The sequence below is a fragment of the Corvus cornix genome, chromosome 2 (genome assembly GCF_000738735.6).
Source record: "Corvus cornix cornix isolate S_Up_H32 chromosome 2, ASM73873v5, whole genome shotgun sequence".
Classification (NCBI taxonomy): Eukaryota; Metazoa; Chordata; class Aves; order Passeriformes; family Corvidae; genus Corvus; species Corvus cornix.
This window is the reverse complement of record NC_046333.1, coordinates 114,081,255-114,140,668: the sequence shown is the minus strand read 5'-3', so window position 1 is coordinate 114,140,668 and position 59,414 is coordinate 114,081,255. Positions and strand designations below refer to the sequence as shown.

General features: G+C 39.6%; 1 protein-coding gene across 1 annotated transcript; it reads left to right on the top strand.

Annotated features, from left to right (window-relative positions):
- The first annotated feature begins 364 nt into the window (after positions 1 to 364).
- On the top strand, positions 365 to 52,750 carry ATP6V1H (ATPase H+ transporting V1 subunit H). The gene is made up of 14 exons (XM_039549012.1): positions 365 to 503; positions 1,865 to 1,991; positions 10,374 to 10,476; positions 11,888 to 11,977; positions 17,083 to 17,196; positions 19,943 to 20,047; positions 21,105 to 21,158; positions 23,301 to 23,398; positions 24,833 to 25,025; positions 28,068 to 28,246; positions 29,024 to 29,149; positions 31,303 to 31,404; positions 37,443 to 37,556; positions 50,527 to 52,750. The coding sequence occupies exons 2-14, from the start codon at positions 1,888 to 1,890 to the stop codon at positions 50,585 to 50,587; spliced, it is 1,443 nt and encodes a 480-aa protein (XP_039404946.1). The 5' UTR covers positions 365 to 503; positions 1,865 to 1,887; the 3' UTR covers positions 50,588 to 52,750.
- The last annotated feature ends 6,664 nt before the right edge of the window (positions 52,751 to 59,414 follow it).

Sequence of the window (59,414 nt, the reverse complement as noted above, 5' to 3'; positions counted from 1 at the left end):
CAACCCCAAGAACAAATATAGGCTGGGCAGAGAATGGGTTGAGGGCAGCTCTGAGGCGAAGGACTTGGGGGTGTTGGTTGACAAGAAGATCAACATGACCCAGCAGTGTGCACTCACAGCCCAGAAAGCCAACCCTGTCCTGGGCTGCACCTACGGGGGGTTGGAATCAAACGATCTTAAAGGTCCCTTCCAACCCAACCTATCCTACAGCTCTATGATATGTATAGGTATATAAACCTGTATATTTATGCGCTCTAAATACGCGTATACGGCTACGCCGGCACAGCCCCGCAGTCCCACGGCGGGAGGCGGGCAGGCGCGGGCGGGGCGGGCTGTCCCGCGCAGGCCGCCGTCGCGCTCACGTGAACGGCGTCACATGACAGCGGCAGCGCCGGGGCCGTCGGGTGCGCGGTGCTGTCCGAGGGTGCCCGCGGCCTCCTCTCGCTCTTTTTCCTCCTCTCACTCCCTCTCTGCGCGGCCCCCACCGCCTGCGCGCCCCTGCGGTGAGTGGGAGCTGCCCCGGGCCCTGGCGGGGTGGGTCCTGGGGTCGGATGTGCTGCCGCACGGGGTCTCACGGGGGCTTTGGCGGGCCCGGGGGGTGCAGACGGCTCCGCTGCTTCCCCGAGGGTCTGGGCTCTGCCGGGCCCCTCGGGAGGCGGCCGTGCCGGTGAGCCTGTGCAGGGAGCGGCAGGACCGTGCCTGGTCTACCCCTGTCCCAGGCGCCTGTCGCCTTCGGCGTAACTGCAGCTCCTGAAACCGCTGTTACCTACTCTGCCCTCGGGCAGTGTTTAAAGGGCTCTGGGTGGGTCAGTAAGAGCCTGGAAACCTTCAGTGGTCATTGAAGGACATAGTAATGCCGTCTGTGTGCGTGTCTGCTCATAGAAGTGGTTTCAAAGTGAGGACATTTTTCCTGCTCTGTTTGCCCAGGATAGTTCCTCATTTTTTTTCTTCCTTTTGTTAGAGCTGTGTTTTCCTTTAGTCATACAAGCGAGGTGTGCTTGCCAGGCATGGGCCTGAATGTGCCAGTTTGCTCTTGCTTTCTCTGTAAGGAGGGCCAGAACAGTCCAGAAATAGGCTGCATGGAGAGGCTGGGTGCAGTTTAGGTTGTAAGGAACTCCAGCTCTAGCTGGGTCTGAAGTCTCTGCAAACACACTTCTTGTTTTGGCATCAAAGTCGGGTGGAGATTAAAACCATAAAGGAAGGGGAAAGAAGTGGTGAAGGTCACTGACTGGTTATGTGATATATCCTGATGAAGAGCAGCTATTCATATTTATTTTTCAGTTTGCTTTCTGTACACTAATGATCTTGGTTTTCTTGTTAGTCTGTGTAGCACGGTTTTAATTTATATACATATGGGTTTTTCTCCTGAAGTTGTAGTTCGCATGTTTCTAATACTCTTAGACAAATTCCTGAAGTAAATCAGTCCTAATGGGGGGGGGGGGGGGGGGGGGATAGGGAGGATATGCCCTGAATTTTAACCCTGGAAACATGATTTGGAAAGAAGACATGTTCTCTTATCTGTACGGCTACTTGGATGTTGCAGAAGAGCCACTTGAATTCAAATAACTTAATTTCATTGTTTAAGGATTCACAAGACTGGGAATTATTTAGTAACGGTTTATGTCTTTTATTTTAGCGAACTTGTGATTGGTTACAGTTGAGTGTGTAGGTATGGCTTATTTTTGTTTGTTTCCAATAAGCCACATTTTAAATGCTTTATAAAACTTTGATTATTCAGAAACTGCCTAGTACAGTGTTAATAAATGGGACACCTGGAAACAGATTTTTCTTTTTATTTCTTTAAACTGTTGAACAAATACTCTGCTGTTTAATAAGAGGTCTCAAGTCTGACTTGCATTTCTAGGTACATTTTAATTATCAGTCAAGATGGATATCCGAGGTGCTGTAGATGCTGCTGTCCCAACAAACATCATTGCTGCCAAAGCTGCTGAAGTTCGGGCAAACAAAGTAAACTGGCAGTCGTATCTCCAGTAAGTAAAACCTTTCCACATTCTTTTCCCCTCTTAAGTGTTAGACAGAGTGGAGCATTACGTTGCAGTGGAGGATGTTCTGTCTGTGTGGAAGTAGTTGGGAAATGTCTATGTTAAATGTGGAAAATTTTCTGCAGTCTTTTTACCAGAAGGGGAACTCTACTTTTGTCAACTGAATGCTGTAATAGCAAATAGTATAGGTTTGCACAAATGTGTGGTAAAACTGTCTGGGTTTTTTCCTCATAATTCAAACACCAGTCTCAGTTTTAGCCTTATTAGAGGACTGCTGAATTAAGAAGAGTTTACAGTAATCGTTGTCTTAAGTGTAGGTATGATATGTCTATTGCTGAAGTGCTTTTTGTGGGAATACAGATTGTGCTAGCAAAACTGGAGTAGTAGTCCAGGAAAATAAGCTGTATGTTAAGTAAAGGAAGAATAATTCTGGAGGACAGCTGAAACAAGTAAATTGGGGAGCAGGCTGAAACAAATACTTCAGTCTGGGGAAAGCTGTGCTGCTGTTCCAGGCAAGTTTAGAGTTTCCTTTGGCATGGATATGATGGCACTAGGAGAAGCAAGAGAAATATTGTCCTAAGAGGACATAGGGACAAGCTAAGGAAAAGGTTTATGGGCGAGGTAGGTAAAGGGAACAAGAAGCAGACTTTCACTAGTCAGTGTATAGTGTGGTTCTCAGTGGCTTTGCAAGCAAAAGAGAAAGGCTGGGGTGGTAACCTGACAGTGGCAGCTCCCAAGCACTTTTCAAACAATATAAGGGGCTTTTGCTGTTACTTTGTGCCCTCTTATCTGATAGGAAGTGTGTCCCAAGGGTACCTGAACAGCTGTTCCTGTGCTGTCCTAGTGACAGTGAACAGCTTGTTTGCACTTACTCAGGATGAAAGTGGGAGTACAGTTGTTCACTGTTCATGGAAGCGAATATGAGAGTCTTTCACTGCTTCTCTAGTGGTTCTGTAGGGCTGGTGAGAAAAATCTGTTGCTTTTGTTAATATAGGGGATGGTTCTATTTGAAAAGGAGTTGCATTTATGTAGTATTATTTGTTTGACTATGTGGTCTGCTGTTAAAAAATGTCATTCATTCTTGGGATTATCTTTCTCTGGTGGAATATAAGAAACAGGGAGTTTTGTTTGTAAATCTGGCAGCAAATTTTTTATATAACTTCTTTTGACCAGAAGGCAGGGTTCTTTTTCAGATTTTACTGTAGAATTTGACTTTGTTTTGTTCTGGAATCTATGAAAGCGGAATATTTCCTCTCTTTGAATTAGCTAGGATTTGGAGGCTACTGTAGTGCACCTGGCTTGTTGCTTGTGATCCTGTGAGAGGAGGAGTGAGACTTTTTGATGCTTGGTGCCCTTTGTATGTCAATAACAGTGTGCTCTCTTTACTGCTCTGAAATAAATGTCATCTTTTTGTCTTGTATTTACTGGTAACAGCCTGGCTGTCTGGCTAAGTTGGTTTCAAGGATTGACTTAAATGGTTCCAGAGGGATTGTGGAACATCTTGAAGATAACTAGTTCTTTGGCTGATGAGGTTCCTTATAATTAATGATTGGAAAACATCAACAGAACTTTTGGTGCTTCCAAAGGAAGTAAACTCATACCTTGTTTAGGACATGTCCTTTTTACAATGGACAGGTTTGGATGTGATGGTGTCTTTGACCTGCCTCTAACAGGTGCATCAAAGAAAGTAGTTTCCACTCATTTAATAATGTGTTTCATTCCAGAAATGAATCAATATAGCTGCACTGACCGACTTTCCAAGAAATCCCTTAAAGCTCAGCCTCAGAGTGGTTTGGTTTGGTCTGGTTTGTAGAGCAGAAAGAAAATCAAGTGCTTGGAAGGACAGTTCTCTTTTGAGCTCCTTATTCTGGCAGTCTGTGCACTTATTGTGGTAAATTTGCATATAAATATATGAAGGCATTACTTCAAGTCATCAGATGTTTTTAAATTAGAGGAAATATTTTTGTTTTCCCTAAGTTAACACAGCAACTCAGGTGTGACATAATTTATGCTCCTTCAACTAGAGATAGTATTTATATAGTTGAAGAAACTATAGATAGTACCTATGTAGTTGAAGTTAAAGAACTTCACAAGAAATTCTGATGAAATTTCTTTCCCCTCTGGCTGTGGCAGTTGCATGTGTATAATGGTGCTTTAAAGATTGCATCACTTGCTATGGCATTGGAGTTCGGGTCACACAGAAGGGCATTCTGAAGTTTTTTCCTGCTTTCTCTGTCCTTCAGTGAAAAAGCAAAATGGCTTACTAGTAGTTGGTCAGACTTCACTAGCCTGACTTTTCTTGTAGAGGCAATTCAAGCTGAAGATTACCTGACATAGTGTTTATTCCACCTCTGAAGGTTGTCACTGTAAACTAAATATCAAACTACACTAACACACAACTGCTGACTTCTGATGTTTTTTCTGTATACTGTTGGTGTAAAAGGGAAATACTTAGATATGACAATTGTATATATTATCAGCTTGCCAGTGTGTTCACTGCTCCTTACAAAACTCGGCTGTAGAAAAAGATAATTTGTTTTCTGGTGCTAAAATTTATCCTTTCTTTGTATTGGATTCCAGCTAGGGTCTGTGTCTGAGGGAGAAGAAAGTAACAAAGCTTGCAACAGTGGAAGGTGACGTGTAGGTCTGCCTGTGTTCTGGAAACTAAATGTAGTTGAGGTCATTAGTTCTGTATGGACTTCGCTGCCTTTGGATCTTGAGACTTGCAGCAGTTTAGAGGTGCTGATGCCCTCTGTGAGTTGAAAATGCAGTTGCTGTTGTACACTGTGTGATTGCTTTCAGCATTTGCCTCAGGGTGTTGGAATGCCAGGTGTGTTGGCTTGCTTGAAGCAGATTTTGTTTGGGTTGGCTTTCTTAGGGTAATAAATGAGTTCTATGAAAAAATGAACTAGTTTCAGAGTTTAACTTGCATCTTACTGCACTGTAGGTTTTCTAGATACACAGCATTTGATAATACTTTTTATTTAATCAGGTGAGATATCTGGTGGATGATTTGTACACAGTTTCCTGTGTGTTTTCAAATACTTCACATGCATGTTTGTGAATTCTGATGCTAAAATTTATATTCTATTTTCCTGGGGTGGAAAAACCTTCTAAAGCAGGTTAAATATCTCAGACTTTAAAAGTCAGTCTTGTCTTAGAGGAAATATAGAAGTTTCTTAATTTGTAGCATGTGGGGGGGTGGTTTTCTGGGTTTTTTGTTGTTTGTTTGGTTTTTTTTTTAATCTGGTTGAGTTTTGTAGAGTACGTTCAGTCCGTTTTACTGTTTTAATTTTGTAGTGCTAAAACTGTTGAGCAGTTAGATAAATTTAGTGTCTCTAGGTACATGCAAAGTACCGTAGATATCTGGATAAAAGAAATTATGCCTCGACATGATGGCTTCATATGAGCTTCGTATTTGCTGCAGATGTAGTCATTTTTTTATATTAAAAACCCAAAACAAGGTAAAAACCAAACAAAAATACCCTAACCTCCAGAGTGTCTTTTGTTAAATCATTCAAAAAAACAAACAAAAAAGGAACAGGAGTTGCTGGAGGAAATGCATAATTAAAGAAGGAATCACAAGCTTCTGAATCATATTGAGAGGTCAGGAGGATTTAAAAATTGTGGTCTTGCAAATTCATGCTTTCTAAATCTTAGAGTTTCAGTTTTGTCTCCTCTAGCGAGTGCTCTCAAAGGCAGGTCCTGGTATCTCAGGCATAGAGCTTTGAAAGGCACTTACAGGGTTCTTGGCCTAAACCTGATATGCTCAGACAGGACAAAAAAAAAAGGGGAAATTCATATGTTGAGATAAAGATACTTTAATAGGACAGAAAAGGAAGGGGAAAAAAAGAATAAAGAATTCATACTAGATCTAGAACACAGAATTGTACCAGCTATTGGGAAGAATATTAACCATCCCAGCTGAAACCAAGACACAGCTGAAGCTCAAAGTGACTTCTGTCTTGGCAAAAGACTGTAGACACATCCTGGAAAATAACAAATTAAATGGCTGCTAGGAAGAGGGATGGAGGGAGGCTTTGGTTACTTGTTTGCTAGAGGGTGCAGGGAAATTTCTGTTGCTTTCAACAGGGGATGAGGAAAATGTGTAATAGCATCATGGGACACAGTATCAACTGTCTGAGGCTGCTCTGCACTTTCTCATGTTTTTTGGTTGGTTTTTCTTCTCTCTGTGCCACTGGTTAAGGTTTACTGTATAATCAGTTATTTCAATTTTAAAATGAGGTGAATGGAAATAGATGCATTTGAAATTACTAAAAACTATTAATCAGATGTATGAGTTCCTTCATAAAATATTAAAAGCTTGTTGAAAAAGCTGTCAGATCCCTTGTAATGTTTTGTATGGGTTGGAAGATGTCTTTTTGAATGGTGATAACAAAGCAATAAAGAGTAAATCTTAATGTCTTTTTTTTCTCATAGCAATATCAATCCCCACATCTTTTTTTCTTTTTTTCCTGTGGCCTAATGTAGGATGAAAGTGAAAGCTTGAAAGCTTTTTTCCTTTTCAGTTGGCAGACCTCTTCTAATAGCTTGACTGTAAAGAAGCATCTGTCTTCATGGGCTGAGGCTTTCTCCAACATTAAAGCTGAAAATTAAGGGTTCATCTTATGTCATCTTTGAAGTGTTTCATAAATGGCAATATTCTTATAAACAAGCAGCTTATCTGGTTACTTTTGTATCAGTATTGATGCCTTTTCCTGGTCTTAAAATCAAGAGGCATACACGGTTAGAAGGGGAAAAGGGATTTTACCTTGGTATTTATTTTTAAGGATCCTTAGGTGTACGCGTCCAGGTCATATGCATCGAGATGCACTCCGCCGAGTCTTTCCCTGTGTCTCTGTGTCTCTCCTCCTCTCCTTGTCCTCCCAACATTGGGTATAACATTATAGGCTTTGCTAATTAGCATATCTATCAAAGATTCCCCAATGAGAGGCTCAAGTGAGCCCCCCTCCCCAAGGAACCTTCTCCTGGATGGTTCTATCTTGGTTTACAGAATGTGTTCTGGAGAGGACCTTGGGGTCTGGGGCACACTGATCCCCAGCTACGAAGCTTCTAAAATGTTTAGTCTCTTAGCTTAACAAACAAGTCCAAGAATGTAGGCAAAAAGCACTAGGAATACAGAAGCTGTAAAAAGGTATAACAGGGGTAAAAAAAGAAAAGGCAAAAATCTTCATGGCATCAGTATGACCCATTAGTCCCTGGCTTGGTCAGCATTATTTGAAACAAAAGAGACCTCCCGTTATGAGTCTTTAAGTGTGGTATTTGTGGCAGATGAATTGTCCACATCTTTCTATAACTATTCAAATTCATCCTTAATAGGCAAGAAAGAACCTAGGTCAGTCTAAAAGGCATGGTAGCAGCATGGTCATCATTGGCTAATCACATATCATTCATTTATAATTAGTTAAGTTTTAGCAGAAGTTGGGCAAGGACTACCCTACCACTGGCTTTATGAATCTTGAATCTAATAAATCTTGATTGCCTTTCCTCAGTGCATATGAAGATATCTCTAACTAAGCAGTGGGAATACTGGAGTAGCACACATGGCACTGGACTACTTCTGTTCTTTGCTTGCATAGTAAATAGGTAAAAGATGGCTCTGTGATGAGGCCAAACTCAAGACATAATCATTTAAATAAGAGGAAAGAAAAGAGCACACTGTAGGTCTTATTTCTCTATTTCAAGAATCCAGGTGATCCAGTTAAAAAAATAAGTGAACACTTCCTGTAAAATTTACAATGATTTTAATGTAATCTCTAGTCATGGAACATCTGAAAACTGACCTTGAATGTGGAAGAGGTGGGTGAAGAGTCCATGCTACATAGCTTTGCAAAGTGGAAGAGGCATTTCATTCAGTGGAAATGTTAAGAGGAGATTAATCTTGGAAGTAACTGAAGCAGGAATATCTAGTGCTTTCATCCCCTGTGACTTTTGTATAGATGAAGCCCTCCTGGTATTACCTAGTAAAGCTAGTCACCTATTAAAATCTTGGATATGTTTAGGACTACTTGATTTAAAATTACTTTTCTTACCTGAAGAGTACCTGACTATACTATTTGGACAAGTTTTTTATTTCTTGTGATGTGAAGTTTTGTATTATAAAAAAACCCCAGTAGTTTTCTGCAAGTTTTCTGCAAGTCTGACTCTTCAGCTGCATCAACAGCTTTCTGAAATAGCACTGATGATGGCAGTAACTACTTGAATATTAAGTTGAAGAGAACATTGAGTAGACATATGGTGGCTTATAGATGTCCACAGCAGTTCACTATATCAAGCCCCCTTGCTATGTGTTTGGATGAACTTGCATGCATATCAGTTTTTAAACTGCCAGGAAAAACTCAAAATGTAATTAGTGAAAGCTAAAAATTAATTAGAAACCATGATCTCTGTTCTCCCTACAATTTTCTTCAGTGCTTATGGCAAACTTAAAGTAACAATTAATTTTGGTTTTCAGCACTTATTTCTTGGTTGGATTAGACTGTTATTCATGTTATGTATTACAATTTTGGCATAACATGATAGCTGTACGTATTTCAGTTCTTACCATTGACATTGCATTCAGCCCCTGGAAGTTTAAAAACTGTTTAGAGAATGTTGTTCAGAGGCGATGCATAGGGAAGACTTTTGAGAGATTATTCCACCATTAGTTTTAAATTCTTTTACATGAGACCCTTTGTGGAAAGGAGCCCTTTACATTTGTTGTGGGATACAGCATTGGTAAAGTGATATGGTTGATACTGTATCCCCTCTACTCTGCCCTTGCAAGACCCCACCTGAAATGTTGCATTCAGCTCTGGGGTCCTCAGCACAAGAAAGACATGAAACTGTTGGAGCAGGTCCAGAGGAGGGCCACAAACATGGTCAGAGGACTGGAGCACCTCTCTTGCAAAAACAGGCTGAGAGAGCTGGGGCTGTTCAGCCTGGAGAAGAGAAGGCTTTGGGGAGACCTTCCAGCACTTTAACAGCACTTACGAAAAGGAGGGAGAGAGACTTTTTGTACGAGCATATAGTGACAGAACGAAGGGCAGTGGTTTTAAACTGAAACAACAGGTTTAGATTAGATGTTAAGAAGAAATCCTGCATTGTAAGGTTGGTGACGCAGTGGAACAGGTTGCCCAGAGAGTTGTGGCTGCTTTATCCTTTGAGGTGTTCAAGGCCACGTTGGATTGGGCCCTGAGCAATCTGATCTTGTAAGTGACATCCCTGCCCATGGCTGAGGGGTTGGAGTCAGATGACCTTCAAGGTTGCTTCCAAACCAAGCCATTTTATGATTCTATGATAGCTCAAGATGAAGAAAACAAGGTTTGTATGGTGGGTTGACATTCACTGGTCACCAGGTGCCCATCAGGACAGGACACACTTGTTCCATCAAAAGAACAGGGGAAAATACATGAGAAGAAGCTCTGGGGCTGAGGTGTAAGGATAGGGAGATCACTGACCGCTTACCATCATGGGCAAAACAGGCTCGCTCTACTTGGTGAAATGAAATTAATTTATTGCTGATAAATTGAGTAGGTTAATGAAAAATAGGAAAAAATCTAAAAACCACCCCTCACCCTCTCCCTTCTTCCCAGGCTCAACTTCATTCCAACTTCTCTGCCTCCTTGTTTTGAGTTGGTGTAGGGGAATGAGGTGTGGAGGCTGTGGTCAGTTCATAACAGTCTCTGCTGTTCCTCTCTTCCCCTGCTTCATCCTGAGGTGTCTAATCCATGAGTTATGCTCATTCACAAACTCATGCAGCATGGATCCTTTCTGCAGATTCCAGTCTTTCAGGGATGGCCTGCTCCAGCATACATCACCCTTGAGGTCACAGGTCCTGCAAGAAAACTGCAGTCCATGCAGGTTTCCTGTAAGGCACATCTTCCTGCTCTGGCATGGGGGTCTTCTGTGTACTGTGGGTGGATCTCTGCTCCGCCTAGGACCTCCATGCTGCAGGGGGACAGCTGCCTCACCGTGGTCTTCACCACAGGCTGCAGGGGAATCTTTGCTCTAGCACGTGAATAACCTCATCTCCCTCCTTGTGCGCTGGTCTGGCAGTCTGCAGAATTGTTTCTTCCACATATTCTCAGTCCTCTCTCATGGCTGCTGTTGCACGGCAGTTCTTATTCCTTAAATATGTTATCACAGAGGTGCTGCTGTCATTACTGAGTGGCTCAGGTTTGGCCAGCAGTGGGTCTGTCCTGGAGCTGGCTGGAACTGGCTCTGTCTGACATGGGCGCCACTTCTGGGGTCTTCTCATAGGAGCCACCCAAGCAGTCCCCTTCTAACAAAGCCTTGCCATGTGAACTCAGTACAGTTATTTCCAATTTACTGTTCAAGTTACTTACGGTTTCATGTTTTGTTTTTCAGAGGTCAGATGATTTCAGGTGAAGACTGTGAATTTATTCAAAGATTTGAACAGAAAAGAAATCCAGAAGAAAAACAGGAGTTGTTGCAAACAGAAGGCAACCAAGTAACTTTCTTTTAATGAAGTTTCTTTTGGGGAGGATGGAAATTTTCGTACCAACTCTTTATTGTTGGCTGTATACAGTTAAGGTGTTGTGAAATAAGTATAAAGCTTTCTATTGTGATTCTTTTATTTTTCCTTAGATATAGGTTGGAAGTTATTTTGTTATTTTTAAAACCTACTAAATAATTGTTAAATGTCATCTGACTTCGACTCTGTTGTGAGACAAGCTAGCTCAAGTCTTTCCTCATCCCAGTTTGCTTAATCATGCACACTTGTACTTGAGTCACTTTTTTTTTTGAGCTTTTTTCTTTATAGTTTATTGATGACAGCTGCTACCAGTAGGATTGGTGCTTATTAGCTAAGCAATTCTAATTTAGTTACAGCATTGAATCCACTGTCTGCTAAGGTGGATTCAGTTAGACATGGGTGTCTTGTGTCATTTTAGGCATGGTAAGATATGAGACCTCTGCATTGGACAGAGCTGATTCAGGACTGAATCAGGCTTTTGCCCTTAAAGGAGTACAGGCAGGATGCCCAAAGACACTTTAATGATATTTGAATCAGTAGAATCTCACCCTGAGGTTCTAGCACAGAGTATCAGACATCCAGAGGATTGGGGGGAGGCAGGGAGGAAGGGGACGAGTAGATGCATTCAACACACAAAAATTTCTATCAGTTTTTTCTACTTCAATTTTAGGCTGTTCTCTGTTTTGGTTTTGTATTTCTTTTCTCTCCAAATTGTACTGTGTTACTGTTATGTACTGGTTCAGAGTTTCCATAGTAACAGAAACATATGTGGTATGCTTTACATGTCACTATATAATTACGATGTAGCAGTTCAGAGTTCCATTTTCTCTCAGTTTTAGTTGAATGTGGTGAAGGAGAAGGAGGAAGTGTAAAAAGTAATGTAACTATTTCAGCCTGTTGCTGAAATGGTGATATTCTTCAAAGATGAACAAAGATTTCTCTATAAGGTATATAGTAAGTGAACAGAGGAGTAACCTGTCTTCCTCCCTCCCATTCAAGTTGCTGAAACTTTTTTTGTACTATGTCTGACTTAGTTGCTGTTCTGTCAATTTACTTGATCTTCTCACTACCATAAAAAAAAAATGATGCTGAGGGAGACTTTTCTAATCTGACTTTCAACAAAGCAGGTTGGTGGCTTTCCCTAGCAAGTACGTATTTAATTTGAAAGCCATAAAAGAATTTGTAAAGGGTAACAACCAATGTGACAGAAAATTATCTTTGTAAGATAATGTCAAATTTATTCATCTCTTACTGTAAATGAATAAGATGTTGGGATGCTCAATGCTTGTGTAAGACAACTGTGAATTAATAAGGTCCTGTTTTATATTATCAAAAGGAATGAAGACAATTGCTAATATTCATTTTAATGTCTGTCTTATTTTTCTAGTGTGCTAAAACATTTATAAACTTGATGACTCACATCTCCAAGGAACAGACTGTTCAGTACATTCTGACTATGGTTGATGATATGCTGCAAGTAGGTCAATAATCTGTATTATTTTTAAGTCTTTAAATGCATGCTTGAATGTTTCCTTAGTGTAATTCACGTATCTTCAGGTGTTTGTCATACTGTGTTAAAAATATTCTATTAAATTTTCAGATCTTGTCTTCAGAGATTAAATGTTAGACCTAAAGTTGTAAGGGTAACTTCGTCTTGTAGTATGTTTGAATTCTGGTAATAAAACGAAATTGTATGCTTGTCTGTTGGTTCTCAACCATGTTTAATGCAAAACTTGGATGTTAAGGCTAGTGTTGCATAGTGGTTTCATTTTATGTGATCTTAATTTGCAGAATTTTTTTCTAAATACTTTTTATATTTGATATATTGGCTTATGTTGTGGTAGACTTGTCAGTGCTAGATTAATGGTTGGGTTTGGTGATCTTAAAGGTCTTTCCCAATCTAAATGATTCTAAGATTCTGTGACTTGTGACCTCAGCCTTTTCCTGTGGTGTAGGGAGGATATGACTTCACACTTGAGGTTGTTGAAGCTTTTCTTATGAAGGTGTTAATTTGGCCACCCTCAGCAAGAAGGTGTCGTTTCTGCAGCTTTAGGTTTCCATCATAGGTTAGGTTGTTTAGGACAACATGTTCTGAAATTCTGCATGGTTTAATTATAAACCAGGAACTTCTTATTCAATGTAACATAGAGCTCTTTGTAGCTGTGGACAACAGTGGCTTATAAGAGTAGGCTATTAAACTTGGTCTCAGGACTGCTGAGCTGACTGGGACAATTCAAGAGGAGGCTTTACTGAATCAGATAATCCCACTTTTATGTTTCCTTGCTCTGAAGGAGGCTGAGAGAAGGCATTTGGAGTGATGTAACAAGATGGGTTGAGTTGTGTGAGGCTTTTTCTTAGTGTTCACATAAACTATCTGTGTTTGATAGTTTCTCTTCTCCTATTTTATGTTATATTGGTGCAAGGTTGCACTGAAATGTGTCTAGTGCTATTGGTTTAGGATATTGCCATAGGAGGTGAACAATGTGAGTTCTAATTCCAGCTCTGACTATTCAGTATTTCAACAGGCAAGTTGAAAACTGTGAACCTCTCCATGCAAACATATATATATGTTTGTATAACATGGGGACCATGGTGTTCTTTAAGGTGCCTGTCTGCGCATTAGGAGCCTTAAGTGAGTGCCCTGACATGTAGGATAACAGGATAATAGCTAGTGGTGGCGGCACCAATTCATTCATCTGTAGCTTGGTCACTTTTTCTCTTCTAGTTTTACTTTTTTTCAAGTGTGACACAAACATCAAGAAGCAGAGAAGATGAAAATGAGCCTCAGAGTCATTCCTTGATTAGGACACTCAGTTGGGAATACCTTGTATTGGTTGACACATTGGATGACAAACTTTGGCTCAGTGTGTGAGAACTCTGTTTATTACAGCTACTTTTGTGAGGAATGGGTCTTGCTTTCTGTGCATCAGCGGCCAGCAAAGTAATCATTTCACTTCCCCTTTTTCAGGACTTCTTGTGAATGTTCATAGGTCTTGTTTTGCTAATGTGCTTTGGGATTAGCACATAGTCTGCAGTTACAGTATGACAGCTGATATAATCTCCTGTGCTGTGGAATTAGTACCCCACAGGTAATGCTTTCACTGGCCCACTCTTGAACAGATGGAATAGTTCTTGGTAGTCACAGAAACCTCTCTTTTGCTGTGTTGTTTCTGTCATAAGTGGTTAGATGTATGTGTTTTCTTGACTTTATGACATGGCTGTATTTTGGGCCTTACCCTGCCCCAGAAGTGGCAGGTATGGAATTCTTAATGTTAAACATAATGGCTTTAAATTATTCAGGCTTTATAGTGACATAGGAGAATAGAGATGTTGGTGGACACTATATATTTGCTTTTGTTTGAAGTTGAATGCATGTTTCACTTTAGAAATTCTGCTTCAGTATCCAAAAGGCTGCACTGACTTTTGCAATGCTCTGTGTGTGTGCATGATTCAGGGATGTCTTGCTGCTGGCATAGAGGGCTTGTGTGCAGGCATCCACATGGCATTATCTCAGTTTCCTAACCTGTGACATCTCTACTCAACAAGGCTGAAACGGGACTTCTGTTTTGTTTTGGTCATGATCTGGGCATGGAACATACTGCCAGTGGTACCTTATGAACCCCGGCTGCACGTTTTTAAGGTGTAAGATTTTTGTCAGAGAGCAGCACAGTGGCCAATAAAGGTGAGACTGTGAGTTTAGGGCAGGGTCTCTGCAGACTGCCTGGGCACAAGAACAGTATCATAGAATTGTAGAATGGTTTGAGTTGGAAGGGGACCTTGAAGGTCATCTGGTTCCAGCCCCCCTGCTGTGGGCAGGGACACCTTCAGCTAGATCAGGTTGCTCAAAGCCCCATCCAACCTCTTCTTGAAGAGCTCCAGGGATGGGGCATCCCCAACTTCCCTGTGCAACCTGTTCCAGTGCCTCACAATCTTTTCCTAATATCCAAACCTATTCCCAGTTTGAAGCCATTCCCCCTTGTCCTGTCAATACATGCTCATGTAAATAGTCTTGCCCCATTTTTCCTGTAGTGAATATGAAGTCTCCAGTCTTTGACTCATCTTAATTCAGTACATTCAAAGATTTTAAGCGAGAAATTATTCAAGGACATGGCCTGTCATAGTGCCATTGACTCTGTGTAAAATTTGCCTTGAGAAAGTATGTTTGCTGCAGTTTCATGAGAGAAATAATAGCTGAGTTTGATAGCTGAAACTTCGAGAAACTATCACAGGTAGGAGTATCCAGCTTTTGTCTGATTATGACTGACTGTGGTTATTCTATCATCTTTCTGTGCTTCTCTTGTGAGGTGGTAAAAATTATGTCAACTGTGTTTTGAGCTCACCAAAAGCCCACTTGGGTGTGTAGGATTGTTCCAGCAGTTGTACTTACTGGTTTTATGACCTTTCTAAGAGATTTCTTTTGAATGCTGGCAAATGTGAAATTAGCGTGGTGTTTACTGTCTAAGATTATTGCCATTCTGCTTACTTCTGAAGGTGGAGAGTGTTAGCATCCTTGAGGAAACATTTCTTATTCTCTTCATCTGATAAATTCTTGGAACAATTTCTTGGGATTAGTGACCTTGTCACACTGCACAGTCTGTTACTTATGAAATCTTTAAGAATCTACCCTGTAGCTGGTGCAGGTAGCAGTACCACCCGAGTGACCTTCATTATGCTTCTTCAGAAATGACAGCTGCTAAATTATTCAACTGTTGATGTGAGAGAGCTTCAGAATTTTCTTTTTGTCAGTGTAGTCAGTAGCTTCCTAGGAAGGTGCAACACTACATATTCCAGGGCCGTGGGGAGTTTTCCACTCCTTCCCTTCTGTCTTGATCCTGTACCTTAACAGCAAACCAGATGAGTCTTCTGACTGACAGCATGCTAAAGTTATTTCAGCATTTCTGCTTCCAGACTTGTCTGTCTCCTTAGTTATGTTGTAAATTGAACTCATAGATCTGCTAAGTTTTGATCTATTTTAGCGAGACTGTTTAGCACAAGCAGATGCTAACTGATTTATTTGATCGAACTGCCGTTTCTCATCAAACAGGCCCTCACAGAGTAAAAGCTTTCCACCAAAGGCTATGTGTTCCTGAGATCTTACTTTTTTATTTATTTCATAGTTTGAACAACAAACTTTGAAAACATTTCTGGGTGCTTTTTTACACATGCCTTGTAGAGAATGGGTCACTGTAAGGGTTATAACTGGCAGATTACTGGTGACATCTGAGCTTCCCCAGTCAGTGATCAGGGCAGCAGTTTGCATCCCATGTGGTACAGTACTGTTGTGGTTTAACCCCAGCTGGCGGCTAAGCACCGCGCAGCCACTCACTCACTCATCCAGCAGTGGGATGGGGAAGAGAATTGGAAGAGTAAAAGTGAGAAAACTTGTGTTTTGAGGTAAAGACCGTTACTTTCAAGGAAGGGTTGGTTGAAGTTCTAAGGTTTAGTAAGATGCCACTGTTTGGATCATGGATGCATTCAGGTCATCTTGTGCTTAATGGATCATATTCCAACAAGGAGGCTTGCCTAGCTGGTTCTTGGTCCCTAGAGATAATAATAGGGTGCAGAACTGATGGAGAAAAGCCTTTCTGTCTAGGGGAGTTTGAAAATTAAAATGTCTGGATAGTGGAGACTGAGATACTACCCTTTTGTTTCTCATTTGCCTTCCTTGAAACAAGTTGTGTACTTGGTTGCAGTAGTTTAACCTCAATGGGGAGATCTCTTCAGAAGGAAAGCTTCCAATCCACCAGATTGGAAAGCATATGGAAATCCTTGAGGAAAAGCAAGAATTCAAATGCTAGATTTTTCTGGGAGACTGTCCGTCTATATTCTAGCCTATTAGGAAACAGCAGAGCTTTTCTTTTGCCTTTATGATTGTATGGCCTATTCTCTGGCCTGCTATAAGGAGAACTGTAATAGCTGCTTTATATAGTGATTATTAGGGGAAATACTTAAAAAGGCTCAGGTAGTTGTGGTCTCTTGTGGCTCAGGGTAGGAGCCCTGGAGAACAGACCTCTGGTGAGTGTGTGCTCTTTTAGATATGCAGGTTGCCTGAGATAACTGCTGAATCAGTTGCAGCCTCATCTGGGAGAGAAGATGAGAGGAATGGAAAGGCTAATTTACACCCCCAAGGTTTCACTTGTAGCAGAAGTTGAACAACAGGCTCTTGCATGGAAGTAGAAATATGTTGAAAACTTTGTATGGACTTCAATCAAGCATAATTGATTGGATGAAAAGTAGTGTTCCTCTTAAAAAATGACAGTATTTAGCTTGTTTCTCATTTGCCTTACTCCACTTGCATGTTCAAAAGAATATATTTCTTTTTGCTCAAGCAGGTATTGGAGTACTGAGATACAACTGAGGATTCAAGGTTTGTTTCCTCCGCCCCAAATCTCCAACCTTAATATTGGAGTGCTGAAATGAACTGTATCCACAAGTAATTGTCTAACTGAAAAATTTCCATGGGCTCTCACAAGCTAGGATACACTCTGATAATTTATGCCAACATAACAAGGAGCAAATAACTGCTCTATGTTGAATGCTTTTAGAAGTCTGTCATCTCTTCCTCTCTCTCAATTTTTACAGGAAAATCATCAGCGTGTTTGCATCTTCTTTGATTATGCAAAACGTGGTAAAAACACTGCATGGTCCTATTTTCTGCCGATGTTGAATCGACAAGATCTCTTCACTGTGCATATGGTAAGTTCTGAATGAACCTGTCCCTGAAGATGGTAGAGAAAAATGCTAGTTCTATTTTTCTTCAGGAGATTTTGGAATTTGAAGCTAAACTTCTGCCTGGACTGGAAAGTTTTCCTCTTATAGGTTAGACGGGTCATTCTTAATACAAGCTTTGCCTAACCACATTTTAAAAAGCAAAGTTACATTGTTTATTGACATTGGTTTATTTCTGGGAGATTAGGGCAGATTTAAAAAATTCAGAAAAGCAGGGATTTTAGAATTAATAAGTACAGTAAAACATACTGGAAAAACGTTTATCACAGCTGCCAGTCAATGCTGTACAAATACTAGAATTTAAGTTCTCATCTTGTGCAATGGAAATGTCTGCCTCGGTGAACCTTATTTTCTCATGTGCTCAGATTACCAGCTGACTCACTGAAAGTGTAGAGTGAGAAACAGAGAAGCGCTTGATGTTGTGCAGGTGCTGCTCAGCAGCAGCTAGAACACTGGTATGTTACTAGCACTGTTTTGGACACCAGTCTAAACCACAGCATCATATGGAATGCTCTGAAGAAAACTTAAGTCCATCCCAGCCAAACCCAATACACCCATGTGCAGTTTGCGGTTTCTGCTATGCTTTACTAGTGTTTGCTGCTCCTGTATATGGAGTAACTTTTCTGGAATCCTAATATTCTTCTGTCATCAGTGGTGAGAACTGGCCATTTCATCTCAGCAGGTTTTTTTTCTTGTGGGGCAAAAATGTGATTTTATTACTGTAAATTCCTAGTGGAGACCACAGTTTCCAACAATGAAAGTTACATTATGGCTTGAGGAAGAGAAAACCACGCCGCTATGGATTATTCTTCACTGTATATGTTTGTGCTGGCATGATACGGTAGAGCCAAATCAGAGGCTCAAACTACAAACCCACACACCTGGCCTGCATTAGGCTGCAGTGGCAGAAGGGGTGCAAGGATTCCAGGACACTGAGCAAGCCATGCTGTTTGCCCTGGGATGTGGCCAGTGCAACTGTGTTTGGGGCTGTACTGCAATTTGAACAGTGTGCTGACATGTTCTCAAGAAAAATGTCAGGCTTGATTTATTTATTTATTTAATTAATTAATTTTTTAATCTAATTGGTTGACTGCATGGATGTGAATCCTGTTTCTTGGTGTAGCTGAGGGAGGAGGTGGCTAGGGGTTTTTTTTGGTCAGTGTGGTTTATTTTGTGGTTTTTTTGGTGGTAATACTACTGAAGACCCATCCTGCAAAACTGCAGTTTGAGCAGTCAGATATTGTGACTGCCCAAATATGCAGGTAAAGCATAACTTTTAGACCCTTGCAGTACAAACTATTTAATCTCCGTGGAATGGTGGCTTTTAAATGTATGGTATAGAAATTTTGATGGTCAGCATTTCTCTACTCAGATTTGTGTTATTCAGATATTGTTTTATTTACGTACTGCAGAAATATACAAATAATTTAACAAGTCACGAAGAATCTCATGTGACGTGAATCCACCTTGAGTGGATCCACTAGGTTTGCTGCCTTATTACACCTTTTAGTACTGTGCATGTTTTTTAAAAGCACTTGAATGTTTTCAAAACCAAGTTTTAGGATTGTCTTATTTTTGTTGGGTTTATTTTATTTTCCTCTTTACTATGCACACTGGAAGGCTTTTGATACCCCATCATTACATCTGCTTAAGCAGATACAAGTACTCATCCTCTGTGTAGGCTCAAATTCTGCTGAGCATAAATGGTCTCTCATTCAGGGGCCAGGTAGCAGTTTTAACTCAGAAGCACGGTTGACTAGAGAGCTAGTATCTCGTGTTTTAAAGCTTGAGGGATTTTATGGGCTTGTTTAATTCAGAAGGGGATTGGACACATTTTGGTGTAGAGATTGTTGTTCCAGGCTCACACTAGTAATCCCTCAAGAAATCAGTGGTGGTGGTGCTGCACATGTGAATGCAGTAAGGTGGAAGGGTGGCTGGAATAGTGTCCTCACTGCATCATGGAACTGTGTGCACGCAAGTGAATCCCTGCGTCAGTAAAATCTTGGTTACACTGCCTGTTTGTATATAAGCTGACTCAAATGCTTTTGGATATAAGCTTCAGGCTGCAACATAAATTTACGTCAATTATAATTTGGAAAGACTGATGTAGAAATAAACTTGTTTTAAGTATTCTTGGGTCATAGGCATCATGAAAATTCTTAACCTGACCACGTTTTTATTCCCCAACTTCATTCTTAAATTCTACCTTCCATTTTGTTTTCCTGCTCTTCTTTTTCTGGGCTTGAAGCTTCTCCCTTCTTGTAGATGACTTCCTTCAGTTTAAGTACAAAAAACCTTCAATACTCTGTTATCATTTGTATTGGCACAATTGCTTAAATCAAGCCTGCATGTGTTAGGCCATCAAGTGTCTTGCTTTTGATTGATTTCTGACTGTAGCGGTGTCATACAGCAGTAGCCCATCGACGGCTTCCCTCCAACTCCTTCTGAGTTCTTTACTGGTGCCTTGTGAGCTTCAACAGCTACAGGTAACTGATAACATCATGAAAATAAATGAGTTACTGGAAGTAGAAGCAGCAGAAAGCTGAACAGAAAAAACATTACTGGGCATGAAGAGTCCCCTACATAGAAAACAGGTAGATTTCTGCAAGGGACTGTCTTTCATCTAAACTTGGTTTCCAAAGTTTACAGGACTTCTCACTGAGTTCTGAAATTGCTGTGTTTAAAAACATCTGTTTATTGTATTCTCTTTCAGGCAGCAAGAATTATTGCCAAACTGGCTGCTTGGGGGAGGGAGCTTATGGAAGGCAGTGACTTGAATTACTATTTCAACTGGATTAAAACTCAGCTTAGTTCACAGGTAAAAAGCTGCTTTTGTTTAAACTTTACAGTAACTTTGGAAACTTTTTTCAAGAATATGAATGTATAAATGTGCAAACAAGAGGTATATTTTTGGGTTTGTTTTTTTAAAAGGAAATTTTATTTTGTCATTTTTAAAGCTAAGTGTTCTTTATTCAAACACTTAGTTTTTAACTTGGTAGTTTAATGTTTTACTCTAGTCCTTGAAATGTAAATTAATGATAAAGCTTTTTGCTTTTTCTGTTAGTTAACAGTTTTTTTTCTTTTGGACACTGAGAAAATACGAGATAAGGTTTTTCTTGTCTTGCTTCTATTGTTTTGGTTATCAGAGCTTTTTGCTGCAAGAAAAATCACATGGCAGCAGAAATTGAATTTCAAAACCTTTTCCCAGTTTACTGTAGTACAAAGCTTTTGCTTTTAGTCCTGTCTCTTGAAACTGAATAAATTCTGACTTATTTGGACAATGTTTTTATGGCATTAGCTCAGTATGAACCACTTCTGGCTTGTCCTTCGAAGATGAATCATTCTCCCTTGTATTCATTTTTGGACATTTTTCCTTCAAAACACAGTGATTTGTCACTCATTCTCTTAGTGTTGTAGTAGAAGTGGATTCTGGAGAGCCGAGAAACATTCAGTACGTTTAGTAATGGTATATTTTTCATAGTTTTCTAAACTGGGCTTATTAAAAAGGAGTTTTATTTTTTCCCTTTGGAAGGAGAATCTTAAAGTTGGAATTTCCTTCAGAAAGATGCAAGAGTACAGGTTGCAGATGCTAAGATAAATAAATACCTTGAGTTAATCCACACTTAAATAATTAAAAATTAAGTGTTGATATACCAGAATCAGCTCCAAGCATCTTGTTCTAGACAAGAAGTGTGTGTGTGAAATAAATACAATATATTGCAATAATATATTAAGCAGGAAAAATATCTAATGGATTCTAAATTTTTTTTTCTTATGATTAGAAGGGTTGGAGAACTGAAAGAAACTTGGTAACAACTGTTGCTTAAGGGTGAAAAGCAACTCTGATTTTAAACTTTTATTTTATCTTTTCCTAGAAACTACGTGGTACAGGAGGTTCTGTGGATACAGGAGCAGTCTCCACAAGTGATGTGAGTTTATCTTTGAAATCTGTCAATCTGCTATTTTTGGGCAGGTGATATCCACTCCTCGGATTAAGGTGCAGATCTCTTCTGGTGCCGGTGATAAGAAGTACTTGGAATCAGAACTGTACAACAGAGTGCCAGGTGATGGCGCCAAGAAACAAAAGTATTTTTAAACACTGATTTCACATAGAACGTTGGCAGTGGAAGTGTATGTTTTACAAGGTAGTTTGTCTTGTTGAAGCTGTAGATATCAACTAAGATTCTCTTTGTTGACACTTGAACAAATCATACAAAATTAATTTAATATTCAACAGTTCTGAGCCCCTGACTTGGTGATCTTAGAAGTCTTTTCCAGCCCAAATGATTTTATGATTCAGTACTGTCTGTTTACCACTGAGGTGTTGGACTTGTAGAAGAAACCTGAAACTGAGAAGCTTTTGGCTGTTGTGCTGTGCAGGACTTAGAAAAGGGCACATCAGATACTAAAGCTGATGTTGCCCCTAAACCACTGTAGCATGAAATCGCAAGAGTGCTTTCAAAGCTGTAAGCTTTTCATATTTGAATAGCTTGAATTCACAGGAAAATAGTGTCCTTTTTGCATCAATATTTTTTTTTAGTATTGAATTTCATGTAGCTATAATAGCTGCCGAGCTTCGAGATGAACTGTGGCAGTATAAGAAATGCAAATGATCATCCTAACTGGATTTTCTGTGGTGGTGTGGCATGATGAGGAAGTTTATCATAGTTCTTGAATCTGGAGTGGAATTCAGTTTGGTGTTTTGTTCCTTTTGCAGCCTGAAAGTGGTCACAGTTTCTCAGAAGACTTAACTTGGGATTTGTTGTTCTTGTAAATGTAGTCGTGGCTTCAAAGTGTTAGCTTCCTTTAGAGGAGAGCCTCTTAAATTACCCTGTCTGGGGATTAAAGTAGAAAAGAGGCAAGACTCTTGTGCACAACTGTGGGTGTAAAACAATGGGCTGAGCATGGAAGTTGAAGTATTTCAGTATTTCATGTGCAGATCTGTGTGCCACTGTGTTAGGTTTTGTTAGACTGGCAGCCCTCTTACAGCCATAAAAGAGTAAATAGTTGCACAGTACACACCACCACTTACTGTGGAGCTGTGAGCTCCTCTGGCTTGCTCAGAAATCTGTATTCATTGCACTGTGGCATTGCACAAATGTGCTGTGCCACGGCAGGGTCCCAGAGCAGCAGAACTGAGAGTGCGGATATGTTCTAGGATAATTAAACTGGGTAAGTATTGTCTTAACTTCATTAGTGTTCAGATTTCAGATCTAGCTTATGCAGGATTTTCAAGCAGGCCCTGGCTAATTTCAGAATAAATTAGAGATGCAGTTGTAGCATTTTATACAGGAAATGAGAGCTGGAATCTATTACGAAATTTCAATTATAATAGTGTTGGAAGACAATGCTTTTATGACAGACTCTTTAAAAAGAAAACTCCAAGTTCAATAGTACATGGGTTGCTGATGCAGATAAATGAATGCATTATTTGGGGTGGGAGAGCTGTCTGTGTGTTTATAGCTGTTTTATTTGCACGGGGTGTGCAAATGAATACTTTCTCAGGGAAATTGATGTTCTAGATGATTTGAGCCCAGATGCACAGACTTAGTTTTTACATAAAGGACTTAAATCTCTCATGAGAGACAAAGAATGAGTTACTCTTTATTTTCAGTTCTGTTTATTGCCTCCTCTCTTTTCATATGGGATTGCCTAACTTCTTTACTTCATTAAATGTTTGAAAGGTTGATCTTGTATTATGTGAGAGAGCTACCATGAGACTTTCAAGGAAAAGGCTTATAGGGAGGAAGAAAGCAAACAGCATTTTATCAGCAGCACATCTGATTAATGTATGATTAGTATTAGTGAAGGTAATGCTGACAATTGACTAAGAAGAGAGAAAAACAGGTTCTGGCAAATATATTCAAACAGAAGACAGCTTTCATTCATAGATACTGAAGGAAGGCATGTTCAAATGTTCTGATGTAAAGTGGTATCACTTGCATAACACTTCTTTAATATTCAGAACTCTTCTCCTTTTATGCCATTAAAGCCTAATTTGGAAAACTGTACTTCAGCACTTACTACCTGACTCTTCTTGCAAGAAGTGATGTGTTGTTCTTTTCACCCAGAGTTCCCAGTATGTGCAGTGTGTTGCTGGATGTCTGCAGCTGATGCTCAGGGTCAATGAATACCGCTTTGCATGGGTAGAAGCAGATGGAGTCAATTGGTGAGCATCTATTTCCATTTATATGGATATACTTGCACTTACAGTAGTGCATACCCCAGTGACCATTTTTTTGAATGGAACTCTCTTGTGGTAGGGAGGTGTTCTGTGAGTACAAAAGAGATTTGTTTTCAAACATTAACACAGTCAAATAGACAAATGAAACTTGCACTGTTGAGGCTTTAATTCCTGTTCAAGAAGAACTGTTTAAGTATGTATCTGAACAGTTATATAACAATTTGTGTTCAGCTGAAGATGTTCTGTTTATTATTTAATAGAAAAAGACTAATGAAATGAGTTTCTGCTAATCATCCTAGTCTTTTGAGTTTGGAATTTCTCTGTCTGAAAACATTAGTGAAAGGAGAAACATTTTCTAGAGCTAAGACCAATTTTTTTCCACATCTGGCTTCAAGTAGGTCATTCTTTTATCCAATTCTCCTAATAAATACATTTGCGTTAGGCTAAGATCTTGGCACTAATCTTATTTAAAAAATGCTTGCCTATAAATAATACTTCTGCCATCCATGCCTCTATTGGGGATGGTTGGTACATGATTTGCACTTTAATGGCAGATACCCCTTTACACTGAAATGGAGAAAAGTCAGAATTACTAGTGAAGTAAAATTTCAAGTGATGTTCATATGTGTCAAGATGATACTACTGAAACCAAGGAAGCTTTTAAATCAAGTATTAAAGCATTACAATAAGCCTGTGTTTCACCATGTTTGAACTGGTCTTAAACTTGGTAAGAATGATTTTTGAATGTAGATTCTGTTTAAAATTTTAAATTGAGCTAGCTATTTCAGAATGGACCTGTAAATTGCTTACTAAATTTTCAAAACTTCAGCTTAACAAACCTTCTGCATGATGTCTTCTTGGAGATCTTGTGATACTATTTTTTTTCTACAGTACTTTGTATATTCGTATCTGTGATGATTTTCTGAGTACTCACTGTTAAATAATGAATACTTCAGCTCATTTCAGACACTCCTTGGACAAGTACAATTAAGGAAAGAAGTTCAATTTGTGTAGATTTGTTCTGTTTATTCCTTCTTAACTCTGAAGGAGCAGCTGTGTGTTTCTCTGTTTCTTCTAGAAGGACAAATAATGCTTTAAACATGCCAGTAGAAAAACCGTCTTGGTGCACCAGAAGATGGATACTGTACCACATCAGTTCACATGGGAAAAGCTGCTTTATGGCTCTAAGGCTAAGGAGAAAAAAACCATATCTTTAAAAGATGGCTTTCTGAACAAGCTGCTTGTACAGTGATAAATAGTCATGCAGATTACTGTGAAGTGTGTGTTGTGTATGCTCATCCTCAGCAGCTCTTTCCAATGAGTTCCTGTTACCATTTCTTTTAGTGTTTCAGATTGGAGCAATGCAACCAGTGTAATCATTATTTAAAAATTAAATGTGCGCTATGTCAATTTTCTTAGCATCATGGGCGTCTTGAGCAACAAATGCGGTTTTCAGCTCCAGTATCAGATGATTTTCTCTGTGTGGCTGCTGGCATTTAGCCCTCAAATGTGTGAATATCTTCGTCGGTACAATATTGTTCCCGTGCTGTCCGATATTCTTCAGGAATCTGTCAAAGAGAAAGTAACCAGAATCATCCTTGCAGCATTTCGGGTATGTATCTGTTGACTGCAGTCATGCTGTGCTTCTCTCACATATTCCTAGGTCTCAAAATGTTGCTGATGCACAGCTGTTTCTGGTGGACCATATCAATAAGCTGATTGGAAGCTTAATTCTCTGGGGTTTTTTTGGTTTTTCTTTTTGTAAACTTGAGTTTTGCTACAGGTAATAGACGTGCTATTACTAGTAATAGATATCTGTTACTCAATGCCTTCTTAAAATAAGGTTGCCTAAAAAAAACAATGTTAACACAGGCACTAATGGTTTCTCTTTCTTAATTCAAGGTTCTTTTTCCTACTGGTACTACTGTAAAACCCTGGAGCTACTAATAGCTGATAAATCTTACCTTATGAAGCTTTAATTAACAAAATATTATTTTGAATACATATGTTTGTCCCACTGAGAAATTATTTTTATCTACAAGTCCAAAAATCTTTTCTTGGTGGATCTGTAAACACAGATGAGAATACCCATATAGGAGTGATTAACTGACTTACTGTGTCTGCATTACCTGCAAATCACTGGTCCTATTTAAGATAATTAGGAATAACGGAGTACCTAGGCTTGATGTTTTCACTGTGACAGTACCATTTTGTGTTCATGGATGCTCCTAGTTTTATGTGCTTGCTTGTCAAGTCTTGTGAATAATACAGCATGCTATAACGACTTGTAGTCCTGTTTTAAAGCAACACTTGGTACCCTGAGAAGGAAATGTAGGTCTTGGAAGCTGTTGGTTTTCCTGGATGTGGACTGTGCTCCAATAGTAAATGTTTCAAGCAAGTCAGAATGGGGAGAGGGAAATTGTTGCTTACTGACTTACTGATTAGCAATGATAAGCTGTGTGAAGGTGCTTACTCTGTGTCTCTATCTGAAAACATCTGCCACTGAAAGATTTCTGGATAAGGCAGATCATAAGAATCTGCTGTTTGTCTTGTTGAAGGAGTACAGTGGTATGAGATGCTCAGTAGGAGCTATTCTTACAATATATTCTTACTACTCTTACTCTGTAGATGTTGTGTTCTTAAAGATCTTAATGTTAGGATTAAGCAGGGACATACAGCAAGACAGACTGGAAAAAAAAATTAAAAAGAGAAAAAGCTGAGAAGCTCAGCAGTCTATATCCAATTTCTTCCTATTCTGAGGTCATAAAAAGTAGGAGAAATAATTGCTAGTTCTTAGATTTACTGTGTTTTGCAGTAGGCAAAAGAGGAAGCAAAAATGAAGCTAAGATTTTTAAATAAAGGCTAAGAAAGAATAAGGTGTTTCTGTTACAGGCTATGGGGAGTGTAACTTAGCTGTTGCCTTTCTCCAACATTAAGGACTTATGTTGGCATGAAGATGAGTTGTTAACTGGCAGCCAGGAACATAACAGATTAGAAATTAGACATCAGAGTTGTGAGTTCTGAAGCAAAATTAAAATAGGTAGCAGAGGCAAAATAGTCCTTTTCTTGTGTGTGATGCCACAGTGTCAGTTTATGGGGGGGGCGGGGAGGGAATTGCATGAAAGACTAGGCTTGATGATTCCCCGAATCTGTCTGTGCATTACTGAAGGTGCTCCGTGAGTCTTGGCAACTTGGATGTCTTCTCTACTACTTGATCTCTCCTAATTTTACCTATTTCACCTTTTTGTCAATTTAATTGCCTGAGGTATATAACTGCAAAATAATTTTTTCTATCAAGCAACAAGTATTGGGCACTCCTGTCTCTTTGAATCTACTACTTTCTCTACCTAATATTTTATCCCCTCATTTTCACGCTTTTATTGCCTTCTACGTCTGTTTCCTACCTAGAACTAGTTTTACACCTTAAGACTTCAGTTTTTATTACTGAACAGTTTACTGATCCATTCTGTATAGTCATGTGTTTGTGTTTTTACTTTGTTAACATATCCTTTCAAATTTACTATGAAAAGCTTGAGTATCTCACTGCTGTATGAGATAGATAATAATATTTGGAGTAACTTCCACATCTGCTTGCAATGATCTTAACTAGGAGTTCTTCGGAAGCTTTATCTACCTGCTCCTTGAACCTGTTGAATTTTCTTATTTAAGATTCATTATTTGTTCATTTACTGTCATTAGCTGTTTTAACTCTAAGTAAATTAGCATTACTTTCTGTGAATTACCTTTTAGTTCTCTTACTGAAATAGGAACTGGGGGTGGCTTTTTTTTGCATGTTAAAGCTAATTGTATATGGGCATTAAAACCAGTAATATGACTTTTTTTTAGTTTGCAAGTTTTAAAATTGATTTGCAGTGTTCTGCCTCAGTAACTAATAGGATGTCTGATATCTAAGAAACCTTAAGTGTAATAGCTGTGTGACAAGAGTGATGCAGTCAAATTCCTTCTGTATAGTTTCACTGCTTATTTCTGGTAGATGTTAAGTCTTATTTACATGAACACATGTTCTGTTTGTTAAGGACTTTGTTTTTTATATGAGATTCGTGTTTCCAGCTTTATCAAAAAGTGCAGGCGGCCAGCTCTGATTGAAAAACATAATTGAAAGCTGATTAAATTGGGTAGAAATGTAATGAATAAATGACATTGGAACTTGACTATTGCATTCTGTGCTTGTAATTCCAATCTTACCAACAAGCTTCTGTTTGAATAAAAATGTTTAGTTGGAATATTCCCAAACTTGAAAAGAGCTGATCTAATCCAGATGGTAACTTTGAATTGGAAATAAGATTTCAGGTTATTTTTTGTTAAGGCTCTTTGCTTTGTGCTATTGCTGCACAGAAAGCTAACATGATAATCCAAGATAAAAGTAGTTGTTTATGGTGGAGATTCTGGTATTTGGGATATAAACCTGCCCTTTTTCTTTGAATAGTCTTTGTAGTCACCTCAATTTCATGTGGAAAATATTCTAAACAGGTGGATTAGTACTTTGTAGTATTGAAGAGAGAGATTATTTCAGGAAGTGGTCAATTTTGTCATGTACTAAATTTAAAAGTTCCAGTAAGAATTTCTTAAAAATACTGCTTTGTTTCTAAGTAGTCTGTTCTTAAACAAAATACATACATCTTTACTTCCCTAGAATTTGTTAGAGAAGTCTACTGAGAGAGAAACTCGCCAAGAATATGCTCTTGCCATGATTCAGTGTAAAGTTTTAAAGCAGCTAGAGAATTTGGATCAGCAGAAATATGATGATGAAGACATCAGTGAAGATATCAAATTTCTACTGGACAAGCTTGGTGAGAGTGTGCAGGACCTTAGGTATGCTTTGCAGTCTGCACTTAAAAATGCAGTTATATGAATGTTGGTAGAACTTTTTTATTTTTTAAGGCTAAAATACTTACAGAATTGTGATATGTAAATGCTATTTAGTAAGATAAAGCATACCGAGATGTCCTGGTTGTTAGTTTCCTATTGTCTGTCAGTATTTAGAGGCTAAATAGAAAATAAATCTTCACTTATGTATGTGATCTTTGTAACTGATAATTTGTTAAAGGACTTGTAAAGGCTTTGACTTAAAGGATTTCCAGTCAAAACTGAAGACTACCTGATCAGAATAAGTTCTACTGTCCAGATTAACTCAAGTTTTTGCTAGTGTTTACCTAGTTCTTGCTCTTGTGCCTAAATTAAAGTGCATATTGTAGGTAGTGTCAAAGGTTTAAGTGGATGGAAGGTAAAGACTGGAATTCTTGGTTGAGGAAGGCAAAACATAAAAACCCAGCAAAAAAGCAAATTAAATTCCAAAATGTTGCATTTGTGTGGCTTAGGTTTTTCCTTTTTTTTTTTTTTTTTCTGGGAATAGTGTTTTGGGCTGGATAGAGGGGTATGGCTGGAAACAATTTTTTCTTCTTCCCTCGCATGCATTTTCTTACTTATAAAATGTTGAGACAGGAAACAATTCTCATACTCTGCAGAGCACTGACTTCCAAATACATCATAGCAATTTGAGCTCCATCTTTATTAGGGACAGGCTTGGGCATATGGTTCAATGTGTTCATAGAAGCTTGGCCAATATCTCATTTAGGTCTTATGTTGCAGCTCCTTTGATGAATACAGTTCTGAGCTCAAGTCAGGAAGACTGGAGTGGAGTCCTGTGCACAAGTCTGAGAAGTTTTGGCGGGAGAATGCTGTAAGACTAAATGAGAAGAATTATGAACTACTGAAGTGAGTCTTCAAGTCTTGAATCACATGATTTTTTAATACTTTCTGTGTTTACATGAAGCTGAATCTATCGTAGGTTTTACATTTTAACACAATGTAGTGTCAAGAATGAAAGCAAGTCAAAACATCCTGCTTATTTTAGAATGCCTAGTTTTTTCTGTTCAAAAGCAGAATTGTTTATTTGCTGGTCCGAATGTATTGATGATAGAGGGAATATCTCCAGCTTAACTTGCATGCAGGTTTGATTTGATTAGAAGTGTTTTTACTATATCTTAATCTTAGTTTGGTATTGTGTGGTGGTGTTGATTTGAGTAATGAACTCCTGTCTTGGATATTTGGGAGTTGAAAGTTGTGGTACTATTCCATTGAAAATTTGACTCAGTGCATTATGTTGCAATCTGTCTCTTTTGTGTTGGGACTAGGTTTGGAGTACATAGATTGTTAGATGAAGTGAATCTGAAGCTCATATTTTCTTTTGCAGTCAAGGAGTGGCGTATGAAACTGTTCTGAAATGATGCCTGGCTCTTAGTAGTCTCATGTTCATTGTCATTAACTGATAATAAATACATGGTGTTCTTTCAGTTCAGTGCTTGCTTCTAAGTGCCAGATCTAACAGAAATCAGGAGGTTGAGTGGAGCATGTGAGATGTTAGAAGGAATGGCAAGAGCAAGGTGATCCTGAGCTTTATGTGCATGTCGACTGCCATGACACCTCACCAAAAGTCTGATAAATTCTTCCCTGAGGGCATATTGCTGAATATGTAGGATTATACTTAACTATTTTAGATGCTGAAACTGCAGCATGAAGTTCATGTTGAAGCTTAGTATTTCCTGTAGGGATTACAATGTTTTGCTGTATTTATTTCTTCTTGTTCTGGGACTTAATTTATTGTGCTTGTGCTGCTACAGAGACAGTGATCTTCAATAGTTCTTTTAACACACCCCGAACTCTCAAAAAAAACCCCCAAAAACTCAACACCACAACACCAAACCAAACAAACCAACCTACAAAAAAACCACCCACCCTCTGCCACAACATGATGTGGAGATTCTTGCATCTCAGAACTTCGTTTTTTGCATTGTAAGGCATTTGACAGACAACACTTGCTTTAAGCCATATAAATTTATTTTCCTTATCTGCCTGTTTATTAGTTTTCTAAATCTAATACTCTTACACTGCTGTTAAACAGAATTGTTTTTGTGCCTTCTGCTACTATTGCCTACTTTGATGGCGGACTTGTATTTTGTTTAACAATATTGTATAGATCTTTGGTGTCATCTGATTAGTGTTATGGTTCAAGTTCCTGCTTCCTCTTTGTGTTGAAAGGTTCTTTTCATTTGAGAAGTGCTTTTTCTGTCACTTTCTGGCTTCTAGGGAGGCAGTGGCTGTGGTAATTTAATTTTACCAGGATGTCCTTTTTTTAATTCCAGTTGAATTTTTCAGCTTGTTTCTGACTTTCTCTGATTAGAACACATTTTTCATCTCACTAGGTATAGAATAATCTAATTTTCCAGTGATCTGTATGTTTAACCTTTTCAACTGTGCCTAACCTTCATAATCTGTGTCATTTCCCCCCCTTCTCACTACTGGCTAGAGAACAGTGTTACTTGCAGCTGTTTTCCACTAAAGGTGGTTTAACTACTTAATTAAAATGCAGACAGTTGAGAAGCGGTTTTCTACTTCTTACAGGTCTGTGTTTCTGTGCATGCTAAGAAAATAACATGTGGCACTGAGGTAATTTACAATCAGTATAGTTTTCATCTTCTTTGTCTTTGAGTTCAGACAGAGCTGCTTTTTAATGCAGCTTATCTAGAACTCAGAACTGTTGGTCTTGAAGCCAAAGTATAAAAAAAGGAGAGATTTTGTAATCCTTGGTTATAGGTATTTGTGCATGTACCTTGCTAAACTGACTCTAGTGAATACTTTAAATAATTCTGTTAATTAGGGCAGGTTGTTGGTTTCATTAAGTACAACTGCATGTTTGGAAAAAGTTCTAGCTTTACTTTTTGGGTGACTTGTAAAGCATTTTTATGCTTATGGGCTTTGTTATTTTAAGTTATTACTGATTAAAACCCCCTCACAGATAAGAAAACAAAAACAAAAAAATAAAAACCAACCCAAAACCTGGGACTTGATTGTTTCAAATTCTTTCCTAGAATCCTGACAAAACTTCTGGAGGTTTCTGATGATCCACAGGTGCTGGCTGTAGCTGCTCATGACGTGGGAGAATATGTACGGCACTATCCCCGTGGGAAACGGTAGGAAAATGCCAGTATGTTGTTATTCTAGAGAGTACCTGGAGTATGTACTATGCCTGTGGCTTTTTTTGCTTATTTATATTAAAATATGCTACAAAGGGACTTCAGGTTATGCTTAAGTTTTATTCACTGGGAAGGTGAGAAAGCACAAACTAGATCAGATGAGAAAATGCAAACTGGATCTTTGACTTAATGTATTTCAGTGTCTCTTAACTTTGAAGGGAACCAGTGTTTAGAGCAAGTATTGAATACAATGTTTAGACTAAAGCAGAAGCCAGGCACCAGAAGAAATTGAAAGAACTACCAAGAGTTTATCAACATACAATTTTGCCTCTCTGTTGTGACTAACTGGACTGTAATTATTGGACTTAGGGTAGACATGGACTATTCCAACGATGATAAAGACTCTTTCGTGACTTAAGACTACAGAGAAGTTTTTTCCACAAACAGTTGCTATTGTCATTTCAGTGATGCACAGATTCGGTTGTCACTCTGCCATTTAAGCATGTTTTAGCTACACAGATACACATTTTGGTGAAAGTGTTCATGTTCATTATAAACCCAAATCCTGTTGAAATCCACACAGACATTGCTATATTTTCCTGCTTTTAAAACCTGCTAGCAAAGATGTTTACTGAATAATTGCACCTCTGAGGCAGAGACCACTGAAGCAGAAAGAAGCCTTTGGTTTTTGCAGGAATCTGGCTCATCACTCACACTGGGGGACATGTGACTTAATTTTTGTAGCAAGGAAGAGGTCTGTTCCTGGTTTCTGGTCAGGGTTTAATGGATGTCATGGTTTAACCCCAGCTGGCAATTCAGGTCCATACAGCCACTTGCTCTCTCCCCACAGCAGAATGGGGGAGAAATAGAAGAAAAGTGAGAAAATTTGTGGTTTGAGATAAAGACAATTTAATAGGTAAAGCAAAACAGGGAATTAATTCACTGCTTCCCACGAGCAGGCAGGTGTTCAGCCATCCCAGGGAAAGCAGGGCTCCATCATGCATAATGGGTACTTGGAAAGATAAACACCATGGCTTTCAATGATCCCCCCTTCCTTCTTCTTCTTCCAGTTTTATATGCTGAGCATGATGCCATATGGTATAGAATATCCCTTTGGTCAACTGGGGTGAGCTGCAATGGCTGTGTCCTGTCCCAAGTCTTCGTGCAGCCCCAGCCCCCTTGCTGGTGGGGTGAGGAGCAGAAAAGGCCATGATGCAGTGCAAATGCTGCTCAGCAATGATGAAATCAACAGTGGTTTTAGTACAAAGAGGAAAATTAACTACCTCAGCTAAAACCAGCTCAATAGATGAGAATGGCCTTCTAGCCTTGCTGGGAATTTCATGAACACTTCTTGTGTAGACTGCTGTCTTGACAGCAGTAGAATCATGGACAACACACTGAAACTTCAGGCTGTACATATGCTAGGAAGACTTGTTGATTCCAGAAATACTCACAGCCCTTATAGTCTTGTCAGCTGCTTGAACTGAAATGGTATTTGGAAGAGAGGCAAGATATCCTTCAGTAAGGTGGAAACTAATAGTGCTGCCTGCAAATGGCAAAGCTGGAGGACTGACTAATACTGGTTGTTCTTGCTTTAAGCTGCTCTTTGTATGGAATCATTTTATTATGTGTTTGCTTTAATCTTTAAACAGCTTGCATGCATTTACCTGAATGTTTAGGCTAGTATGGCCATGCAGTTGCTGGACCAAAGCTATTGGTGGAAAACAGGACCTGTAGCTGGAAAATGTATAGCTCTTAGGACCACAGCTCCACTCAGCTCCCAGGCTGTTAAGCCCATTCAGCAATGTGCCAGACTTCAAAAGGAGTGGTCATCAGCAAATAAGAAGTGTCCTCGATACTGTTCTAACCCATGTTCTTACCTCAAATTCTTACCTCAAATTCTTACACTTTAGCTGCTGCTTGCAGACTTGGCTTATTTAGCTTTCTGTTCCAATGAACAAACTGAAATGCCTCAATCTCTTTCTTCTAAAGAATTTCTTTTGTAATCCAGTGTATTCTTACCAAATATGACTTCAGCAATTTTGGAACTAACTAAAACCTTAAAATACCTATGGATTATGTGGCAGTTCCAGCATAATAGTCAATTTCTTATGTTTTTTGATACAGAGTCGTGTACTTCTCCCATGCGTGGTCGGTATTTCACACTCTCATTGTATGACTCACTTTAAGAATGGATACTGTTTCTTGGTTTAGAAGAGTAGAAGAATTCAGGTGTCAAAAGAATACTTTTGTTTCCATTAAGCGTTTATTGTCAACTCTTAACTGGATCATCGTTTAGCCTTTGAAGGTTGCGGAGATGAAGTGGAACCTAAAACTACTTGACTTTACTTGCTGCACACAGCAGAGACCTAGAGTTACACCTCTGGCTAATCTTTCCCTCTGTCTGACAAAAGAAAATGTTTGTTAAACTAAGACTGCGTTTTTGCATGGCTGTTCTCTAACGCTTAAGTAATTATAAGTTGCTTTTAACATTACACATTGTGGACCAAATTGTCAAGACAATAGCACTGTGAGCTTCTCGTGAGGCTCACCAAGATGCATTTTCTGAAAGTGTAACTGCAGAAATAAAGTATGGCTAGCCAGATCACTGTGGAAAGCCTAATTAATTCCGCTTTTGTAAGGGTTTTATCTTTGCTAGTCAATTTTTCCCAGTTTTCTAATACTTAAACTTAAAGGCAAGTTCTGTGGTATTTCATTCCCCATACGAGAAATATTACAGCCCATGGTTTTATGCTTATAAACAGAAAATTCACAAAAATAAAGCAAAGCGATCTAAAAACACTATTAAGCAAAGAGAGAAAACTAGAGAAGATAGGATTCGAACTCAAAACCCCAGGGTTTATAAACTGTGGCTGGAAATAGGTTTCAAGCCTCCCAGCCGCAGTGCCACCTGCCTGTGTGCCAAAGGGTGTTGGCTGGATACAAGCTAGCAACAAACCAACAGAGGGAAAATTAAATTCCTTGGAACTCTCACACAAGTTCCCTGACAAGCTCTCACGAGCTGCCAAGCTAACAAAAAGGGGAAACACCAAATGAAATCCCCCCTCCCCCCCCGGACTCTTCCGAGTCCCTAAACAAACTGTAAGAGATCTCTTAACACCCAACCCAGGTGCCAACAGAATACCACCTTTATTCATTTACTCACGTGCCTCTGTGCTGGATCTGGAGAGTCTTCTGGACTCTGGGGCTTCTCTGCCTCCTGGACTGCTGCAACTGCCCCCCCGGTGCTGGCAAGGAGGGGGAGCTGAGCTGGATCTTTCTGAGTCCCAGAGGATTTTCAGAAGCTTCGTTGTCCTATCTGGGTGCCAAAGAACTGATGCCTGAAGAGGCCTCCTAGAAACAGAGACTAGACAGGAGTAAGGGAATAAAAGTAGGTATTTACTTGAAAGGCCTTCAAAGGTACACCCTGGGGAGCCAGAGGCTTTTGCCAAGATGAACCCCAAGATGGATGACAGGTCACGAGTTCTTCACACTTTTATAAGTTTGGTTCATTTGCATATCAGGGTTAATTCTCCAATTAAAGCTTCAGTTTAATGATGTAATTCCCATCAGCTTATCCCCCCTCTCAAAGGCTTTTGGTTTATACTTTTTGAGCCTAGGACAGTCTGGGTGTCCTTGAAGAACAGGCCCAGAGAGGCTTTGTTATGTTTACCTAGCACAAGAGAGCAGAAATTAACAGGCTACAAGAAACTTCAGAGTTACACACCAAGCAGTACAGAATATGAAAAATATAAGTTAAAACCTAAGGCATCAGTGCTGGTGCTTCCTGTCACTGAAAATAAAGGCAGGCCTCCAGCACACCTTCCATGTGGCCCAAGGGTTATTGCTATGTACTACCAACACTTTGAATTTCTTGAATGCTAGGAACGTGGGCTTTGTGTTTGACATGTAGTAAAGATGGAGACCTAGAGCCATTCTCTTCCCTAGCTTATGATTTAGAAAAAAAACTTGCATTCCCTTTTTCACCCTGGCCTGCTTTCAGATATGTAGTGTGGATTTTATATTTGTTTTCTGCTATAACAGTCTAAATTGTACTCCTTTGTCTTTATCTTGTGTCTTCTTTCTCCCTTTAAATGGGTCGTGTTAAAACGTGGATCTTAAGCATCCAGAAACTTTTTTGAAATGCCACTCTCTTGGCTTAGTGCAGTGGTGTAATGGGGAACAGTCACTGCAGATGATGTGCACACATAACTGTTCCACTGGGCTCTATTACTGCTGTAAAGTAAGCAGCAGTTGAGGAGAGGGGAAACTAAATGTAGTGTTTTGGACAAATTTGGAACTTGCAGGAATAGGATTCACTGCGAACCTTCTTCACTGTTTAGACCTTTGGGTTGAAAACCCATGGCTGGGAAGTGATTTGTACCTGTAGGCAGCATTATGCAAGAATGATAATGCTGTTCTTTGACTCTTCATGTTCTCAGCCATAATTTCAGTGATGTATTGTCATCTAAAAGAGCCTATTACCATTTGTGATTATAGGCTTTTAGCTTTTCATTTTGGTTCTTGCATTCTTCCAGCATAAGGAAACTTTTGAGTTTAATGCCTTTTTCACATCCTTTCAGTTCCTGAAAATCCATTGTTTTAAGTCAGTCCTATAATAAAGACAAAAATACAGTATTTCATACTCTTGCCTTTGTGTGCAGTGGTTTTATATTTAACTCATTAAAAATGTGAGGCAGTATAAGGCAGGCATAAAGGTTTTTTGAATCTGTTACATTACTAATAACGTCTTGAATTCTTGGCAAGGATTTTCCAGCTTGAAACAATTGCATTTTTCTGAATCCATTCCTGCTTTATGAAACAAATGTTTTAATATTATTGGGAAATAATATTCCCTGTGGTCTTAAGGATGGTTTTAACTGAGTTATAAAGTGAAATTGAAAATTCTTTTTTTCATCTCCATGCTGTCTTTATACCTGTTCTGCAAAAATCCATTATGTTGTGCAGCAGCAATGCATTAATCTGGCTATGAAAAGAGCAGTACTACATGCAGATAGCTCATGCAAGCTTAGAATGGCAGGACGGCATTAAGTTAAGCCTAAAGCAAGTGATAGTGTCTTCACAGAATTCTATGTTTAACTACTAAGTGACCTGTGAGAGAACTGATGTGAAACAAACATGTAAGTCAGTGAGTAAATCAGCTTATATATTCCTTGCAAATTCTCTCCAAACTTACTGTTATGATAGGCTGAAATGCTGCGTGTGAAGTCATCTGGATGGTGGTATTTTTTCAGGTTTTAAGTGTGTTGCCTTCCACTGTTTTTATTAAGAAATAATATATTCATGACATGCAATACAGGGTTTCATCAGTATTTCATAGGGGATTTGGTATAGCTGTTAAAAAGCTATGGCTGACTCTGGTGGTGAAGTTTGTAGTGAAGGATGCAGCTGAAGCATATACTGTTCTGGGAATTGTACCTTAACAGCCAGTTCTGTATCTTATGCAGGAATAGCTATAGCTCTAGTATAGTTTGAATGTCAAAAAACACTATATGTATGAGGTGGGTGATTTAGTAGGTGTTGGTGTGATTACAACCATTTTTCTTTATTAGACAGTGCCAGAAGAGATTGGGGTTTTATTCTTGCAAAGAATGGAGTGACCTGGTTATGATCCATTTAAGGGGGGGAGGGCACTACCTCTCCTACCTAATAATTGATAATGCTATACCCTGCCAACCCTTTTAGAGAGATGGATAAAGTAAACAATCCTCTCTGAAAAGGGTTCTTTTCTTGATTATTTATTTCAAAGTTGCAAACAGGAGTCCAGTAGAAACACTTTCTGATGTTGCTAATTCTTAAAAAAAATTTTTTTTAAAAATCAGTAGTTAATAGGAGATGTTACAAATATAGATTATGTCAGATGAGATGTGTATCTTGGGAAATAAATACTTTAATAAAATAAATATGAATATAATTTAAACTTGCCTTGACTGTGAAGAGGTTGGATAGGATAGCTACCCAGAATTTAAAGTAGTCCAAAACGTTAAAAAACTTGCTCCTCTCCTGTTTTTCAGAGTGATTGAACAACTTGGTGGTAAGCAGCTGGTCATGAACCACATGCATCACGAAGACCAGCAAGTTCGTTATAATGCACTACTGGCTGTGCAGAAGCTGATGGTTCACAATTGGTATGTGAAGATTATTTAACTTGCTGCTAACAGTGTGAAATCTTTGGTGTGGAGAGAGGATTCAAGACCGTAGATTTCTTTTAGGGGAAAAATAACATTTTTATGTGGTAAGACAGCAGTTTTTAAACAACAGATCAGTATTATGCTGATGGTAAGAACTTAGTAGTTCTGTGTATTTTGGAAGCAGTTGAATTGAGTAGCTTTACCTTACATGGTTGAATGTTTTACAAGTAAATCACTTGAACAATGTATTTTAGCTTAGGATGGGTATTAGGAAAAGGTTTTTCACCCAGAGGGTGGTTGAGCACTGGAACAGGCTCCCCAGGAGAGTGGTCACAGCACCAGCCTGACAGAGTTCAAGAAGTGTTTGGACGATGCTCTCAGACAAATGGTGTGGCTCTTGGGCTTGCCCTGTGCAGGGCCAGGAGCTGGACTCGATGATTCTTGTGGCTCCTTATCCAACTCAGGATATTCTATAATGATTCTATGAATTTATTGGAACTGCTTGTGGAATAGCAGAAGTCCATGTGCCAATTGGTTAGATGAAGTTGCGAGTCACATGCTGGTACCTCTTTCATCAATCACTGAGAATAGGATTTGAATTGAGGTGTTTCTTTCATTGTTTGTTGAGTAGTTCTGTAATAACCCTGAAGTCTTGGCAAGTTCTGCCACAGAACTTGCTGGTGGGTGATGCTGCCTTTCCAACAGAACACACAACCCTGTAGGGAAGCATTGAAGGGCTGAAGCTCTGACAAACTTCAGCTTTCATGGAGCCACGTTGTATAAGTTGCCAAACTAATTAGGAATGCTAAGCATGAAGCATGGAGAGTTAAGAAAACTAATTAGGAGCTTTTAATCTGATTATTAATTATGAGTGCACCAGAGCTCATATTTTCATTTTGGCATTGCCTTAAAGGAAGATAAAATACAGCAATACATCTGAGAATATTGGAACATAAGTGTTGGGATACAAAAAACTAATTTAATTTTGAATTTAAACAACCTTTTATTTCTGACAAGCTTAGTGCTTGGACATATCTATAACTTCTGTCAGTTTTCTCTCCTATGACAGAATGTGATCTTTTTGAAAGGCTGAGTACGGATGATGCCAGCAGTGTGAAAGTGGTAGGGGAACAAGGTCTACCAAGCACCTTCTGAAAGGTTAAGTCACCTCCTTGCTTGTCAACTCAACAGGCTGGTTGAGTTGACAAAAAGCTCCCACTGTCTCTCTCTGCAGTGTGTCTTAGGTAAAACAAAGCTAATTTTCTCCCTTTCCTTCTGAAGAATATGGGTTTTAAGGTTTTAAATGCACGTTACATTCATTTTATCATACTCTCTCCCTCTCACATACTGTGGGAACCTTCTATAACAGAGAAACACATGTTTAAATACCCTACTATGAAAAATCCAGCTAATACTCTCAACCTGTAAGGAGCACTTTGATAAATAACATGGAAATTCTGAGTGTGTGGAGACTAAATGCATGGTCATGTGCAACCTAATTTTTGGTCATTATTGTATCTTATGCTCTACCCTGCTTCTCAGTTTAATACATTTCTTTTCTCACTATGCTGTTCTGATATATTTGAAACATTGAGTATCACAAACCAGCTGTAACTAAATAGAGATTACAGCATGGAAAGTTTAGTTACTGATAGTGCCTTCTGCAGTAGGGACAGGTTTTATTTCATGTGTGTTCTGATGTCTTCAAAATCTGCTAGTAAGACCTTTGGTCTTTCTCCAGCACAAACCTCACTGGTACTAAAAGTTTTCCTGAATGCCAAACCTGGTTTTTTCTCACTTTCAGTGTGAGAATCCTACTTGCAAAAACATCTGGTCTTCTAGGTTTGCTTTGGTTTTTTAATGGTATGAACGTTTCTGTGCCTGCTTTTCACAGTTTGTGAACCTTTAGGCTTGAGCCTGAGAGGGAGATGGCAAAACTGCCTAGTTTCAGCTCTTCAGAGGTGTCAGTAAAAAGGATCTGTGTAAGTTAATGCCACTTCCAGATTCATACTATCATCTCTGTAGGGAGTGTTTTCTTGTTTAATTCATAGTGGAACAAGCTTCTGGACCACGTTGTCCTTGGCTCCTATTTGCCAAAGTAGTGTTCCCCCTGGCATGGACTTACAGCTTAAGCTAAGGAAATGACACACTGTATGTGGGATGCTAGATCTGTCTTTGTGTAGATCTGGCTTTTGATGAGTGTCAGGAGCTCTTCTGTTTCATTGCTGTCTCTTCTCATCACACAAGTTGAGTCCCCTGATGGCTGCACACTGTGGTTGAAGTGCCCACTTACTAAGCTTTGCTTTGTTATAAGGTGCAACTTGGAGGTTTTGCTTACCTTGCTCTTCAAAGCTAGGGAAACAATAAACGTTTTTCCTCTTGCTTCCACTTATTCTGGTATTAGAGTTACTTCACTCAAAGCAATTGTGTTTTTTTCCTTGAATTTAATTGGCACAGAACAGCTCAGCATTACTGTCTGTGACACGTGTGACAGGTAGTCAGGCTTTCCCTGAAGGCTGACTGAGAGAGGGATTAGAAAATAAAGCTTTGCTCTGCCACACTGAGGCTTGGTGCAAGTGCTGTGCCTGGAGCCAGCACAGTAAGCAAAACTTGTGGTCCTTGAGTTGAGGGAGTGCCATGAGGCAGCTGAAGTGGCATTCTGCCTAAAACACAGCTGTATCATTCGACTGTTAACTCAACTTAGAGACAATTAACTCCTAAGTAATTTGAGCAGTTCATTACAGGCTGCTCAACTGGCTTTCCCTTAGGGGTTTTAAAGTCAGGGGTAAATGGGGGGAAATCAGATTGACAGGCATTCTCGTAAATGGTGAAGCTGTGTTGGCAAAAGCAGTAACTGCTGTCAGCTTTTCAGATGAGATAAGTTCAAGTGAAATATTCCAGATACATTTGCATGTTAAATGATCATGCACTTGATGAATCGAGGAGCAAAATTGTCTTTTTAGCATCACTTACTGCCTATACATGGGAATTAATCCTGAGTTTCAATCTGACTTTAACTGTGTTAGTCATGGCATCCCCTGCTGATAGTAAGAACTTGTGTAGTGGGTTGACCCTGGGTCGACACACCCACCAAAGCAGCTCTATTGCTCCCCTCCATGGCTGGACAGGGGAGAGAAAACCCAACGAAGGATTCCTGAGCTGAGATAAGGACCAGGAGATACCACTCACCAAATACTGTCACAGGCAAAACAGGCTCCAGTTAGAGATATTAACTGAACTTATTACTAACAAAACCAGGGCAGGATAATGAGAAGTAATTAAGAGCTTAAAAACACCTTCTCTCCACCTCTCCCTCCTTCCCAGCTCTACCTCCTCCCCCAGGGGCACAGGGAGACAGAATGGGGGTTATGGCCAGTTCATCAGACATTGTTTTCTCCCACTGGTTAGGGAGAGGAGTCCTTCCCCTGCTCCATGATGGGGTCCCTACCATGGGAGATAGTTCTCCATTAACTTCTCCAACGTGAGTCCATCCCACAGGCAACAGCTCTCCTGAAACTACTGCAGTGTGGGTCGCTCTTCTGAGGGGTGCAGTCCTTCAAGGACAGGCTGCTCCAGCGTGGGTCCCTCCACAGAGTCACAAGTCCTACCAGGAAACCTGCAACGGTGTGGGTTCCTCTCTCCATGGGTCTGCAGGTCCCTGTCAGGACCCAGCTCCAGCACAGGCTTCCCGTGGGGTCACAACCTCTTCTCAGACATGCACCTGCTCAGGCATGGGGCTCCTGACCTCCTGCTTGATACCAACAGGAAGAGTATGAGTGTGTTGGCAGGTGCTAAACAGTGGGAGTTAGGATGTATCACTTAAGCATGATCAAGTGTAGTATGGAAGTGGAATTCCTAAACAGCATACTGAATGAAGCAACAAATGGGACAAGCTTTGAATATGCAACAGGTTCATACATGATTTTCCAAATGCACATCCCAGACAAAATTACTTGCTTTCCATCTTTTAAAATGAGGAGTTCTGCAGAGAGAGAGTAAAAAATCTGAAACTGCCCACGATATGCAATATGCTATATTTAGAAGCTGTTATTCTATAGATAGCTTCTGTACAATGCCTGCATTTGGGACTGAGAAGTGAAAGGTGTAGTGATAGTTACCTGGCAGCCACGAAGTTTGCACCCACCCCCACCCCTTATTTTTTCCCCCATCCCAACACTGAAGTGTGTGCTTAATAGAGTAGTAGGCTTAAATCTAGGGAACAATACCTACAGGACAGTGACCTCCATTATACTTATTTATCCTGGTTCTTAGCCTTCATCATCGATACAATTCCATTGCAGTAGTTAACAGAAATTAACAAAGTGAAAAGTTTCAGAAGATAGTGTCTCTGATAAAAGTCAATATTTTTTAAGAGAACACTTCCTAGCTAGAATGAGACAAGTTAGGCAAAAATCCAGTTAGTTGCAGGCATAGTTTATACCTAGTGGAGTGTTCCATCTTTTTATTTGCACATAAATATGTATTCTTGAAAAGCTTCATTCCATATAGGTGTAGGGGCTGTGGTTTTTATTGGGCATGTGCTCTCTGGGATTCACAATGTGCTCATGTTTTCTGTCATGAGATCTGTACTCTTTGCAAAATATTTCTAGAGCTTGTATTAGCATGGAAAATATCAGACATTCTGCTCAGTTTGCATTTTCTTTTCTCAAAGAAATTGCTCATTTTCATGAACTATGCTGAAAAACATGTCACCAAAGAAGTAACTATTTGATGATTTACTTCTGGTTAGTGTTCTTTAAAAATTTGATTTCCTGATAGGAAAATTCAGTTTGACACTATTTATATTGGTCATTCTTACATATAAAATTCTTAAGTGTTGTAAGCAACAAAATTCTTTGTGGTAACTAAATCTTCCGATTAAATATAAAACCATTTTCAAACCACATTGCATGGTTTAGTCAAATGGGTTTTTTAAATTCAAGGAATGGCTCTGCGTAAATGTTAGCTCATAGTGCATCTTATATGTGAAAAATGGCTTGTGCTTTGTCTCCCTAATAGAAAGGCACATATTGAATTGGATTTCACAGTCTATTTTCTTTTAAAATCAAATGCTTAAGTAACAGCTGTGTTATAAGAGCTCATTGATCTGCTGTTTCTTCATAGCTTGTATGTGAAGTTCTGAACTGGGAGTCTAGAATAACCCTTTCAAAAGAAATTGAACAAAACCGGGGAAACTGCTGAGGGGAAAGGAGGTTCTTGCAGTGTCTCAGTTTGAAGACTCATGTTAATGCTGCATTTCATGTCATAAGGAGGGCTTTAAACCATGCTATGAGTAATGCTTTCAGTAATCAGGAGATAATCTGTAGATTGTCTATTAATATTATTGCATTCAGCTGAAGACAAGACTCCCTTTGGAAACACAAAGCACTTTTCATGTAATGTTCATAATCCTTCTGTACAACCATTCAGACTGTTTAGTTTTAATGTGCACATCAGAATGCTGAGCATCTCTTTACTGTGAATAATTAAGTGGAAACAATGTCCTAGATTTTGTTTCTCTTAACAGTTGGCTTTCATTCTATTTGTTTGTATGAAGTGGAATCTGTTAAACTAAATATTGAGAATTGCAGAGATCTTTGCAGTATCTCTTTTGTCTTGAGATTCACAGACACATTTATAGGTCAAGGAGATACATGGTGAAAATCACCATTGTTCCACTGAAAAAGATAATTTACAAAAATAGTACTGTCCCTGCCCAGCTCTGTGGGGTCCCGCGTGCCCCCACAGACGCACGGGTGGGTTCAGTGTTACAGTCGGTAGCAGGGAGTCGAGAAGGGCCTTTGCCTGCGTTCCAGCAGGAGCATTCACTGCTGCTACACTGTCAAAGGGTGCAGAGGCAAATAGGAACATGACCCCGAAGCTCAGAGTTTTATCTGGGGGTGGGGAAAAGGGGGGACTAGGGAACGGGGGGCAATGGGGAAGCCCTGGGGGAGTGACGAGGGGTAGAGGCTGCCAGCCAGCCAGGGAATCCAAACTGGGGTAGATTCACATAACAGAACAAGCATCCTGGGGGAAGCCTTTTTGGTCACCCTAATATAAAGTGGTTCTTGTGGTACTAGGGACTCGTCTTACTGAGAACTCTCTGTCCCTTTGTTGGGGTTTCAGTTTAGTCTTAGTTTTTTTTCTGTTAAAGGAATTTTCTCCCATATGCATGTTGCTAGGGGACAAATAGCTGTACTTAAGAAAGACAAAAAGGGGGGTGGGGCGGGCCTGGCTACTCCTTTGTCTACACCTGGGTGTGGGGTGAGTTCGCTCTGAGCGTCCGGAGAGAAAAGCTGCAGAGAAAAGAGCTGCTGCTGCTTTCTTTTTGGCCGTTCTTTCTTCCTGCTGGAAACAATGCCGGGACCGCAAAAGCCGCTTTCCCTGCCCTGCTGGAGACCGGGCTGTGGCTGCCCTGCCCCGCTGCTGCTTCGAGCTTTCGCTACGCTGTAGCCCTGCTCGCCCTGCCTGCCTGGGCCTCCGTGGGGTTCTCCCATCTGGATACATCTCGCCTGCCACCCGGGATTTGCGTTCGTCCCTGCCGCTCTAGCCTGCCGCTCCAGCCTGCCGCTCTAGCCTGCCGTTCCAGCCTGCTGCTCCAGCCTGCTGTTCCCGAGAGCCCGGGATCGGCTGCCCAGGGGTTTGTGAAGCCTTTGTTCCTTCCCTTCCCGGGATCCCAGGGCACCGGTGCCGCGTGCTCCCCGAGCTCGCTCCGGAGCGCCCCCTGCAGCCGCGGGGGAACCATCGCACCTGCCCTGCTCACCGGGAGCCGCCAGCGCCCCTGCCGGCTGCGAGCGGAACTGCACCCGAGGGGAAAGGGCCCGACAGCCGAGGAGGCTGGGACTGGGTTTGTGTTTGCTGTTACTGCCATAGTTGTTGTTGTTTTGTTTGACTGGTTATATACATATATATATATATATATATATATATATAGTAAAGAACTGTTATTCCTATTTCCCACATCTTCGCCTAAAGGCCCTTGATTTCAAAATATAATAACTTAGAGGGAAAAGGGGTTATATCTGCCACTTCAAGGGGGGGCTTCTGCCTTCCTTAGCAGACACCTGTCTTTCAAAACCAAGACACCCTTGTAATGTATGTTCACCAGCCACCACAATTAAAATCTTCATTTTGATGCATTAGAGACCCAAACTGTTTGGTTGAAGTGGCTTTGATTCTGCTGTGTACATTTGTTTCTTTGTTTTTGTTGGTGGTTTGTGATGACTTACCTTCAAAACTACTTATGGTAGGCATTGGTATAATAGACACATATTTTATAATCTCTAATACCTTTTTTTTTTAGTTGAAATACTTAATAGTGCATTAATCCACTGAGTCAAAGAAGAAAATTGTGTTCAGGAAACTAATGACAAAAGAGAGCAGCAGTTCTCTAGTGGTAGCACTCCAGCTTTGGCAGTCTTCCCAGCCCAGCTCTCTAGGAAGATGTCTCTTTGTTTTTTACTTTACTACTTTCATAACTGTTCTATTTCTGCTTACTTCTGTGAAGAACATGATAATGAGGAGCATGTAATGTGTATGTATATATTTTAATATATATTATATATATAAAAGTTATATAAAATATGCAGTGGTATAACTTTGGATACAGCAGTAAGACATGCTAATATTACATTTCAGGAACCAAATATTAACACCACTGTGGGTTTGATTTGAGCCTGGCTTATTTTCTTTCCTGGCTTCTGTGACTGTGGCTCTGTGGTGAGGCAAATGCAGCTGTGGTGGCCCCTGTAGAGCTCCACCTGCCTTTCTCACAGCCACCACTGATGTTAATGTGACACTGAAATAACCATGTTCAAGGGAGCTTATTTGTAGAAAGCAATGCACTGCAATTTACTTGAGAGTTAAATGAACAGAAAGTACTGTCTCACCAGAATACCTTGAGTGCCTCGTGAGAAAGGCAGGCATACACAGCTGGAATGGGCTAAAGGGTGGGTATCCCAGCTTTGTCTCCCACTGGATTAGATGGAGACTACACAGATGGTTGCAACCAAGTCTTGGTGTTGCCACTTCATGTGTACAGCACAAAGGTTCCAGGGATGGTTAATCTGTGGCGTGTTACACTTATAAGACAATGTTTTCAAGGGTTAGTTTAGCCTGCTTAGAATTGGGAATACATCAGTTGTGTAATTCAAATACCATTTGTAAAGCCACAATAAATTACTAAAATGGGTCCCTCTCTCTCTCTACAGTCTAATAACTTCTCTCCAGGTTACTAGACCTCTAGCAGAAATTCAACATAAAGCTGGCAAAACTGATCAACTTGTTCAAAGTATTCTCTCTGCTGCCTGTCCTGTGAACTTGTTTAACTATTTATCATATCTTTATGATTTTTCTGTAAACAGTGTATGTTGGCAATGTCTTTTGAGTGTGTTGAAGTAAGTGGCAGACTTTTTGCCATACCTTTATTATACTTCTTTCATAATGGGAAGGATTTCTTTAGAACTGACTTTTCAATTTCATTTTCAAAAGAATGGGACTCTTGGCTTATTTTTAGATAGAGAAAATAAAATCAATGTTTTTATTTTGGTTTTTGCCAAAGAAAAGCATTCTGTCTCTTGGGTACCTCAGTCTGCTGAAACAAGCTAGAAATTGCAGATATTCAAGACTATAAAATATTTTTTGATAACTTGGTTCTTCAAGAAATAGGATACAAGAGTTAAATGTTAGAAAAGAAAAAAAATATGAAAATTTTTCACTTCCTTTCTTCTATGCTTCATCTACTTTTCTTCCTTTGCCTGTTAAAAAAGTAATTTTCAGTGTTCTTTAAAGGACAGGCAAATCTGACTGCACTGGAATTGGGAGTATAACACTGGAAGTAGTACCACTTAAGCTTCAAAGCTTGTTTCTTTTAACACATGGCCTCTGGGGATCTGTTGTATGTATCTGATAACCTTCCCCTCTATCACAGACTGTTGTTGACAATGATCTTTTAATATATGGTATATATTAGTATAAAATTTGTAGATAGTGTCTTGTGCCAGTTTGCAATTATCTCCTTATTCCATGCTCGCTGAGTTTAGGGGCTTCCGTGTTGGATCAGTTCCGTGTGCCTTTTCCTAAATAAACTTTAAGCATTTACTGCAATTATGACATTTAAGTGTATCGCGGCTTCAAGGTGTCAGTGTCTCTCGTGAGAAACAGAACCAATTAAATTAAACAAAATGGAGAAAAATTGGAATAAGAATTTGAGAACAAATGAATTCATGTATTCACCTCTAAGCTTTCTTTTCTTCTTGGAAAAAGTGCTTTGGAAACAGCAGAAAATGTGTGTTTAAAAAGAGACCCAAAAAAAGGGGAAATTTCTAGTGTGAAAGGAATCTCACTTGGTTATTTCAATAAGAATGAAAAGATTAATTTACAAATGGAAATTACTTATGCTTCACCATCAGACTTTGGAGTGACCAGGAAGGTGAAAACGTGTGGTGTTTCAAGTCTTGTTGATCTGAGCTTTAATTGAGAAATGGAAGATTTTACAGTTAGTCTCAAAAGTGATGTACTGCAGTTGCATGTTTGAAGCTTTTCTGTAGTGCAGAGGTAATTTTTTTTGCTCTTGTAGATTTATACTGTATCAATTGTTTCATGTTCGAATGCTGTTATCTGTAAATGCAAAATTGTTTGCGCTAGCTTCATCTGCTTTTAATAAGGATGGTTTTATGTTGAAGGAAGTGAGAGGATGGCTAAACCTGACCTTTTTATAAAGGCCTTTCTGTTAACAGTGTGAGGAAAATGGTTTAAAATATCTTGTAGTTGTCCAATTCATGGGCTTATAGCTTGCAGTTAAAAAAAAATAAGTCTAATACCTCATTACTTTCCATTGTAGCGTGCATCACAAACCTCTCAGATGCTATTTTGAATATTTTATTAAATTATTTATTATCTTGGTGATGAGAACCATCCTTTCATTTTACATGTTCATATAGTGCAATGCGTTGAATGCTTGCATTCTTACAGGTGACTTTAATTTTGTGAGGTAAATAGTAATTTTAAAATCCCAGTTTTCACTTCAGATTTAACTAAGTACCAGTCAGCATAAATGAAAAGTCTTAGACCCTTAATTTGTAACAGCATGGGGATGGACACTTATGTCCAACTTAGGAGTGAAGTTTGGAGCTTACAGTGCTTCTTAACCTCCTAATGTGATGAAATACCAATATTTATAAAATATATTTGAATCTTGTCATTCTTTTAGTATGTGTTTTAGCAGAGGGAGAACAGGGTCCTACTTAACATTTTGAAGCAGGTCCAGAGGAGAACTATGAAGATGACTTAGAGGGATGGAACATCTATTCTGTGAGGAAAAGATCTGAGTTGGAGTTGTTAAGCCTGGACAAGAGAAGGCTCTGGGGAGGTGTTAGAGCACCTTACAGTACCTAAAGGAGACCTACAGGAAAGCTGGAGAGGGACTTCTCACAAGGCCAGGGGATGATGTCTGTAAAATAAAACAGGGCTGGTTTATATTAGATACCAGAAAGAAATTATTTCCTGTGAGGGTGGTGAGATGCTGGAAGAGGTTTCCTGGACAAGCTGTGGATGCCCCATCCTTGGGAGTGTTCAAGGCCAGGTTGGATGGGGCTCTGAGCAACCTGGTCTAGCTGAAGGTGTCCCTGCCCATGGCAGGGGGTTCGGAACCAGATGATTTCTAAGGTCCCTTCCAACCCAAACCATTCTATGACTCCATGTTCATCTGATCTGGACCGTGCAAGAACTTGTCCTGGGTTAACCAGTGACATTCAAATGGAAGTGATAAGCAAACAGAAAAGTAACTGATCCTTCTAACAGCTTGTAATGCAAGGTTTTTGCATTTCAGTGTTCCTTGGTGGTGGCTAAAGAGGTGATGGGGTAGGAACACTATGGGATTTTCACTTGGGTTTGCAGCATGAGAATATAGAGATGTAACTGCAGGTACTCATTCAATATAGGGAAATGGGATGAGAACTTTTCCTTGACCACGGACTTAAACCTCACACATACAAAAGGTTTTGTAGGGAAGATACTGTTCTACCTACTGTAGAAGTTGAATATGTCTATGAAGGCACTAAGTACCTACAAAATGTGGTACTGCTCTGCCTTCTTGGAGATTTTTGCTGACTACACTACACTCTGGTGGGATTTTTAGAAAGCCTTGGTTATGCATCTGAAACAGTGTAAGCTTTGCAATAGTTGTAGTGTTATGGGTTATGAGCTTGATTGATTTTCCTTCTTCAAAGTAGTGGTGTGGGAATTTCATATTCAGTATGGTTCGTCTGTGCTTTAAGAATAGATGATGTTGTGGGTTTGTGATACTATGAGCAGAGCCATTAATGCAACAAGTGTCAATTACTTTCAAGGCTGGATGTCAGAGAAGAAATACTAGAGTCAGTACATGCACATAGGCATGAAACAAATGAAAAAAAAAGACAGCCAAAAACATTGAGGGAGCAGATGAGGCTTGATGAGCATGGAAGCTCTTCCGTAATTGCTGGCTGTGTTTTTGGATGACTGTCAAATTTTGTTTTGGTGGTACAGTTTTGAGTCCTGCCAAACCACAAGAGAGCAGCTCATTTCCTTCTTTGCCATCAGGAGTCTCTGCTTTGAGTGGTAAACTGCCTGTTATGAGCAAGAGTTGTATCTATTAAGTGGAGCCCAAGCATTAAAATACTGTGATTTTACAGCAACACCTGATGAAGCTGTAAATGAAGGTGCTAAATCATAACATATAGTTCAGTATACAAATTATGTGTTATTTTCTTTGCTAGTGGTGTTTGAAATTAATGTTTTGTAGGAATTTTAGCTTTTCTGGATGCTTAATGTTAAAACTGAGAAAAGTGGTGTTGGGTGGTGCTAAACTTCATTGTGCAATAGGAATTGCAATATGTAAGGAATAACTCTTCAACAGGACACGAAGCTGAAAACTAGGTTTTGAAATGTGCAAAAAACCTGATCTTTTAAATTTATTTTTTTAATAAAGCAAAAGCACATAGTCTTGAGTTAGGTGGGGGTTTTTTGAGACTTCTTTGTGCACATCATTCCTCTGAGATGCTTCTATTGCTTAACCTATGTAGGTTGAAATATCTGTGTAGTGAAAAAGCACAGTACTAAGTGTATGATCAGCAGTAGAAAAAAAAGGCCTACATTTCATGAGTCCTGAAACCTCTTTCACTTGATACAGTGGTACAATTACTGTATTTTCTGTGACAAGCAGCAACCCAGGTACTATTATTAAAGACCTCTTTCAGCTTTTTTCTGTGGTTCTGTGAAGTGTTGATCTTCTTTCACAAGAGAGACTGAAGGATTGAAACATGCAGAGGAACCATGCTGTATTTTTCCATGGCATTTATGTTACCGTTGCTCAGGGCAAGTGCTAGTAATCTGGGGAGTGTTCCAGTGTTGAGAGGAGACAGAGAAACTAAGTGTACTTCAAAGTGCAGGTGAGGAAAACACTAAAGAAAATATTGGTGTACAGTGAGCCTGGATTGATTATCTCTTCATTTTCTCAACTTGAGTATGTAGTTATTTAGTCAGCGTTGGTTTTGCTTGCCTATGGGTTGTATTGCCAGTATGTCATACATGTTACTTGTGCTCCTGCAGCTGGGTTATGGGAAGGGATGCTTTTAAATGTTTTGCCACAGCTTCTAAAATATGTATTCAACAAGCAAAATCTGTGTGCTTCATGGCTGTTCTGTATCCATTGTGAGGGCTTCTAAATGTTCCCATTGGGCTCTTCCCTTTTTCTAGACAGCTTTGTTGATGTTTGATTTGTACTTTATTTTCATAGGGCAGATGATGGATATCTAAAGCTCAGCTACTGTCATTGTCACTCCAGTTGACTATTGACTGTAGACATTATTTGAAGGATTAATTCTGAACTTAAAGCTTTCCTCTTCTTTGTCAACTTGGTAATTCCCACCATTATCCTGTTCCCCACTCTCCAGAACATTTCTCAATCTAATTTTTTGTTGTGTTCCAGGGAATACCTTGGGAAGCAGTTGCAGTCAGAACAACCTCAAACGGCCACCGCACGGAGCTAAACACTTCTGTCCGTTCATGCAGTTCATGCTTACAACTACAGTATGTTTGTCTTAAAATTAATACAGAGGAAATCCTGAAATCACTTGTTCTTTGTCTGCTATGGGTGCATGAACATTTCAACTTTCCTCTAGTGTTGTTGGCTTACTAAAAATTTGTTTGTTGAACTAGTTCTGCTGATTATGCCTATTAGCTTCTTGTTCTGTTCTGAATGTATATGAAGAAATGTGGCTAATATATTGCATTTGTTTTATGTATTTATTCTCATAATAAAGAATATTATTAAAGGATATCCCTTCCATAATGGATATTATAATTAGCCTAGAAAAATTGTTCTCTTCTTTTAGGGGGTTATCCGTGTTGTCACTTTCCAAGGAAAGCAAGTAGTCCCCTTATGTCTCAGACAAATTAATAAAGCTTTGACTTAGTGTTTCATAAGAAGTGCAATAGCCTAAGAAATACTGATTATCAGCAGTAAAATATATACCAAGTCTCAAAATAGTGTTAAAATTGTGTATAAAAACAAATGTATGGGTGGGTTTTTGCGGGGGTAGGGTAATTGTCTTGTTAGAAACTACATTAAAAAGATCTGGAAATGAGAAGAGGAAAAGAAAATGAACGCTCCTCCATCAGTGAAAACATACACTCAAGGTTATTAGTCCAGCTGTATAACACCAGTGTTAAGGCTGTAGATCAGAGATCAAGTTGAGTGCAGGTTTTTTTTTTTAAATGTGCACTAACTGCTGAACTTGGAATTTCATGGAGGTTTTGGTTATTGAAAATACTTGTAAATGTTAGGGTTCTGGTTTCATTCTAAAATCGATTGTATTTCTTTTATATTAAGCCAGATAATTTGGCTATCAATATTTTCTGTGTTTTGTAGCTTCTGACAGTATAAGATATGTAATCATCAATAAATCTAAGATGATCTTGGTTCAGCATATGAAAGCAGTTTTGTTGCATAGATAGAAGCCTGGCTCCAGGCACTTACAACACCAAGCAGTTAATATTCTTGTGATTCATTATTAGAATTAAAAAAAAAAAAAAAGAGTGAACATAACTCAATCCTTAATCTTGTCAGCAGTCATTTGAGGTGCAAGTCTCTGAGGAAACTTAGAGTACTTTGTCATCAAGTGAAAAGACAAATTGGGAAAACTTTCCTTATCCAGCCTGAATTTTCATCATATGTAATTAAAATTTGACCACTGTTGCAATGGAGAGAGAAGAGAGTTAGACGACTACAGGTTGATGATTTTTTGGTCTGCTTAATTAAAATTGGATTGTGTAGCTTAATAACTTTTGCTTACTTTTGCATATAGAAGGCAAAGGCTTTGATATTGCAGTCAGTATCACGAGGAGAGATGCTGAAGCCTGAAAAGAATTAACCCTCACTCCAACGAAAGTCAGTTTATCTGAGTAGATCTTAACTCAGCGCTGCATATTCCCACAGTGATGGAGGATACTGGTGGTGTGGGAAGCAGCTGGAAGAACAAGGGTGCACCTACATTGCCCTTCTTATCTTGGGTCAGTTGAAAGTTCTTGAAATGCATCTGAGTCCTCACTGCATTTTACACTTCAATTTACATTGCATGGTGGTGTCCATGCATGCATGGGGTTCTTCTCCAACAAAGCTAAAGCTCAGGATGTACATCCTGCGTGTCTAGGCTACGTGGCAAGTGTTCCATCTACTGGACCATTTAAGATTTTCTTTGAAGTATGGCCTTTAGAAATGCATGCAGAGTGCAAGCTGGATTCTTAGCACCAAGTGTCTTGCTCTACAAGTCAGCTTTTCATGTCACACTTGTCGATGTAAGCAGGGCCTAAGACTGCTGTAAATGATTGGTCCTTTGGTTACAGCTGTATTGTTGGGTCCAAGAACTGTGATGTGGCATTAATGGGGAAGGATCCCAGCTTCAAAACTAAGTGTGTTGTTTCCTTTTCCAATGGGAACACTAAAGTACTGCTTGGTAAGGAGATCTGGGGTTGAAGTGTAGGAGTAAACACAATGAATGCTACCACTGGCAACTGCTTCAATTTCTGGAGGAGCTAGAAATAACCACAATTTGTATTGTGAAACAAAATTGCTTACAGTTGTTGTCCTGAAACATCTGAGTATTATTTCCATGGATTATACAAATAAATTCTCCTCTCCTGCTTTGCTAGTATTAGCCTGTGCATAATTTAATTCTTCATCATGTGGTCTGTTTCTAAGCTGTGTGATACCTGGCATTCTCTGACATTTAGTTACCTCCTTCTGTCCAACAGCTTTCTAATTAAAGGTATGGTCCTGATGTTTTACTTATATCCCTGTATGTTGTTGATGCCCTGGTGCCCTTGATACCTGAAAGCCTGAAAGCCCTGAGCTTTCCAGCTGCCAGTGATAACATTCGGGTGGCTCACAGGTTGGATCTGAGTGAGTTCCTGCCAACGATTGTATCTAAAGAAGCCTGGAAACCTGCAGGGGCGGGTGTTACGGTGAACATTGCTGTGCAGCCAGTAATTTGGACTGAAGTTGCCAGAGCTGAGATTTCTGCAGGGGTTGGAGTGCTCATGGTGTCCTAGAGGTGCTGGGGAATCTTGGCATAGCAGGGAGCTGCAGAGCAGTTTCCAGATGTAGGTTCTTCATCTCCCACCCCATGGCTGGCCTATACTTGTTGGTAGTGAAAGGCCTTAATCCACAGTCCCAGCAGAGAAAAGAGGACAGAGCTGTTGAGCTCTTAACCTTTGGAATCAGGAAAATCAACCAAAAGTTTTTGTTGAATTTTAACTAATGCACAAAACTTTCTACTACATCTGGTTTTTTGTCTCACAAGTTTAGCTTAGCGTTAGCTTTTGCTACCGGGCGTTGTTTTTACTATTCACCTGTTCGCATTGCTCGCTTTACTCACTCAGCCTCATTCTCCCAAAATCTAGCATGGTACAGGCAGGCAGATGCCATGGTGGCAGATTGGGTGCTTCAAGGCTGTGTGATGACAGTGTGGGCAGAGCTCAGTGTTAGGAAGAGAAGTGTGTGCCAGCAGCTTCCTTTGTTCCCTCTGGTGACATGAAGATTTAGAGATGGCTGGAGATGACCTGCCATGGACCAAATGACTAACTTGCTCCTAAAGTGAGGAGATACAGCCACCATCTTCCAAATTAGGGTAATCAGTCTTCTCTTTATGAAATTCACCATTTCCCTAACTTTTGATTTCACTCTTAAGTTTCACCCAACAATAAATGGAGTTTAATTTTCCTGTAATTAAGGTAACAGAGCCTTTGAAATCTTTATATAAACTGACAATTTTAAGTTTTGCCTTTGAGATTCCTTTCACTTTCCTGGTTAAATTATTTTCTTTGAACTTTGGTCTGAAATCTGAAGGGGAAATGAATTTGAGTACGTTTTTAAGATACAGCAACTGTGAAAAGAATTTAAACCTGTAACAATTCTGTGTAGGAGGGATGCATGATGAAGTACTGACACTTAGAAGGCAGGAAAATGCCTTTAATCATGTGCTTACTTGGATGTTTATTATTCCCATAAGCTGTTTGAGATCTTAAGGCCTGCAGTCAGATGAAGAGGAGGCCAGATTTTGCTCTTGGCCAGTGTGAGGTACTCCGCTGGAAACAAACTGCGGCTGAGCAGGAGATGGGCTGCCCAGGCCCTGGGTGTACCACACTGCCTCACACCTCTCTTCATTATCTCATCTGAGCTTCAAAAATACCTTTGGGCACCTGCATGAACAAATGAAGATGATCAGTAATTTCTAATACTTACTGCTGGGTCAAGAATATGACATGCTGGTTTTAGTCCAGTAAGTGACAAGTAAGTGACAAGGACTCAGAAGGAAATTGGTTGACCCATCTCTGTACAAAAGCTTTTGGTTTTCCCTTTGTCAGCTTCTGCAGAATAGTTGGGAGTTGTCTTTGAACCACATGTTGTCAGAGCTGAGAGGAGAGCTCGTGCTCTCATTATGACCAGGTATGTTATTAATTGTATTTGTTTTCTCTTAGACTCCAAAATTATTATTAAAAAATCCAAACTGCTGTTAAGATTTTCAAATGGCCAAGGGTATCATCATTCAAATAGCACAGAAAGCAGCAGCAACCTGTCTTGCAAATATTAGGTACTGCATTTAGGGAGTTACTTCAGAAGTCTTTACCTTGACGTGTGTGTATTTCATTGGCAGCTGGTTCTGAGATGCATGAGACACTGCTAAACACAAATTGTGCTAAAAACAATGTGCCAGTATCCTTTGTTTCAGAATGTTTTTCATGACCTGCCCCATGGCCTTACTGATGCTTTTAACCTAAATTACTGTGTAGGAAGGAGCCTAATAAATAAAAAAAAAAATAAAAGGAATAATGACTGATTGTTTTGCAGTGTTTTGTTTCTGTTTCTTGGTTATATCCAAGATAATTTCTCTACTATGGGAAAGTAATTTTAATTTGAGGCAAGACTGGGAAAAGAAAAGAAAAAATCTGTCTTCATATAAAAGTGGACAGAAAGGCTATATACATATATATGTATATTTTTATATATATATAGACTTGATAATATCACGGATTTTCCCAGAAGTGCACATTTTCCCCCTCTGTGTGAAAACTAAATCTGCAAAAGGGAAAAGTTAAATTTTTCGGGAGTCAGCTTTGGTGCCCTTCTGGGCATATTCATAATATAATTTTTTCAAGGCTCTTCGGTTTGCCACATCTGCATTCTGTGCAGAGACAAACTGTCAAGTTGAAAATAACTCAGTGTCATTCATTAACTATTTTTAAAAGGCTGCATGTATCCAGCTCTGCCAAGAAAGGGCAAAGAAATTGGACAACTGATTTCGGTTAAAACCTATCAATCTGGAAATCACAGAACTGCTACAATATCAGACTATTTTATAGGAAGAAAACATAACAAATTGTGGACTTAAAGGTCATCATTCTCTAGGCAATTTTCATGTGGTAAGGAAAGGTGCAAAACAAGCCTATTCTTTCAGGTGTAGGTGGCTAAAATGCAGCTTTGGATTATGAGTGTGTCAATGTGGGGATCATGGCAACAGCTTTTTTTTTTCCTGCTAGAATATCACAGGCTATCTTAATCTTTTGAGATTTGCAAAGATTACAATGCATTTACAAAGAATCACTTTATCTGGCTTCCCCAGCTGGTGCACTTGAAAGGAGCTGGTCCTTTCCTATGCAAGTGTCTGGGCAGGAGACCACTGGTGAAATACTAAAATCATCTGGGATGTCTTTGGTGAAGTCCTTTTACGGGAAGTGCATAAATTGTACTTTCTGTTGTGTGTCTGAATGTCACACCTCAAAATTTCAGTCCTTAGGTGTCATCTAGTTCTTTCTATATTATATCCTAAATTCTCTTAGAATTGGTAGAATTTCACAATTCAATTTAAAAATATTTTGTTGCTATGTCAAGCAGATGATGGATGATACCGAGAATAAGGGAAATGTTTTAGAAAAAAAATAGTTACTTTCCTTTGTTAAGAAAGGGCTATTTATGCCTCTTCTATCTTGTTGTATTTTACCTGTTTTTCTTATACATTCCAGTTCAAATTCTGTCAAATACTGTTTCTAAAGAAAGAGTCAAGATTTTTATCCTATTGCTCTTTATCTGTTTTCTTTTTCTTTCCCCCTTCCCCCCCCCACTTAGATACATTAAATGTCCTGAATTTTATCACCCCTGCTTCATATGCACTGTGCTGATTTCTTTTCTTCTAAGAAATCTGGAATGGGATGAAGTCTTTCCTTAAAGAGAATGCATTAAGCTTCCTAGATTTTGTGTCTATGGAAGTTCCAGCTTTCTTATCCAAATAGCCTCTAACCTGGGGCAAGCATCATGACTTTGACTGCCCTGCAGGGACTAGGCACTGTAATTTCTTTGTGTTAGTCTGTTTATCCTGTCATGCCTCTGTGCCCTTTCTGCATATGAAAGGAATTCTGTTGATTTCTGGAGTCTTCCTTTTATGGTCTTCATTTTCTAATCTGCTGTAGTAATTGATAACTTTCATGAACTCTTGTGATGTTGCAAGTCAGCATGGGGGACAAGTGGTGGATCATTCCATCAAACCACTGACATATTTTTTCATCTTCTGTTCTCCCTCCTGTGTCGCTGCTCTCAACGCAGTCTGAATTTCCCATTAGCTGGTTCATTGCACGCAAAACAACTGTATACAACTGAGGACTTTCATCTCCCGTACTGGGATGACCTCTGGTCTACTCTGGCCTTCCTTTCTGTTACATAATCTCTGGCGTGTTTTATGAACATTTGGGTTTCTGAGTTTGTATTTTGAGGAGACAGAGATGTTTTTTTTCTGGAACAATGGGGATGCAAACACATATCTGTTGCTGGCTGTGAGACTACAGCCTAAACTTTTGTTGTAGGTAGATATGTCTAGTCACAGTTTTAAAAAAGGTTAAAAAAGCCAGTTCATAAAGACCTTTTTCATGCACTGCTTGTAATAGATGTATTTTGCTTTCACTCTGGTCACATCTCACAAGATCCAGGCTCTGCAGTATCAGCAGCATGATACTTGAAATTTAATCTGTATGCCCTGAATTCAGTAGCCTGACAGAGTTAGATAATTATTATCAATTTAAAATAAAATTCTGAAATAAATAGCAACAAAAATAATAAAAAGGTAACTTTTTTCTCATCAGTTTCCTATTTACCATAAATTAGTAACAGTGAAGTGTAAAACACTTTTTGAGAAACACTGAAGGAACTCCACTGCAGCTTGTTTAGGTATGCTAATGACTTACACAAAAGGAAGTTAAATGTTAGTCTTTGTCAAAGTAGACTGCTCTGTGTCATCTAACTCTCCCACTGGTAAGTGTCTCAAGCCATATTTAATTTGAAATATCTGTGATGCAACATCTCTACCTGTTTGCTTTTCCCTTGTCTCCAGCTGAGGATGCTCGTCAGGTAAAGGGGTGTCAAAAGAGCTCGGCAAGTGGAGGATCTCAAGCTGTCCTTCAGCTGTCAAAAGCTGGTATGGCCTTGTAAGAGGTGTACAATAATTAATGCTGTTGACTTTTCCTTCTCTCTGTGGACAGATAGCTACCACCTGGCTTGCCTTAGGAAAACAATCGAACAAACCCAACCCCTCGAGGACATGTGCTGAGGCTTCTGTGCAGTGCACACGTTGCTGTTTCACTGTCCCCCTGAACATGGCTGGGTTAACTGGCTGGTTCAGTGCTGTGTCTGGATACAAGTGCCAGCTCCAAGGACAGGGAGGAAGCACTTAACCTTCTGGCTCTCTGGATGCCTGGCAAAGCACCAAAAGGAGTCTCATGGCTTGTGCTGAATGTATTTCATTGCTGCCAATTTGCTCCCTTCTCTAAGCAGACCTGCAGCTTCATTTTTCTCTCTTCCACCATGTCTGCAGGAAAACCTAGTCCCCCTGAGGCATAAACACCAAGCAAACCATGGGAGGTAGTATTTTCTGCTCGTGCAATTATGGCTAAAAAGCTCCATGCAGCTTTTCCAGGGGTGAGAATATTATTTGTGCTTCCTTCAAAGCTACTATTTTTCAGTCTTGATTATATTTTTTTCTATTATGTGAAGCTGTTAGAAATTGCAGATAACACTTGTCATTTTGTGAAGTGGTAGGTAAGCTATTACCAACTGAAGTGCCTGTGAAGTGAGGTAAATAGTCAGACCTGATCAAATGATACTTCTGAGACTTACTCAAAGGGCCAGTAATGGTCTTGTGGCATTCTACCTTTAGGCTGACATGTGTGCCGTGCCCGAGAGGGCATCATTCACCAAAGTGGGGCAGGAAGAGCTGGGTGGGTTGTGCAGCTAAAAATACTTGGCAGCAAAAAATCTGTGCAGCTAAAGGATTCTGCTCTGTTCCTGTAGCCTGGCTGGGGAACTGCAGCAGGGAGACACGGCCTGGAGGATCCTTGGTAATAACCCAGGTCCAGGTGATGGAGAGGTTTGGGCAGTGTGAGGGGGTACTAGGGGGAAATGGGCAGCTGCCTCTAGCTTCTATCTGGATTCCTGTTTTGGTGAGTTCAGCTTTCCTAAGCCCCATCATTCTGGTTTTGTTCCTGGCATTGGTCTTTGACAAATTAAAGTGATGCCTTATATACCTGAAGTATGTAGTCATTTTTGTTTTGCTTTCAGAGGGCCTCCTCATGGATGACCAAAGGCTAAAACCTTTAACGGTTTTGTTGACTTTTCTGAGCTGTAAGAACCTTTGCTGCCAGGTCAGGTAGTACCTCATCTGTCCATTGAAAGTACCTTTTAGCTGTTGTATTTTAAATACGACAATTGTCATGAAAGGCCCTTACAATGGGGTCTGCATAAAGCTTCTCTAAATGTTTGGGAATTTGCTTCTAATAAACATTACTTTAGCTGAAATGCATGCCCTTCGCCTAGCGTTTTAGAAAATGAGTGTCTGGTGAGTAGTAAATGGTGACCAAAGTAGAGGAGAGTGCTTTTTCTCAGCACAACTTTGCAGTAAAGGAGTTAAAACTAAAGATTGCAACATTATCAGGAGCTCCTGCATAGCAAAAATAACTTAGTGATGCTGCTTAATTCAAGCAGTGCTTGGGAATGCTGTTTAATCATCACTGTTTTAGCCCGGGATGTGTAATAAGCCAAGGAGGTTAAACAAAAGCAATCTGTGTTCTGATACAATTTGTCATGGAAACAGCTGGGTTTACGGCAGGGGAAATGAGCAGGCTCCACAGCTAACTTGCTGTGCAGCCTCCCTCCCAAGGGATGGCATCAGGAGGTAACTGGTTTATCCTGAACAAGAAGGTTTTCATGAGAAGAGCCCAGCTCATTTAGCAGACACCATAAGCAGTGCAGGGCATCTCTTGGTCACCCCGTGCTCC

Excerpts from the sequence above, each read along its gene's own strand:
- ATP6V1H (XM_039549012.1), top strand. The coding sequence starts at position 1,888 with ATGGATATCCGAGGTGCTGTAGATGCTGCTGTCCCAACAAACATCATT. Across the intron at positions 1,992-10,373 it reads AACTGGCAGTCGTATCTCCA|AGGTCAGATGATTTCAGGTG; the intron begins GTAAGTAAAACC and ends TTTGTTTTTCAG. Across the intron at positions 28,247-29,023 it reads GAGAGTGTGCAGGACCTTAG|CTCCTTTGATGAATACAGTT; the intron begins GTATGCTTTGCA and ends CTTATGTTGCAG.